The sequence below is a fragment of the Apostichopus japonicus genome, chromosome 21 (genome assembly GCF_037975245.1).
Source record: "Apostichopus japonicus isolate 1M-3 chromosome 21, ASM3797524v1, whole genome shotgun sequence".
Lineage (NCBI taxonomy): Eukaryota > Metazoa > Echinodermata > Holothuroidea > Aspidochirotida > Stichopodidae > Apostichopus > Apostichopus japonicus.
The window spans coordinates 12,244,075-12,308,707 of NC_092581.1; the positions used below are offsets into that span (position 1 = coordinate 12,244,075).

At 37.0% G+C, this 64,633-nt stretch overlaps 3 protein-coding genes across 4 annotated transcripts in view; 2 read left to right on the forward strand and 1 right to left on the reverse strand.

Annotated features, from left to right (window-relative positions):
- The first annotated feature begins 5,145 nt into the window (after positions 1–5,145).
- On the forward strand, positions 5,146–35,954 carry LOC139962977 (flavin reductase (NADPH)-like). Of its 2 annotated transcripts, none has more exons than XM_071963409.1 (5): positions 5,146–5,489; positions 31,581–31,730; positions 32,299–32,494; positions 33,763–33,933; positions 34,804–35,954. In XM_071963409.1, the coding sequence occupies exons 1-5, from the start codon at positions 5,244–5,246 to the stop codon at positions 34,947–34,949; spliced, it is 909 nt and encodes a 302-aa protein (XP_071819510.1). In that variant the 5' UTR covers positions 5,146–5,243; the 3' UTR covers positions 34,950–35,954. The 2 variants fall into 2 exon arrangements, with proteins under 2 accessions (XP_071819510.1, XP_071819511.1); XM_071963410.1 differs by lacking the exon at positions 5,146–5,489 and adding an exon at positions 30,365–30,510.
- Positions 35,955–43,142: 7,188 nt separating this feature from the next.
- On the forward strand, positions 43,143–57,344 carry LOC139962669 (ornithine transcarbamylase, mitochondrial-like). The gene is made up of 9 exons (XM_071962839.1): positions 43,143–43,371; positions 44,906–45,105; positions 46,208–46,295; positions 46,798–46,951; positions 48,105–48,227; positions 50,172–50,225; positions 51,733–51,882; positions 52,225–52,362; positions 53,781–57,344. The coding sequence occupies exons 1-9, from the start codon at positions 43,271–43,273 to the stop codon at positions 53,838–53,840; spliced, it is 1,068 nt and encodes a 355-aa protein (XP_071818940.1). The 5' UTR covers positions 43,143–43,270; the 3' UTR covers positions 53,841–57,344.
- The window catches only part of LOC139962671 (mitochondrial pyruvate carrier 2-like), a 9,232-nt gene continuing 1,269 nt past the window's right edge, over positions 56,671–64,633 (reverse strand). Inside the window, exons 2-6 of the mRNA XM_071962840.1 lie at positions 61,716–61,917; positions 61,304–61,344; positions 60,015–60,099; positions 59,146–59,257; positions 56,671–58,646 (exon numbers count right to left, since the gene is read on the reverse strand). Of these exons, the coding sequence (XP_071818941.1) occupies positions 58,433–58,646; positions 59,146–59,257; positions 60,015–60,099; positions 61,304–61,344; positions 61,716–61,881 (618 nt within the window). The 5' untranslated portion in view covers positions 61,882–61,917 and the 3' untranslated portion in view covers positions 56,671–58,432. The remainder of the gene's footprint in view (positions 58,647–59,145; positions 59,258–60,014; positions 60,100–61,303; positions 61,345–61,715; positions 61,918–64,633) is intronic.

The window sequence follows — 64,633 nt, forward strand, 5'->3', positions numbered from 1 at the left end:
CATGCCAACGTCCAACACACTGACCAACCAAAAGATGAAGCCATGGACCAGTTATCCCAAACAAAAGGCAGCGCCATTGAGACCAACGAGACTAAAAAGAAGCAAAACGAGAATATAAAGACAACTCAACGGGATGAACAAAGACCCACCAAACCAACTCAAGAGGATACTGAGAATACAAAAGCAACTAGAGGAAACAAAGCGACTGAAGCCACTAACTCCACCGGTAACAAAACAACGTCAGAGGAACCAACCATGGAATTACCTCAACATCTGAAACGACAAATGTCTTATGACGAAGGTGAATTTAGAACTGTTAGACTGAAAAAAAAGTCATTCATTCCAAATCTGCGAAAAGCCAGGAATTCGCAACCTCGCTAAATAATCAATATTAATTTAATGGATAATGTTTGCGAGGACTCAAATGATAGCAGTGTTCTTTGTGAGTATTTTGACGTAGATTCTTACAACAGGTTACCTCCAAATAATTGCCTATCTATGTTCCATTTAAACAGTCGAAGTCTGAACAAAAATTTCAACGAAATAAATACCTTTATTTCACTACTAAAGAATGAATTCTCTGTACTTGGCTTCACCGAAACGTGGCTAAGTGACCACCCATCACCTCTTATTCATATGAAAAATTACAAAATTATAGAAAAACATCGTGTTAATAGAAGGGGTGGCGGTGTCTGCTTATATGTGCACAATGGTTTAAACTTTAAACACCAACCAGATCTATCAACATTCAACGATATCATTGAATCCTTATTTATTGAGGCAAACTTGCCAAATTCTAAAGAGAAAATAATTATTGGTATTGTTTATAGACCTCCAAATGGTTCTTTAGAACAATTTTATTATAACATGCAAAATATTTGTACTACCATTAATCAGCTAAACTGTACTTCCTACATTATGGGGGATTTTAATATTGATTTGTTAGATAAAAACAAATCACCAGAGTTTCTAAATAACCTTTACTCAAATGGTTTCTATCCAACAATATCAAGACCAACCAGAGTGAACAGTACCTCTTCAACTTTGATTGACAATATTATAACCAATAGTAATTCTAAACTTTCATCAGGTATTTTTGTAACTGATATCACTGATCACTTTCCAGTGTTTGTCAATGCCCTCGAGACTAATCGCCGACAAAATAATCCCATCTATGCACGTAATTACAGTGATAATAATATAAAAAGTTTCACTTCTGAAATTGGGAAAACTACGTGGGACAATGTCCTAAACGAACCAGATGTTAATATTGCTTATAATACATTTTACTATTATTTCAATACTACGTATAATAATTGCTTTCCTACTCAAGTGTTCAATCCAAAAAAGAAACGTACTAAAAAACATCCCTGGATCACTAAGGGCATTTTAAAATCAATCAAAAGGAAGAACATATTATTTAGACGTTATTTGAAGAATCCTACTGAACATACTAAGTCTATTTACAAAATGTACCGTAATAAATTAAACCATGTTATACGATATTCCAAACGATTATACTTTTATGATAAATTCAAGCAGAGTAGAAACAACGTAAACAGTACTTGGAGTACAATTAATGAAATTCTCAATAAAAACGGTAAAGACTCATCATATCCAGCAACATTTAAAAATGATGATTGCGAAATTAGCAATGATAATGACATCGCTAGCAACTTTAACAAATACTTTGTAAATCTTGGTTATAACCTCGCTAGTAAGATTAATATTAAACTAAAAGCGGACCATTTTTTACATAATAATGACAAGGTATGCCATTCCATATTTACATATCCAGTAACAGTAGAAGAAGTTTTAAAAGTTGCTCACACAAATGTGAAACCAAACAAAGCAGCAGGCTATGATGACTTTAAGCCAGGTATTATCAAACAAGTTATCCCATACATTGTAAAGCCTTTAACTCATCTCTGCAATATTTCTTTTAACACCGGCATTTTTCCGGATAAGCTTAAAATAGCAAAGGTAAAACCAATCTTTAAAAAAGGAGACCCCAGTCATTTTGAGAATTACCGCCCTATATCTTTATTGTCAGTCTTTTCAAAAATCATTGAACGATTAATGTTTAATCGTATATACAGTTTTCTATGTAAATATAATGTTCTTAATAACGAGCAGTACGGATTTCGTCCTGACCATTCTACAGAATTAGCTTTAGCAGATGCAGTCAACAATATTTATAATAGTCTTGATAAGAATAATACCTGTGTAGGCGTATTTCTCGACCTATCCAAAGCTTTTGACACCATCGATCACAAAATATTACTAAGTAAATTATTTTTTTATGGTATCAGAGGAACAACCCTAAATTGGCTAGATAGTTATCTTTCAAATAGATACCAGTACACTTTATATAAAAATTCTAAATCTGAACTTGCTAAAATCGCTTGCGGAGTTCCTCAGGGTTCTATACTAGGTCCATTACTATTTATAATTTATGTCAATGATATCGTTAATGTCTCCGATATTGCTAAAACAATATTATTTGCCGACGACACAAATATTTTCTTCGATTCCCAAAATCTACTCTCATCACATAAAACTGTTTCTACTGAACTAACTAAATTTTCCAGCTGGTTTGCAGCAAACAAATTATCTCTTAATATAGAAAAAACTAATTATATGGTGTTTAATGCTAGTCACTCATTCAGATGGGATCACAATATTACCATGAATGATAAAATTATTAATCGGGTTAACACTACTAAGTTCTTGGGTGTACACATAGACAAACTTTCGTGGCGTGATCACATATCAGCAGTCTGTAACAGAGTGGCTAGAAACACTGGTATTATATGCAAATTAAAACATCATTTACCTCCAAATATACTCAGAACACTCTATATAACTCTGATTTTACCCCAATTAACTTATTGCACGACTATTTGGTCAGGAACCTATTCTACAAATCTTAATCACCTATGTGTCCTCCAGAAGAGAGCTATCCGCCATATATCACATGCTGCACCACGTGATCATACTACCCCATTATACAAAAGATTAAATTTATTAAAACTAAATGATATTATAAGAGTCCAGCTTGCAACATTTGCATATAAAGCATGGAATGGATTGCTACCCGAGGCTTTTAAAGATTTTATATATAGTAATAGACTAATCCACAACCATCAAACACGCCTTTGTAATAACGCCCATGTTTTATCCCAACGAAGTACTTTAAGTTCTTTTAACCCTCGTATTCGTGCTATAAAAACGTGGAATAATCTCCAGGATAATGTTAAGAATAAGCCTTCTTACTCTGTATTCAAAAGGAATCTCCAAACTGTAATTATTTCTCACTATTGATGGATTTATTCTTGTGTGTGTTTGCGATTAAGATCATTATAAAGATTGTTAGGATTGCTTATTAACATTATTAATTTCAAGTAAATTCAATTCGATTATTTCATCATTGTAGATGCTACTATTAACTTTTCTTTTTCTATTCTTAAGTTTTTCTTTCTTTTTCTTTTTGGGGAGTCTCCTACTTTGTTAAGCCTTACAGGCTTTATAGGAGACTTCCCGTCACACTGTAAATTGTGATGAAACAAATAAATATACAAATACAACTACACTAAACTCGTCACTTTCAAGACCTACCAAAGCAAAGATAGAAGTTTTCAACTGGTATATCCTTCCCACCACATGATAGCTGAGATCTTGGCCTATTATGGCACTTGCAAACATCCATACCATGACCGTTTAGATTTTGAGCTAGAAGAGGAGCAAATATAGCACACTGAACCCCCCACCCTTCCATCTGCTCGCTCGGATTAATATCAACATTTAACCAAAGATTTTCTAAAATGGTTTATATCACCTTCGATCCTCCCTGTTTTCACACCATATGTACTTTCAATTACGCTCTTTCATATAAAGGCAGGAATAATGATGGTAACTGATAATATGCTTAAACAAGCATTACATTAGGTACATTTACCTCTTTCCTCCGACAATGGTTAACCTTTCGAACGGATGTCCTCTACTCTAATTGTGGTGAGATACCTACTCAGTTGCTTTTGCCAGTTCGAGTGAAAAGGGGAGTATATGCCTAACTGGTGTTGAAGCGCTTGCAAGCGTACTGCGTCTTTAGTTTGTTGTGATGTTCGTTTCTTAAAGTCGGCCCCACTGCATGGATCAGGGGAACCGCGAGTAAGCAATTTTCCAACAACAATCACCCCATGTCCAAATGAGTGTTGACACTTATAAACGCTTCTGTGTTATACATTGCTTGTGATTCTAACAGTAATTGTTATACACTTACGGCAGCTCAATAGGGCCATGATGAAAAAAATGTACGTGTTTTCGACTTTTTTTTAAGTTTAAATTTCGTTTTTCTGACTTTGTTTCGTTTTTCTGACTTTTTTTACGTTTTCTGATTTTTTTTTCTCGTTTTACTGATTTTATTTATTTTTTCGTTTTTCTTACTTTTTTTCCCCGTGTTTCTGACTTAAGTTTTCGTTTTCTGACTTTTTTTCTCTCGTTTTTCTGCTTCCCCCCCCCCCCCGTTTTTCTGACTTTTTTCCTCGTTTTTCTGCTTTTTTTTCGTTTTTCGACTTTGCCTAGCCTATACTTGCAATGTGTTTACATTCGCGTTGTAACCAGCAACGCCAAACGCTTCGCCTGTCTATGATCATCGCACTGCTGCAATGGCTGCTAGCTTGTCTAGGGAGCAATTGCTTACATTGTATTTCAGGCTCAGGTATTCAAACATAGAAATAAGGACTGTGCTAGCAGTAAAGCATAACATCAATATAAGTGAGCGCCATACGAAAAAGCTCCTTAACAGCTTAGGTCTGTATCAACGTAAGTATTTATCGGACGACGTCGAAGAGTTCATTGAAAGGCATATTCGTACCTCAGGAAAATTGCATGGATACAAATGGATGCACTTAAAATGCAGACAGGCAGGGTTCATGGCAAACCGGGAAACGGTTCGACTGATTCTATCGACTTTGGATCCAGATGGGGTTAGACTCAGATCAACACAACAGATCATACGTCGTACTTACCATTCTCGTGGCCCTAACTTTGTGTGGCACGTGGATGGCTATGACACTTTAAAAAGGTATGGAATCGCGATAAGTGGTTGCATTGACGGCTTTTCGAGAAAGATTATATGGCTGGAGGCATCTTATACAAATAACAACCCCGCGGTAATTGCCGGTTATTGTGTGAATGCGTTACAGCACTGTGGCGGATGCCCATCGATAGTTCGGGCTGACATGGGAACGGAAAATGTGCTCATAGAACAAATGCAGACTATCTTTAGACGAAACCAAGCAAACAATCCATTTATATATGGCAAAAGCACCCGAAACCAACGAATTGAAGCATGGTGGGCTATGCTAAGAAAGCACTGCTCTCAGTGTTGGATGGAATTGTTTCAAGCCCTGTACGACGAGGGGCACTTTTGTGGAGACTCTTTGGACCAGGAACTTATCCGATTCTGTTTTTTAGAAATTATTCAGGTGAGTGAACCCATTATACATATCAGCGTGATACCGATAGTATCTATATAGCCTACCCGTAATCGAGTCCCAGTATCTCTACCCGTCACTATTTCTGAGATTACTCATTAGCTATGCAAAAGTAATGAGTGTTGCACAGTGTCAGTATTTCTTTTGGTAACCCTATATAATTTTCCCTTAACTAGTTGCTATCTACTTTATAGCTTGGGGTGTGATGTGAAATTTTTCCGAGTAGACAACAGCTACTTCCAAAGCCAATCCCACAGAGCATATCATCATAACAACTGTCCTCGGAATGAAGGTTAAACAAAGATGACATAGCCTAAGGAATATGTATATGAGTGCAACTTTGACGTCACAGATTTGCATATGTAGATCACGTGGATTCATGATGCTGGTGTGAAACTTTAATGTTATTGCATATGCATTAGATGCACGTGTGCAAACATTGCATTGCATTGATATAATCTGCCGGCACATGTGTGTTAATGAGCTGTACATTTGCATATTGTAGGCCTATATAAGTTAGAGCACGCCGTCTGCTCGTCCTGGTTCGCCCTGTCTCTCCAGCCGTCAACATGTAATCTTGGACATCTCGTCCTAGATCTGACTATGTTATTTTGTAAAATATACTAAGTTGTTAATACTCTACGTCGACTGTGTTCTACTCGATTGCTCGAAAGAACTAGTTATTCACATAAAGAAACATGAGAGAAACATGGAAAAATGGTCAACATTTGATGAGTATTGACGGGGAGTGTGTTAGAAATTGCCGCGAACCAGGAGCCACTTTCTCAAAAAGAGGCTCCTGGTTCGCGGCAATTTCAGTAGGACCAGGAGCTGTTTTCTCACTACCAGGAGCTAAAAAGGAGAAACAAAATTCAAGCACGGCATGTACGTATCAGTACAGGTGTTGTGCGATATATAAACCATGTGCACCAGTGCTATTGTGCATGCACTCGATCGATCAGTGATTTATCAAATCGCTAGCAGTTACTATATAGCACTAGCATGCAATGTAGTTTCAGGCTTCTGTGCAGCGCATGATAAGGCTGATATTTACAGGAGTATGCGGACGCTTATTTGCCGACAAAGTAGCGCCCGTGCGTATTGTATTTTCATGTCAAGGGGCGCTATTTTAGTGCTTGCGGGCGCGAATAGCGCCTGGGCGCCAGCTTATTTCAACCCTTGGAACCATCATTACACAAGGAAATCACGTGAACGAAGGGGCAATCCACATCATCAACGCCCAGCAATTATGTATGACGTAACCCGACCTACAAAAAAGTTGAAATTGCTTTCTTTTAAAACAGATTTTTCATATATACACTTTCATAAAAACTGTAATAACATTGTTTTTATTGTCTACAAGGGTATAGGCTGGGGCACTTTTACATTTATATTTTTATGATCAATTCAAGCAGAGTAGAAACAACGTAAACAGTACTTGGAGTACAATTAATGAAATTTTCAATAAAAACGGTAAAGACTCATCATATCCAGCAACATTTAAAAATGATGATTGCGAAATTAGCAATGATAATGATATCGCTAGCAACTTTAACAATTACTTCGTAAATCTTGGTTATAATCTCGCTAGTAAGATTAATATTAAACTAAAAGAGGAACATGATAATGATAATTTTACATGATAATGAAAAGGTATGCCATTCCATATTTACATATCCAGTAACAGTAGAAGAAGTTTTAAAAGTTGCTCACACAAATGTGAGACCAAACAAGGCAGCAGGCTATGATGACTTTGAGCCAGGTATTATCAAACAAGTAATCCCATACATTGTAAAGCCTTTAACTCATCTCTGCAATATTTCTTTTAACACCGGCATTTTTCCGGATAAGCTTAAAATAGCAATGGTAAACCAATCTTTCAAAAAGGAGACCCCAGTCATTTTGAGAATAACCGCCCTTTATCTTTATTGTCAGTCTTTTCCAAAATTATTGAACGATTAATGTTTAATCGTATACACAGTTTTTTTTATGTAAATATAATATTCTTAATAACGAGCAGTACGGATTTCGTCCTGACCATTCTACAGAATTAGCTTTAGCAGATGCAGTCAATAATATTTATAATAGTCTTGATAAGAATAATACATGTGTAGGCGTATTTCTCGACCTATCCAAAGCTTTTGACACCATCGATCACAAAATATTACTATAAGTAAATTATTTTTTATTGTATCAGAGGAACAACCCTAAATTGGCTAGATAGTTATCTTTCAAATAGATACCAGTACACTTTATATAAAAATTCTAAATCTGAACTTGCTAAAATCGCTTGCAGAGTTCCTCAGGGTTCTATACTAGGTCCATTACTATTCATAATTTATGTCAATGATATCGTCAATGTCTCCGATATTGCTAAAACAATATTATTTGCCGACGACACAATATTTTCTTGGATTCCCAAAATCTACTCTCATCACATAAAACTGTTTCTACTGAGCTAACTAAATTTTCCAGCTGGTTTGCAGCAAACAAATTATCTCTTAATATAGAAAAAACTAATTATATGGTGTTTAATGCTAGTCACTCATTCAGATGGGATCACAATATTACCATGAATGAGAAAATTATTAATCGGGTTAACACTACTAAGTTCTTGGGTGTACACATAGACAATAAACTTTCGTGGCGTGATCACATATCAGCAGTCTGTAACAGAGTGGCTAGAAATACTGGTATTATATGCAAATTAAAACATTATTTACCTCCAAATATTCTCAGAACACTGTATATAACTCTGATTATACCCCAATTAACTTATTGCACGACTATTTGGTCAGGAACCTATTCTACAAATCTTAATCACCTATGTGTCCTCCAGAAGAGAGCTATCCGCTATATTTCACATGCTGCACCACGTGATCATACTAGCCCACTATTCAAAAGATTAAATTTATTAAAAGTAAATGACATTATAAGAGTCCAGCTTGCAACATTTGCATATAAAGCATGGAATGGATTGCTACCCGAGGCTTTTAGTGATTTTATTTATAGTAATAGACTAATCCACATCCATCAAACATGCCATTGTAATAACGCACATGTTTTATCCCATCGAAGTACTATGGGTTCTTTAAGCCCTCGTATTCGTGCCATAAAAACGTGGAATAATCTCCAAGATAATGTTAAGAATAAGTCTTCTTACTCTGTATTCAAAAGGAATCTCCAAACTGAAATTATTTCTCACTATATTATTTTTTTTAATTATTTCTTTAATTTATAATTATTTCTTTTAATATTTCTTTAATATTTTTTAAATAATATTTCTTTAATATTTCTTTTAATTATAATTTTTTTTTTAAATTATTTCTCACTGTAAATACTGACTGTTAACACGGAAGCGAGACGTGTTATTTTCTAGCTCCGACTATTCTAAGTCTTTTCTATGTTCGTTTTGCTATTATTGCAGACTTTTCAAAAGTGAACTTGGAAACTCATCTCATGAACTTTCTGACCAGCATCGGTAACACTTTACTTCTATTTTGAAGATATTTTCATCAATTTGTTCCAGGCAACGACGCCTTCTGGCGTACGTTCGCTGAACCAAACCCTGAAATGGGTTCCACGAAACCAGAAACGAAATTTAATTTAAAGGAACGTAGTGTACGTATCCTCGATAACAACTTTGAATTGAAAGATGTCGTGAGTGCTATAACTGAAGATCTCGGAAAGGACAAGATCACTACTTGTTTCAAATCATCTGGGTATTGGAATATTACCCTTGATCACAGAAGCGATGCCGACCTTCTATTGGAAACGGGAGTGATTATTAATGACCTGACGTGCGACGTACTTGGCGTATCAAGAACTTTTTTAACGGTAAGCCTATTTGGGGTACCACAATACATTACTGATGATGAACTTTCTGAGAAACTATCCGAATTCGGCTGTACCCTTAAAAGTAACTGGCATCGAAATTCATACCCTGACTATCCGAAAATTGATATGGGATACGCTACATAAGATTGGAGCTGCCCGCTGACGTTAAGAGCCTACCCTACGCCGTTACTATAAACGGCGAACACATACGCCTGAAACATAACAGTCAATCGAAGGTATGTAATCAGTGTCTGGGAACGGATCACATCAAGAAAAACTGCCCAAAGTACGTATGCCGAATTTGTAATACCCAGGGTCATAGAGAAGCAAGTTGCCCTTCTGTGGTATGCTTTAACTGTCAGGGACTCGGGCATAAGCGTTTCAATTGTCCGGAAAGAACAGAAGTAGACGACGAATACAATAGCGATGAGACCGATGAACGAATTAATCCCAAGACAACCGCAGACAGATCTCAGCACACAATAGAGCATGACCAGGTCAATACAGATCTTAACAGAATGGACCCGCCCCAAAACATCCAACAAAAGACATCTTCAATGGAACACAGCCGAGCAAACACAGACAAGCAACGGGAACCAAAGACTGGTAAGAAAACTTCGCAAAAGGAACAAAAGGCAGCCACACCGACACAAAAAATATCAGGAAGCAGGCAAAATGCAGAGGTTTTAGTCACTAATCAAACCAACAAAACAACAGAAAATCCACAACCCCCCAAAAGGCAAATGTCATCATGTGATGCAGAGCAGTTCATGACGGTCAAATACAAGAAGAAAACGCTAATCCCAAACCTGAGTAGAGCGAGGAATTTCAGACCAGGTGAGACCAAGGTGACACCAAGGGCTAACCCAACTTGAACTTTGCAGAAATGAACCTCATAACAAATATATTCATTTTGATGGCGCTACCAGTTACTACTGCGAAAGCTGACCGGAGACAAAGTACCCCGAACGAACCGGAACATACTGACAAATTCAATGCTGCTATTTTAATTGAACACAATATCTCATGTATGCATTACGACATTACATCATTTAATAATCTCCCTAGACATGATGATTTATCTATTTTTCATCACAATAGTCGTAGCTTGAATCAAAATTTTAATGATATTACAACTTTTCTCTCTCTACTCAGAGATGATTTTTCAATTATCGGATTTTCTGAAACTTGGCTAAATGACAGTATCTCACCTCTGATAAGCATTAATAATTTCACGTTAATAGAACAACATCGCAGTGACCGAAGAGGAGGCGGGGTATGTTTATTTGTTCATAATACCCTGAGTTTCAAACATAGACCGGACCTATCTATATTCAATCCGACGATTGAATCTATATTTGTTGAGATAACAACACCTAGTAGTAAAGAGAAATGTATTATTGGCGTAATCTATAGACCACCAAATGGTTCGATAGATGATTTTAATGTTCATTTACAATGTATTCTTAACGCCATAACGCATACCAAATTTAAATCCTATATACTGGGAGACTATAATATCGATCTAACCAACAAACACAAATCCGCTAGTTTCTTAAACACTATTTACCCATATGGATTCACACCAACAATTAGCAAACCCACCCGTATTAGTAGTACTTCGGCCACCTTAATTGATAATATCATCACCAATGTTACCTCTACCATTACATCAGGAATTCTGATTACTGATCTTAGTGATCATTTACCCATTTTTATCAAAGTTCCCGCAAGAAAATATATACCAAAGAGCCCTACTCACGCTAGAAATTGTACTACCAATAATATAAGACGATTTGTATCAAGCATCAAAGAAAACAATTGGGACGATGTCCTCGATAAACATGACGTCAATGCTGCTTATGATATATTTTACAATATTGTAGATTCAACTTGTAATGATTGCTTTCCATACCGTAAAATAACTAAAAGAGGTAAAAAGAAACATCCTTGGATCACAAAGGGTATACTAACCTCTATTCAAAGGAAAAATAAATTGTTCAAACGTTACATTAAGAATTCGACAGAAAGTAATAAGACTTCTTATAATACCTATCATAATAAGCTTAATCATGTTATTAGATTCTCTAAGAGATTATATTTTAATAACAAGTTTTATGATGCTAGAAATAATTCGAAGAATACCTGGAATATCATTAATGAAATTCTTCATTATGACCGCAAAAAATCAACTTATCCTGCTTCTTTCAAAAATGGCGATCAAGAGATTACCAATGACATCGATATTGCAAACGACTTCGATAACTTCTTTATCAATCTTGGTCCTTCATTGGCAGACAAGATTACGCGCAAAGGGACGCATAATGAGTTTATGCATAAAACTAGTCACAACAATTCGATTTTTACATTTCCTGTATGTGAGGAGGAACTCCTTAACGTTGCGACTGCTTGTCTAAAACCTAATAAAGCAGCAGGATATGATGATTTTAAGCCAGGTATCATTAAACACATTATTCCTTTAATTACTAAGCCTTTGACTCATATTTGTAACTTATCTTTTAATACTGGAACATTTCCAGATTCGTTGAAAATTGCAAAGGTTATTCCGATTTTTAAAAAGGGCGACGCAGATTTATACGAAAACTATAGACCCATTTCATTGCTTTCATGTTTCTCGAAAATCATTGAAAGACTTATGTTTAATCGAATTTTTAATTTTCTTAACAAATATGACATTCTATGCAACCAACAATATGGCTTTCGACCACATCATTCTACTGAACTTGCACTGGCAGATGCCGTTGACAAATTGTACAGCAGTCTTGATAATAATAGATCTTGCTTGGGTGTGTTCCTAGATCTTTCCAAAGCGTTCGACACTATTGATCATACCATTCTACTTAGTAAATTACAACATTATGGCATCAGAGGAACGACGCTGAACTGGATCGATAGTTATATATCTAATCGGCATCAATATATCTCTTACAAAAACACTCATTCTCATCTTGCAGAAATTCAATGTGGTGTTCCACAAGGCTCAATTCTAGGCCCTTTACTGTTTATTATATATGTCAATGACATCTGCCACGTATCAGAAATCGCAAACATTACGTTATTTGCCGACGACACAAATATTTTTTTCTAATCAAATGAAAATGAAAATTTATTTCATATTAAAGTGTCTTCTGAATTAAATAAATTTAACGACTGGTTTGCCTCTAATAAGCTATCGCTTAACATTGGCAAAACGAATTATATTGTTTTTAATACATCCCGAAATTTCAGCTGGGATAAGGATATTTTTATGGGAGGTAAAATTCTCAAAGAAGTAATTTCTAATAAATTCTTAGGTGTACATATTGATCATAAACTTTCATGGGGTGATCATATTTCCATAGTGTGCATGAAAGTTGCAAAGAATATAGGAATATTATCGAAATTGAAACACTACCTGCCACAACACATATTAAAGACCCTTTATCAAACTTTAGTGGTCCCACATTTTTCTTATTGCTCCATAATTTGGTCTGGTACACGTGATACTAATCTTAAGCCACTTATTATATTACAAAAGAAAGCTGTCCGCCACATATCACATGCTGCACCACGTGATCACACCAACCTTCTATTCAAGGATCTGAATGTATTGAAAATTAATGACATAATACGTGTAAATCTTGCCACCTTCACTTATAAGGCTTGGAATGGACTCCTACCTAATGCATTTCATAATTATTTAATCAGTAATTCGGATATACATCACCACAACACGAGACACGCAAATCATGCGCATTATCACAACACGAATACCTCAACAGGAATGTTAAGCCTCAGAAATCGAGCAATAAAAACCTGGAATTCTATTACTGACATTATTAAAAATAAATTATCGTGTAGAACATTTCGAAAATGTTATATTAAAGAAATAATTGCATCATATTAATTAAAATATCATATCATTGATTTATTGTCGAAACGTTTAATTTGATCTTTAATTTTTTTTCTTCTTTTTTCTTTCTTCAGGGAGTCTTCTACATTGTTAAGCTATTGTATGCTTTATAGAAGACTTCCTTTCACCTTGTATATTTGCACGTGAAAAAACAAAATAAATCAAATCAAAATGATACAAGTATTTTCTTCGATTCAGATGTAAATGCAAATTCATTCCATATTCAAATTTCTAATGAACTAAGTAAATTTAATAACTGGTTTTCTGCCAATAAACTATCACTTAATATTGGCAAAACTAATTATATTGAGTTTAATACTTCCAGAAATTTTAGCTGGGATAAAGATATCACCATGGGGGGTATAATTCTAAAGCAAGTTTATACTACTAAGTTTTTAGGTGTATATATTGATAATAAGCTTTCGTGGCATGAGCACATTTCTACAGTATGCCAGGAAAGCAGCGAAAAGCGTTGGGATTTTATCAAAGTTGAAATTTCTCCTGCCAGAGCGCATATTAAAGACTCCACACATCTCATATTGTTCAGTTATCTGGTCTGGCACGCCAGAAACCAATCTTCATCCTCTTATTATTCTCCAAAAGAAAGCCATGCGCCACATTTCACGTGTTGCACCTCGTGAACACACAAATCAACTTTTCAAGAATCTCAATTTATTAAAAGTTACCGACATTTTTCGTGTAAATCTTGCCACGTTTGCATATAAGGCATGGAATGGTTTATTGCCTAACACATTTCATGATTTTTTAACTAGTAACAGTGTGATACATCACCACAACACACGGAATGCTGATAATGCACATTACTTTTCTTATAAAACATCAATTGGGGGGCTTCGTCTTAGAAATCGTGCAATAAAGACATGGAATTCCATAACAGAGAGTTTCAAAACCAAAGTATCCAGTAAAATATTCAAAAAGCATCTGACCAAAGACGTTATATCCAGTTATTAATAAGTCATCCATTCATTTGCACGATAACAAATTATTATCGTAAATATTAATGTATTCATTGATTGTCGAATTATTCTATTTTGTATTGTTATGTAAATACTTTTCTTCTTTCCTTTATACAGGGAGTCTTCTACTTTGTTAAGCTGTTGTACGCTTTTTGGAAGACTTCCTTCACACTGTAAATTTACACGTGAAACACAAATAAATAAATCAAATCAAATCAAAAGGAAGATGTTGAACTACTCCAAGAAACAGGTTTGAAAGTAGGAGATGACCTGGTTAATATTGTGGGAGTAACAAAGACCATTCTGACCGTCAGTGTATTCGGAGTACCACTATACGTTGGTGACAGTGAGATAACTGACAAATTGGAAGAATTTGGCTGCAAATTAAGGAGCAATTGGGTGCACAAATTTTATGACGACTTCCCCGAAATTGAGAACGGAATAAGATTTGTAAGACTGGAGATGCCAAACAACGCGAAATCTCTACCTTACGCTATTATTGTCTCTGGCATTCACTTGAGATTAGAACACAATGGCCAATTACGTGTGTGCAACCTTTGTCTATCTGAAGACCATATAATGCGTGACTTCACAATATTGTTGTCGCTCCTGTGGTCAACAAGGACATACCGCAAGCCGATGCCCAACAATAAGATGCTACAAGTGTAACAAAGATGGTCACAAAAGCTCTGCAGTCCCTGAAAACAGAAAGGAGGACAACGTTACCGTCGCTGGTATAAATCCGAACAAGGATGAACAAAACAAAGATGAAATGCAACAACAAGCCAGCCCTATTGTAACCGAAATGCCTGCGGAAACCAGTTCTGAACTGGATCAGGAAGCAAATGCAGCCAATGAGAATCATGCGACCAAAATAACAGAAGATAAAACCAAGCCAGAATCATCCAGTAGAACTGAACAAAAATCAGCATCTCAGCCATCAATTAGTACAGCAAGTAGAACTCCTGAACCGACCGGAATGAAGAGACCAATCTCAAGCGAAGACGACACTTTTGTAAATACCAATAAAAGAGGAGCAAATACCACCCCAAACCTTAGCGTGGCAAAACGTTTTATACAGAGGATAAACACAAATAAAACTTAACATTCCGTTTAGTAACATTAAATTGTAACGGTCTAAGAAGGAAGGACAAAAGGAACGAGGTGTTTGAAACTTTAATCAAAAGGAAATACGATATTATTTTTCTTCAAGAAACCTTTTGGGACGAGGACATTTTTCAAATCGCCACGAAAGAATGGGATGGTAAAAAAATTTCATCTATGTATTCTCTCCAGAATAGGAGAGGTGTTGCCACACTAATCAGAAAAGAGTCAGATATAGAAGTGAAAGTTATGAAACTGACCAAACAGGTCGAATTATCCAGACAGATCTAGTTATAGAAGAACAAACTTTTACTGTTATTAATATTTATGCTCCAAATAATACGGTTGAAAGGAAATCCTTCTTTTTAGATGTACACGAACGGCGTCATAAAAATAAAAGTAAATTAATTGTAACTGGGGATTTCAATAACATAATCAATACTTATTTAGATAGATATCCGGTTAAATACTCCTCTGATGTGTCTAGAAAGACCTTAAAGGACCTTATGCTCAATTTTGATTTAATCGATATATGGAGAGAGAGAAATCCAAAAGAAGCAGACTTTTCTTGTAACCGTAATTGTATGAACTATAACAGTTCCTCAAGAATAGACAGATTTTTAATTTCTAACGATTTAAAAGCTAATATAACATCCTCCCGACATTTACCGTACCCTTATTCAGATCATAATTTTGTAGAGTTAACAATGGATTTATCTCTCATCCCAAGAGGAAAGGGGTATTGGATATTTAATAACGCCTTACTGCGAGATTATTGTAATCAAATTAGGGAAATTATTAATTTTAGGAAAAGGCAAGACAGTTTTACTGAAAATATTTTCAAATGGTATGAATTACTTAAAAAAGATATAAAATCCACTGCAATCAATTTCAGTAAACAAAGACAAAAAAAACTATACAAACAGAAACTGAAACTTATCAAAGAAATCAAATTTGAAAAGAAAAAGGCCCCAAAATATGCCGACTATGTTATTAATAGACTTAAAAACCTGCAAGAAAAATTAGATGAAATAACCAAAAATGAGCTCAGAGGAGCTGCAATTAGAGCTAAGATACAATGGTATGATGAAGGTGAAAAATCTACAAAGTTTTTCCTTGGACTTGAAAGGAGCAGGCAAAAAAAGAAGGTAATAAGAAAATTAGCTAACGAACAGGGTAATATAATCCATAATCAAGATGAAATATTAAAACACCAATGTCAATTTTATGCTGACCTTTATACTGCGGAAGCAACATATTGCAATGCACAAGAACTTATTTTACCAAAGATCTCTAAAATGCTTTCCCCAACTGAAACAGAAATTTGCGAACAAGAATTAACAACAGTTGAATTAAAGACTGCCTTAGGCTCTATGCAAACAAATAAAAGTCCAGGACTAGATGGCCTGACGGCGAAGTTTTTCAAATATTTTTGGTGGGATTTTATTGATATTTTTCATAACCTTATCAAACAAATGTTCAATAGTATGGAATTGTGTGATTCCATGAAAGTAGGTGTTATTTCTTTAATCCCTAAGAAAGGAGACTTAACAAGACTCAATAATTGGAGACCAATAAGTCTTCTTAATAATGTAGCGCCCCCAACAGGGTTTTAGCTTGCCGAGCGGCCGTGGGTTCGATAGGGCCGCTGTCGGCCACCCTATGTCAGGATGAATGTGGGGCAACTACAAGTTGAGACAACCTGAACCAATAAAAACACCAACAAATAAATTGCTTTTTAAGCTTCTAATACATTTAATACAAAAACCTTTGCCTTCTCCACTTGGGCAGGTGTCTATAAAAACCAAATTAAATAATACATGAGGTCAACGCAGTGACCTCCAAAAATAAGGTATTAAGATGATAAATTAGGACCAATATTTAATTAATAATATAAATTCCAGCTTATAATTTACATAAATGATAACGATACGTACCTGCGAAGTCCGTGGCCAAACGTATAATTACGAGTCCTAAATCTACAATACGTAGGCGTTGCCTCGGGGAAAATTCAACTCGAATTAAAGTCAGCCCCGCGCCACAAATATAAGAATAACCCCGCAGGGTGCGGCGATAATATCGACCGTGTTCCCAACCTTTTAATAAATTTGGATGTGATAATTTAAAGGGATTCTGACAAACGGGGAAATACGCCCACAATATTATAAGAAATAGGACTCGGACTTGCCTAAACTATAAAAGAACATGTAACTTACTTAACGAACTGACCAACGGACCTCACTAGGCAGCAGCAAACACCAAAAATATAGAACACACTCTTGAAACCCAAAATGACAAGTGCCCTAACTTAACACAAAAACTGAATCGAAACATTGGAACTTCGCGTGGCTCGAACATTCCACATAGCTACGGAGGGACCAGACTATTGTCACGGGAGCTGGACAGCTGAAAGGGAGACGGAAACAAAAGGTATAAATTAGCATATGAAACTACAACAATTCACTTTACATATAAAAAGATATTAGATAAAACAGACCCCCAGAGAACAATAAAACAATACACACAAACAGGACAACTACTCCAGCAGTAATGCCACCTATATACGGAGGCGTTTACGTGACGCTCCCCTTGGCGTCACAATACAGACTATAAAATAATAAGTAAAGCCCTTGCAAACAGAATTAATAACGTAATAAGTAACTTAATATCTGATGATCAAACATATTGTAATCCAGGTAATGATATTAGTGAAAATGTTATTACAATGAACCTTATAATCGATTATGTCAAAGAAAATCATTTAAATGGATTCATCCTAAAAATTGACCAATACAAAGCTTTCGACCGTGTTAACCACGAATATTTATTTAATGTCCTTAACAAAATGGGTTTTGGACCAAGTTTTCAAAAATGGATTAAAATTCTGTATACTAATATTCAATCCTGTATTAAACATAATGGTTTTGTCTCTGACCTGTTCCCAATTAAGAGAGGAGTAAGGCAAGGATGCCCAATTTCAGCTATTTTATATGTTCTCAGCGCAGAACCCTTTCATCAAATAATTTGTAATAATCCTGAAATTTTAGGAAATAAGATATGCAACACCGAAGTTAAGATGTTTCAGCATGCTGATGATACAACTTTTTTCGTTTCAAATGTTACAAGTATATATGCAATTTTAGATACAATTAAGATTTATGAACAAGCATCAGGTTCAAAATGTAACTTGGAAAACACTGAGCTATTAATAATAGGCTATTACCAACTGCTCTGTACCTTGAGAGCGAGACGTATTTTGGATCCTGGGCTCGAGACCCGGCAAGCCAGCGCAGTTTGCTTTTGCCGCGATCTTATACGGTATCGGGAACTTTAAGTATTAGAAACGAACATACATTTATACCAACAGCTGCCGTGGCGCAGTTGGTTGTGCTCTGTAATGCTAGTCAGATGGGATCACAATATTACCATGAATGATAAAATTATTAATCGGGTTAACACTATTAAGTTCTTGGGTGTACACATAGACAGTAAACTTTCGTGGCGTGATCATATATCAGCAGTCTGTAACAGAGTGGCTAAAAATACTGGTATTATATGCAAATTAAAACATTATTTACCTCCAAATATTCTCAGAACACTGTATATAACTCTGATTTAACCCCAATTAACTTATTGCACGACTATTTGGTCAGGAACCTATTCTACAAATCTTAATCTCCTATGTGTCCTCCAGAAGAGAGCTATCCGCTATATTTCACATGCTGCACCACGTGATCATACTAGCACATTATTTGAAAGATTAAATTTATTAAAACTAAATGATATTATAAGAGTCCAGCTTGCAACATTTGCATATAAAGCATGGAATGGATTGCTACCCGAGGCTTTTCAAGATTTTATTTATAGTAATAGACTAATCCACAACCATCAAACACGCCATCGTAATAACGCACATGTTTTATCCCATCGAAGTACTATGGGTTCTTTAAGCCCTCGTATTCGTGCTGTCAAAACGTGGAATAATCTTCAGGATAATGTTAAGAATAAGCCTTCTTACTCTGTATTCAAAAGGAATCTCCAAACTGAAATTATAATTTCCCACTATTGATGGATTTATTCTTGTTTATGTTTGTAATTAAGATCATTATAAAGATTGTTAGGATTGATTATTAAGATTATTAATTTCAATTAGTGTTCATTCAATTATTTTATCATGGTAGATGCTACTATTAACTTTTCTTATTCTATTTTTAAGTTTTTCTCTCTTTTTTCTTTTTGGGGAGTGTCCTACTTTGTTAAGCCTTGCAGGCTTTATATAGGAGACTTCCCGTCACATTGTAAATTGTGAACAAATAAATATACAAATACAAATATACAAATAGCGGATGTGTTCCGTATAAAATTTAAGAATGTATAAGGTGGTGTTCATTAAGAAGTACACATGATGATCAGTTGAGGTAGAAATTAAACTTGCAAAGTTACACGGAGGTTGAAGAAAAGAAGAAAAAGTCAAACCCTCCTGATGTCGGTGGTAAGTCCCCGCAGAGGGGAACCGGGAGGAAGGAATAAAACGACACATCTATGGTGACGTAGAGGGATTGGTCGCGAGATTGCCTGACTGGGCTTACTGTATAGTGAAAATAAGAGTTTGGTGCCTGAGAGTAGATTAAATCCAAAGGAAGCATAAAAAGATAACCTGGCCAAAGACTGAAAGATGTCTCTAGTTTCCAAAAAAATATACGAACTTGAAGGGGCGGCCATCGTGCTGCCTCCAGCAACCCCCACGAAAATGCATTAATAATAATGATAATAATAATAATATTTTTTCTATCTCATTTATTCACAATTATTAAACATGTATATGGTACATCGATTATATTTAGAGTTCTGATAACAACATATGTATGTCATCTGAATGATACAAAGGAATTATTAACATAATGAAAAAAATTGATTCTGAATTGAGTATTTCTTCTCCTCTTATACCGAATATATGTATACATATCCAGAGAAACAAACCTTCAGTGAATACAAAACTTACGCTTATACACGCGCAAAAAAAAATTACATATACATACACATACAAATATCCACACACACACCTATATACACATACAAATACAGAGACGCACATGCATACAAACACGTACGTACGAACATAAACACCCACACACAAGTAAAAGAAAGCACAGTGAGGAATAAAACAGCGAAAAACACCAGAGATTGTCCACGCTACTACATAAATTTAACAGTAAGGTAGATGATAAGCAGAGGTTAAGTCAAGAGTCGCAAAGTTCATTGATTGAATGAAAAAAAACAAGTCCTTAATGCCATGTATTTTCTACGAGCAGAGCTATAGTAGAGTTTCGCTTCTAGGCAATGTGCTTCTCAACGTTAAGAATGAATTTCATTTTATAGAAGAAATTGTAGCAGTCAGGCTTAACATTGTTTTGTTAACAATTGAAGAATTAATACCGGCATTAAATAGACCAATCACATTAGCGAATTTTGAAGCTGTTATCATGCTTTGTGATAGTGTTAATCCGTCTTGCTGTACAGTGAAAGCAGCGCAGTTATTTCTGCTGTAGAAACAGGGGCTAGGAGGCCGGGGGGACTGGGGACACGTGCCCCCCCACAGTTTTTTTTCCAAAATAGCAAATGTGCCCTACTGGCAAGCATACTAACACATCATAAGTGATATGGCGGTCTGTATCGGTTTATAGCATAACGAGTGGTGGTTGTGGCAAGCATACTAACACATCATAAGTGATATGGCGGTGTGTATCGGTTCATAGCATAATGAGTGGTGATTGTGGAATGAGAAAGTGCCCCTCTGATGTTGTCCCCCCCCCCCCCACTTCTTACTTCCCCATGTGTAGAAAGCAAAGTACAACGCAATGGCACGCATGACAGACACAGTACAATATCTGCGTAATTTTCGTCAAGAAGCGAACGATACTTGTAGGTTATTGGCATATGTTGACTGCCAATCCCACAAAATCCGATGTTTTACCAGTTCGCAATACTTTAATCTTCGAAGAGCATTACGCAATACAAAGCTTGGAAGACTCCCGAATGAAGACGAGTACAATGTCGCATCGGTGTCTCTGGATGAACTAACGGGGGAAGTTTCACGCCTGGCACAATAGCTGGAAACTTGTTAATAACATTGTATATTACACTGTAGCGCAACTAAAGTTGCAGTGCCAACTAAACAAACATGGTTTATTTAATGCCGGTATTAAATTCTATTTAATGCCGGTATTAATTCTATTTAATGTCGGTATTAATGATATTTAATGCCGGTATTAGCTATATTTAATGCCGGTATTAATTATATTTAATTCCGGCATATGAAGTTGCATGGTGATTCGCTAAGAATTATTACATAAGAATTATTACCGGTATTAAATAGAATTAATACCTGTAATCATTTTAATTCGTATGGACATCAAATCAGCAATTATTTCCCTTATGGCCTACCATACACGTGAAGTCGATTTAAATCGGTGTATGTCGATTCCCCACAATTTGAGACTGATGGCCCGCCATACAGCGCAGGTGTTTGCACAACAAAAAACCCATCAATGTTTCAATAGGGAACAAATAGCCCTGCAGAACTAAGCAGAGGTATAAGATTGTCGAGACTACTGGAGCATAACTTTACACAATGAAACATCTACTACACTCCCGCCTATAATCTGGACAATGGGAAATATATGAATGATTGTCAAATAGGACTTCATTCTCTTCTTTTAGAAGCCAATAGTTGAAGAACTTTTTTCTAATAGCCGGTTTGCCTGAGAAGGTTGTACTAGCAAGTAGTGTGAATGAGTTTAAGAATGCTTTGGACAAAACACTTAAGGCATTGTAATTGGGTCTGATATTTTGTGTCTTCGGTTTTTTTGTCTCTTCGTATAGGGTCCTTGATGGCGACTTAATTGTCTCCCCTGATCCTTTTTCCTACTAAACTAAACGAAACTAGCCTCCCATAATCATGTATTATGCTAGGGCAGTGCATGTGAGGTATACTTCAATGGACATTCGAGTGCAGTAGTAACCTAAATATATGTATATATATATATATATATATATATATATATATATATATATATATATATATATATATATATATATATTAATATATATATATATATATATATATTAATATATATATATGTATATATATATATATATATATATGTATATGTTAATGCAATGGAGGTAAACGACAAAGGCAAATGATATATATATGTATATATATATATACTGTATATATATACATATATATTAATATATATATATATATATATACATATATATATATATATATATATATATATATATATATATATATATATATATATATATATATATATACATATAGGTTTCGGTTTAGTACTTCCGGATGCAGATCCCTAATTAGTGGATACTGTTTTTTAAAGACAAAAGAAAGTATTCTGAAGGGGCACGAAACATCAAACAGCGTGATGCACCCCAAATCCCTCGTCCCAAATGTTACAACAACTGTTCCGTGACTCGATTTCAAATGATTTTCTGGTGACTGAAGTTGATTGATTATCAATATTTACCGAAACCTTTTGTATATTCATGAAAATATGGATTTTTTTCAAAATATGTGATATTTAATACATGCATCATCTGGTTACAACAGAATGGATGATGTCATCAGGTCAATTCAGTTGAAAGTGTCTACCGAAACTTTTGTAGCCTATATACTCATGAAAATATGGATTTTTTTTTTCAAAATATGTGATATTTTATACATGTATCATCTGGTAACAACAGAATGGATGATGTCATCAGGACAATCCAATTGAAAATGTCATTGTTTTGTTGTTTCATCTGATTATCAATATTACCGAAACTTGTTTATACTCATGAAAATATGGATTTGTTCAAAATTTGTGATATTTTATAAATGCATTATCTGGTAACAACAGAATGGATGATGTCATCAAGGACAATCCAATTGAAAATGTCGTTGTTTTGTTGTTTAATCTGACAATCAGTTACCCACAGAGGGGGGGGGGGGAAATATTTCTACAAAAAAGAGAAACATTTTGATGAAATTGTCAAAAGTACAGAGAACTTTGACAGCAATAGGCCTATACAAGTATTCAAAATGTATCAGATTTCTCCCAGATGACATTTCACAGACACCCTATATATATACTGTAGTGTGATCCAAACTTCCAAAAGTAAGATGGCTGTTTGGAAAGTCAAGAGTAGACTATACATCAAGTTCCCCATATTTGATTTTGATTTGATTTATTTGTTTTATCACGTGAATATATTCATTGTGAAAGGAAGTCTTCTAAAAAACCTATATTGGCTTAACAAAGTAGAAGACTCCCTTCACACTGCAAAATGTGATAAAAGAAATAAATATACAAATACAAAAAGGAAAAGATGAAGAAAAGGAAATGAAAATATTACAGTTCACCAAAAAAAAAATCAATAGTAGTATGATATTTGAATTAATAAGATGCAATGATTTCTTTCATTAAATATTTTCTAAATGATCTTTGTGATAATTTATTTTTGTTCATTTCTGTTATAGAATTCCAAGTTCTTATAGCACGATTTCTTAAGCTTAACATTCCTATTGAAGTATTCGTTGTGTAATAATGCGCATTATCGGCGTATCTTGTATTGTGATAATGTTAATCCCTATTACTAATAAGGTAATTCTGAAAAGCATTAGGCAGTAGTCCATTCCACGCCTTATAGGTGAAGGTGGCAATATTTACACGAATTATGTCATTGACTTTCAATAAATTAAAATTCTTAAATACAGGGCTGGTGTGATCACGAGGTGCAGCACGTGATATTTGTCGGATTGCCTTCTTTTGTAGTATAATAAGTGAATTGAGATTAGTTTTATACGTGCCAGACCAAATAATAAAACAATAAGAAATATGTGGTACTACCAGGGTTTGATAAAGTGTCTTTAATATGTGTTGTGGCAAGAAGTGTTTTAATTTGGATAAAATATCTCGAGTTACACGTGCAAGATATTGAAATTGGGTGTTCAACTACAGCATAGGGGTATATTTCTCTCTTCAATCCATATTTCACATTGTTGAAAGAAAATATATATATATATATATATATATATATCGCATATATACATCTCTGATCACAACCGCAGTCTCTTACAATCTGACTTTCTTTATCGCGCACCCCCACACTGCCTGATCAAACTCAAACGTATACCATATTACCGCGGTATTTCTAATTATATAATACAACAAGAGCCCAAGGGCACTGTGGTTCCTTGCTTGGGGTATATGACAATACACATCATATTATCAAGCAAGATTGGGCTGAAATAGTCCAAGTAATTGTCCTACATGTTCCCATAAAGTAACCAACACTATAGCCAACACTTTTGTGATCACAAAATGTGATCGGATTTTTTATCAAAAGGCACTTTTGAGATCTAAATATGGCGTCGAAAATGTAAGAAATATAAGAGACCTACAAGCGTGTCAACAGATATGATAACAATGGTGACCTCAGATGACATGACCTTGAAGTTTCAAAATGTTCCACCACCCCATTCACAACTTGTCCCAAAATATCAACCATGTCACACCTTGGCATTGAGATTTAATTGCATTAAATGTCAAAAAATTAACTTTTGAACTTGTATGTAACTTCACACACTAAGGTCACCCGGAGGTCAACCAATTGACATTTCTGATCGGTGAGACCTAAATAGAGCATGACTGTAAAAATTCAAACATTTTTTCTTTGCCAATTTTCTCCCCCATAATACTACTTTTTTAACATTAGCTGACCTTTGGTGACCTTGGATCACATGACCGTTAAGTTTGAAAATATTCCCCTATACCCTTTGCAACTTGTCCAAAAAAATCAACCTTGTAACACCTTGGCACTGGGAGTTATTGCATTAAATGTGTGAAAATTAAATTTGACCTCAAATAACTTCGCACACGAAGGTCAAATGGGGGTCATCCCATTGACATTTATGATCAGAAGGTACCTTTAACATCTGAAAGTAGCATCGAAACTGTAAAAATCCACAAAACACGAAAAGGTCACCAGAGGTCAAATTGAGGTCAAGGGTCACCCAGATGCGGGTCAACAATTGGATTACATTGGAGCAACTCCCAACCCTAACTGACAATTTGTTCTTAAGTTGTCGCAAAAATACTAGTTTTTTATCATTAATTGACCTTTGGTGACCTTGTATCACATGACCATTAAGTTTGAAAATATTCCCCTATACCATTTGCAACTACTCCAAAAATATCAACCTTGTCACACCTTGGAACTGGGAGTTATTGCATTAAATGTGTGAAAATTAACTTTGACCTCATATAACTTCGCACACGAAGGTCACACAGGGGTCAACCTATTGACATTAATGATCAGAAGGTACCTTTGACATCTGAAAATAGCATCGAAACTGTAAAAAATCCACAAAACACGAAAAGGTCACCAGAGGTCAAATTGAGGTCAAGGGTCACCCAGATGCGGGTCGACAATTGGACTTCATTGAAGCAACTTCCAACTCTAACGGACAATTTGTTCTCAAGTTATCGCAAAAATACTAGTTTTTTATCATTAATTGACCTTTGGTGACCTTGTATCACATGACCGTTAAGTTTGAAAATATTCCCCTATACCATTTGCAACTACTCCAAGAATATCAACCTTGTCACACCTTGGAACTGGGAGTTATTGCATTAAATGTGTGAAAATTAACTTTGACCTCATATAACTTCGCACACGAAGGTCACACAGGGGTCAACCTATTGACATTAATGATCAGAAGGTACCTTTGACATCTGAAAATAGCATCGAAACTGTAAAAATCCACAAAACACGAAAAGGTCACCAGAGGTCAAATTGAGGTCAAGGGTCACCCAGATGCGGGTCGACAATTGGACTTCATTGAAGCAACTCCCAACTCTAACGGACAATTTGTTCTCAAGTTATCGCAAAAATACTAGTTTTTTATCATTAATTGACCTTTGGTGACCTTGTATCACATGACCGTTAAGTTTGAAAATATTCCCCTATACCATTTGCAACTACTCCAAAAATATCAACCTTGTCACACCTTGGAACTGGGAGTTATTGCATTAAATGTCTGAAAATTAACTTTGACCTCATATAACTTCGCACACGAAGGTCACACGGGGGTCAACCCATTGACATTTATGATCAGAAGTTACCTTTAACATCTGAAAATAGCATCGAAACTGTAAAAATCCACAAAACACTAAAAAGGTCACCAGAGGTCAAATTGAGGTCAAGGGTCACCCACATGCGTGTCGACAATTGGATTACATTGAAGCAACTCCCAACCCTAACGGACAATTTGTTCTCAAGTTATCGCAAAAATACTAGTTTTTTATCATTAATTGACCTTTGGTGACCTTGTATCACATGACCGTTAAGTTTGAAAATATTCCCCTATACCATTTGCAACTTGTCTCAAAATATCAACTGTGTAACACCTTGGCACTGGGAGTTATTACACTAAATGTCTGAAAATTAACTTTGACCTCATATAACTTCGCACACGAAGGTCACACGGGGGTCAACCTATTGACATTTATGATCAGAAGTTACCTTTAACATCTGAAAATAGCATCGAAACTGTAAAAATCCACAAAACACTAAAAAGGTCACCAGAGGTCAAATTGAGGTCAAGGGTCACCCAGATGCGGGTCGACAATTGGATTACATTGAAGCAACTCCCAACCCTAACGGACAATTTGTTCTCAAGTTATTGCAAAAATACTAGTTTTTTATCATTAATTGACCTTTAGTGACCTCGGATCACATGACCGTTAAGTTTGAAAATATTCCCCTATACCATTTGCAACTTGTCTCAAAATATCAACTGTGTAACACCTTGGCACTGGGAGTTATTACACTAAATGTCTGAAAATTAACTTTGACCTCATATAACTTAACATACAAAGGTCACCTTGGGTCAACTTATTGACATTTTTGATTGATGAGACCTAAATTAGAGCATCAAACTATAAAAATTCAAACATTTTTTTCTTTGCCCATTTTCTACCCCCAAAATACTAGTTTTTTGACATTAATTGACCTTTGGTGACCTCGGATCACATGACCGTTAAGTTTGAAAATATTCCCCTAGACCATTTGCAACTTGTCCAAAAATATCAACCATGTCACACCTTGGAACTGGGAGTTGTTGCATTAAATGTGTGAAAATTAACTTTGACCTCGTATAACTTCGCACACGAAGGTCACACGGTTGTCAACCAATTGACATTTTTGATCGGAAGGTACCTTTGATATCCAAATCTAGCATCAAAACCACACATTTTCTTTTTTGCTCGTTTACTCCCAAAATAAGCACATTTTTTCTAATGTGACCTTTGACCTTTTGACCTTGGTTTCAGATGTAGTTTAATCTCCTGATTCCAAAAAACAAAACCAAAAGTCTGTACAACCATCCTAACTCCGACCGAAAAACTTTGACCCCATATAACTTCGCACATAAAGGTCACACGGGGTCAACCTATTGACATTTATGATCAGAAGGTACCTTTGACATCTGAAAATAGCATCGAAACTGTAAAAATCCCAAAAACACGAAAAGGTCACCAGAGGTCAAATTGAGGTCAAGGGTCACCCAGATGCGGGTCGACAATTGGATTACATTGAGGCAACTCCCAACCCTAACAGACATTTCGTTCTCAAGTTATTGCAAAAATACTAGTTTTTTATCATTAATTGACCTTTGGTGACCTCGGATCACATGACCGTTAAGTTTGAAAATGCTCCCCTAACCAGTTCACAACTTACCTCAAAATATCAATCTTGTCGCACATTGGCACTGGGAGTTATTGCAGTTTTAATATTTTCGGTTTTTGGACCATAGCTGACCTTTGGTGACCTTTGTGGGCACCAAAAACAATAGGGCACACCTTCTCCATATGGCGGATCTATAGTCTAAGTTTGGCCTCAATCCAACATTCCCTTATTGAGATAGAGCGTACCCAAGCAAGTGTCACAGACACACACACACACACACATACATACATACACACATACACACACACACACGCCAACCTGACTGCATAGGTTCCTTTTGCTAAAGCAAGGAACCAAAAATCAATGTGGTATCGATCGGCAAGGGGACTAGGGTTGAGATCTGATCAATCGTTCGGCTGTTTGCCTTCTTGGTGACCAGGTTCTTTCCAAATGTGACATTTCTTAAAATAAGTATTACCAACAGGAAGCAGCAAACATATTTGTTCGGCAGGGGTTACGTAACACTACCTGACTAACGACACTACTTATAACACTTTTTGACATATTTCAAGTCAAACCGTCATGCATCAAAGAGCCCAATACTTCCAAACAATAATGGCGACCCTCAGGCAAGTGGGATTTGCATATAGGCCTACCGTCAATGAACATTCCAGATGTAGTGTGTGGCAGTATACAATACAAAGACCAGAGCGGGTGTACAAACATTATAAGGAAAACATATTACATGTGCGTAGTCTGTTATACAGTGGATCTCGTATGACAAGTTAATTAAAGCGAAAGTTACAGAAGGATGAAAGCCCGTTTACGTTAGCATTGCGGCATTCACTTATTACGTAATGCTTATTGACTGACGTTTTCAAATGTGTATGTTTTAACACTTGGAATTATCCATTGCTTGGCACAATCAATTTATCCAGCAGCCATCGTGTAACGCTTGTCGCATACGTTCAACAGTTTCGAGTGCAATTACATTATAACACAATTACGATTGCTTTATTATCACACTGCAGTTCGTGCGTATTACAAGGTACAGTATACAGTATCATTTTTTTTTTTTATTTTCAAAGTGTGCATTTTGTCATTTCTTACTGAAGAATTTGAAGATTTTTAGTTTTCAGAAGTAGAAATTTCACAGATTGCATAGAGAGCAGGGTTTTTTTTGTATTAACAAAAAGGGCATTTTACACGGGCAGATCAAGGGAGGGTTCTTCCCGTTTATTCTGACTTTTTTGGGGCACTAACTTGAAATTTTATAGAAGTAAAACAAACATTTTGTTGCAAAACCTACACAATTGATTGATTGATTGATTTGTTTTATCACGTGAATATATATAATGTGATAGGAAGTCCTCTAAAAAACCTTCAGATGGCTTAACAAAGTAGAGGACTCCCTGTAAAGAAAAGGAAAAAGTAAACTAAATATATAAGAAAATATGAACATGTTCAATTAATAAGATGCAATAATTTTTTGAATAAAGTTTCTTCTGAATGATTTTGCAGAAGGTTTATTTGTAATATCGTCTGATAGAGAATTCCATGTTTTGATTGTACGTGAAAATTCCGTAGCCTAATTTCGGTAGCCTAATTTCGGTATTACCGATTCTTTTCACCGGACAACCCCACCGGGGGGGGGGGGCATCCTCCTCCGAGAGGTCATGCTTTAGACTACTTTATTTTAGAAAAGAACTGAGTTAATATTTATATCACCATGCAGGCTCATATCGTGTTGTGCCAGTGTAATGGCAATTCTATCAGGGTTTTAGTATTCATATCAGTGCAGCGAAAGTGAGTGAATGGTGTGAGAACGTTTTGGTTAAGTGGTTAAAGGGAGTGAAGACTCGCGCACAAAGAAACGTCTGATGCAGGTAATCTGACCTAGTTTCGAATGAGGTGTAACAGAAGTGTTAGACACCACCATCGATCCCAGAAAATACACACACAGCTTGCTTACCGTCGGTAATTAGACACTAGTGTACAGTCAATACATGCAGCTACGGTCAATACCCACAACAAAGTGTACATAGCAGCGATGGACATCTCAACAGGGAGTTGTTATGGAACCTGATCTCAGGTCCAGATAAAAGATAACAAGGTATCACGTTTTATTACTGTCTGCATTTTGTAGCGACAAGAAGAAAACTTCACTTGCAAGCAACGGAAAGTTAACTTTTTTTCAGAGGGCGGCACGCGGTTTGGGCGAGTCTTCAATGCCTTTATGGCAGTGGACTTGTGATCTCAGACTCGCAGATTCGAGTCCTGTCCAGATCATAACGTTGTGTCCTTGGGCACGGCACTTTATCACCATTGCCTCTCCTCACTCAGGTGTATAAATGGTGACTTGTGAGATCAACTGCTGCCATGTGGAGGAATTGTCTCTATGTTTGACATGTTATCGTTGACCAGGGTAATATTGTGATGCGCCTTGAGCACCGTTATGTGTGTATAGGCCTATGTCTGCGCTTTATAAATCCTCAATATTATAAATTCTCAATATTATTATTATTATTATTATATCATCGTCATCGTTATTGTTATTGTTGTTATTATTATTATTATATATCATTGAGCATAACGGCGTGTCTTTTGAAGCATAGAACCAGGGAGCTGCTATTTACATAAAATATCAGCTCCCTGGTAGAACTAATATGTACCAGTCGTTTCACAAAACGTCGGTTATTTAAAGGTCATTAGTTTTGCTTCCATATTACGTTAGATAGTGTTCAATAATATTCCCCCATGCTCAAATTTCATCAAAGCATTTTACTGTCACTATAAGGAGTTATTCACAGTGAGATACTTAATTGTTCGATATTAACACTATTAACTGTCTGTGATTAATATGGATTATCAAACCCTACAGAATAATACTTTTGAAAAATTGATAAAATTTCGGGCAAATACTGCTGAAATATGAGACCCTTAATAGTTGAGAGGACAGCAGATTATGGCTACCTGAGTAATTCCGCCTAATTATGGAATTGCCAAAAATAAAATGTAGGTTCAGTCGACTGGAAAATCATAAAGACGTCGAATCTTGACGGAAAGCTTGAACCTGAACTGGCCAAGGGTGAGAAGCGAGGGGAGCGAGGAAGATGATGGGGTGGGTGGGAGGCACTGGAAACAACAAACCTTATAAAATGTACAGAGCCACCGGATTACTGAGAGATGGTTGTATATTCTGTCAAAGGAACTATTGAGTATGATTATCGCTTGGTCTATATTTAACTCTGCATCAATGTATACCTTGCTCTATCATTTACACAAGTAGCAAATTATTTGCATACATTTATCTGATTATTACGGGTTTAATATCCATGTTGGGATAAGCATAAAGGTTGCGAACATGTATGTCGAATAGTTTACGGAACTGTATAAATTTCATTAATGTATTGATGACGCTGTTTTATTAATAGCTATATGATGATTTGAAATTCATACTAATATTATGCATGTGGGTGTTCTTCTGTACTGCAGGAAAATTATACCAGTATGAAGTTGGTGATCGTTGGAGCCACTGGTGCTACGGGACTTTGCCTCGTACAACAGGCGGTGGACGCTGGACATGACGTCACAGCAGTTATGAGAAATACCGACAACTTTCCAATTCAACATGAAAACTTAAAGGTATACATTTAAGTTCAAATCGCAATACCTTTTGAATGTTGACTTAATGTTATTTTCGTTATTACGCTCTTAACGTTTTCAACTTTACAAAGAGTCGAATCGTGTGCTGAAACGAATGAAAGTCGTTTATTTGTCTCAATCTTTACGAAATAGTTTGGGGAGTTAAGCCTATCAGCACAATAATTTTGAGAACTTTAAACAATTCTTAGCATTCCAAAATGTTAGGCCAATACTGACGGTCTTTCAACAGCTCGTTGATATATATATATATATATATATATATATATATATATATATATATATATATATATATATAGCCTATATATTGAAATCGTTGTGAGTTAAAAAATATATCTGTTGTTGTACATATATTAATGCATTTCTGGTATATATAATTAATGTAGTTATACCTTGTTTTAGTACACTAATTGAATTGAACTTTATAACTTGATCGATGACGATTTGGAGAAATAGGCCTTATGTATACTATACCACGTGAAACGTTTTCAACATTAAGTCTCGCCTTGCGCAGGCCTCTATACTGTATTACATTTGCTTCCGTCCATAGGTCGTTAAGGGAAGTATATATTCTGTGGACTCCTTGTCAGAACATTTCCAGGGCTGTGATGCTGTTATGTCTTGTCTTGGCACTAAAACGCTCCGTAACGTGAAATTATACTCGGAGAGCGCCAAGTTTATCTTTGATGCAATGAGACAAGCCAACGTGTCAAGGTTCATCGTCATGACCTCTTGGTGTACATCAGGTACTTTGTATATTTTGTATATTTCTATATTTATTTGTTTCATCACAATTTACAGTGTGACGGGAAGTCTCCTAGAAAGCCCGCAAGGCTTAACAACAAAGTAGGAGACTCCCCAAAAAGAAAAAAGAGAGAAAAACTTAAGAACAGAAAATGAAAAGTTAATAGTAGCATCTACAATGATGAAATAATCGAATTGACGCTAATTGAAATTAATAATCTTAATAAACAATACTAACAATCGTTATAATGATCACAAACACACGAAAGAATAAATCCATCAATAGTGAGTAATAATTACAGTTTGGAGATTCCCTTTCAATACAGAGTAAGAAGGCTTATTCTTAACATTATCCTGGAGATTATTCCACGTTTTTATAGCACGAATACGAGGGCTTAAAGAACCCATAGTACTTCGATGGGATAAAACATGTGCGTTATTACAATGGCGTGTTTGATGGTTGTGGATTAGTCTATTACTATAAATAAAATCTTGAAAAGCCTCGGGTAGCAATCCATTCCATGCTTTATATGCAAATGTTGCAAGCTGGACTCTTATAATATCATTTAGTTTTAATAAATTTAATCTTTTAAATAATGGGCTAGTATGATCACGTGGTGCAGCATGTGAAATATGGCGGATAGCTCTCTTCTGGAGGACACAGAATTTGAACTTACTTAATTTGAACTTACTTAATTTGAACCCGGGCTTAACTAGCTTACTTTAAACAATTAAAAAGGGAAGATAATGATAATGCATATCCTATAGCATTACCTTCAGACAGAGTTTTAAATGTACAATTGGCATTCAGTTGGGACAATTTTAACAATGCTAATACCAGTCTATACTGTCCGCTCATATCATGCTTCAAAACACGCGTACTACCAGTATGAACAGTTCAAAATGTCCAATGGTCGTGCTGCTCGGTAAGGGTGCTTTGAAGCAGTGACATGGAAATACAGTGTATATATATATACAAAGTTGACCCAACTTTGTCGTTCGTGCATATTCATTACGTTTGGCGTCACAAATAGCCAGTTGAGGCAATTCGTGTTTTTTTTTCAGTGCTGGCCGCAATATATTGTCCACCCATATCACGCTTCAAAGCACTCGTACTGACAGTATTGGTACTCCCTGACCGATTATAAAGTGCTCATGTTTATCAGTACCAGCGCTTTTGAACTCACTAGCAACAATTTTTTGTCCCCAAAATTTCTGTCCAAATTTGCGTTGTTTTCCAGTCAAGTTTTGACTTTTTCTCACCCGCTAGTAAACCGACAAGATCGAGGTCCTTTTATGATGGAATGGATCTATAAAGGAACTTTTCTGAGGAGCCTTCTGAAGGACATGGCTCGCATGGAAAAGTATATAGAGGAATCCTGCTCAGATATTAACTACTCGGTGGTTCGACCTCCCCAACTAGGCGACGGGTCTGTAACAGGTAAGGAAAGGAACTAATCATTTAAATTCACAAGCCAAGTTTTGTCGTAGAATTTTGTTCATCTCATATCAGTGCAGCTGGAACCCACTGCACGCACTTCATCGAGCAGTCTGGCATGATTTACACAAACTGGCCGCCTTGTTGAAATATTTTATAGCCATAGCGTTTCTTAGGCCTTCATCTATATACTATACGGTATATGACTTTATAAGTTGCTACTATAGTACTATATTTGAATTGTGACTTGATTTGCATTCAAATGAAATGCCCGACTTGACTTGAGCAAACATTAACTTCTTGACGTGCAATAAAATAAAATGACTTGATTTAATCTGCGCCAAAACAATAAAGAAAATATTTGTGCATTGTTTTGACTTAGAGAAAAATTGACTTGTGATTACAGTTAACATGACGAAAGTTATTTTGTGGCAGCACTACAAATTAATTAACAGGAAATGTGCAAAGTGATCAGCCGTTTCGCGAACTTTGACTTTATTCTTAATGGAAGTGGAGGTGGGGGATGGGGGCGGGGCGGTTAGACTTTTAACTATCGTAGGTCCATAATTTGGTATAATTTTAACGTACGGTTGTGCAGCCAATAACTATTTATTATTATTATTATTTCTTTTTGTGAGGTTGAAAAAAGGGCCGAATGGGGTGGGGAGTGGGCATCGCCTCATGTCTTGATAATTCCCTGGCTATAATTAGTGTACCATCTCTAGAAACTGTTTGCCTGACTAAACAGCGTTATATCGATGAGAACCGCGTACTCTAGTACCTTATATCGTGACTTTACATCGACGAGTTCTACAATGTGTTTATATACAAGGACCTACTATAGTCTCAAACGTGTTGATATTCATTTTTCAGATAAAGAATTCCATACTGCGTTTGATAGATTTTATGTTCCGGGTGCTGGCTATCCCAAGATTTCCAGAGCCGACGTAGCAAGGTTTATGCTCCTGTGTCTGACAACTGACAAATATGACAAGAAGATGGTAGCAATAAGGGTCTGATTTATAGTTGAAGACGATTTTTAATCACCAACCCTAATAATTCTGTCCATCGACTAACCTATAACCATATCATATGAGGACAGGCGCATAGCCAAGGGGGGGGGGGGCGAAGGGGGCGACCCCCCCATTGAGCATATCTTTTGTATTTTTTAAGATATCCCTAGTAATTTCAAACTAGAAAATGCTTAGATGCAACCTGCAAGGCCTGGGAAGCCATTTCCAGCGATCTGGGAGGCATTTTCGGCAAAAAGTTTCTTGTATACGCTTCGTGCCAACTCATGTTGGCGCTACGCTTAAATAGTTTGCCTACAGGCTCCGCCCCTCCCTTGGCAAATTCCTCGCTACGCGCCTGTATGAGGATATGGCTTACAATTATCTTGTTTAGGATGTTTAGTTTACGTTAATTCTGTTCAATATAATTATTTACCTATTGTCTCGATACATAAACGCTTAATTGGCCTATTGTGCCAATTGTCAACACATAGTCCTAAATATTCAAGTTGATATGGATATTTTTTTTTAAGATTCAATGTTGCCGTTATACGTGGCACACGTTCATTTCTCAAGGCACAGTTCTCATTATATCATTATTGTAGACATGATGTCATAATCGACATGACGTCATCATGATGACGTCATCTGAGTAGATTCCCGTATGTGCTTTTGACTATAGAGATAACAATATGAGCATACCGCGATAAAATGACTATATAGATCATATCAATAGAAAAGGTGAAAATAAAATCTATTTTTAGTTTCGTAGTGGTTTGAGTGACCTTTCATACTTCATCATATTACGTTTTATTTCATTTTTTTTAGTCTCTTTGATATTTCACATATTACACTTGCATGTATACTCTGAATTTCAATTAATTAGTTACATTGTTTTACTTTTCTAAATATATAGCTTATATAACTTGTTATAATCAGTAGTTTCAGGGTCGGATCTGAATCTGTTTTATCTCATCAATTGATAATATATAAATATCAAATTAACAAATTAAAGTTGATTGTCTGTGATATATTTCTGTACTCTCTGGACTAATTTATCCAAGTCCGGTCTTAAACTGGGCTTGCTATTCATACATTCTCTCCCGAGTTGTGTCAAGGATCCATCAAATCGACAACCCATTCCTCTGAATATTAATCCCAGGGAGTAAACTTCCGAGCAAAGACCGTATGGCGTCTCTCCTTTCACAACCTCTGGAGCCATTTGTCCACAATGTTCTAGGATCTCTTGTTGTTCCAAACTCCAAAGTGCCTAAATTTTCAAACACCGGTGGCTGATTTAGACTGATCGCTCTTCCAAAGTCGATTAACGTTATTTTGGGGTCGTCATCTCTAACGAATCCAGGCATCAGCATAACATTGTCCACTTTGAGGTCACAGTGTAGCACCCGTCTATTATAGATCTCCTTAAAGGTATTAAATATAGGCCCCAAATTATACCTCGATATCATTGCTAGAAGTTTTCAAAAGTACTTTCCTAGAGATCTTTACCCTCCAAATTATTCCCAGACATTGTTAAGCAACACACAAGATGGCTGAATGTCCCAGTGAAGAAAGTTTCCTCGAAGGTTGTAATAAAAACAGTTTCATATTTTTGACCGAAGGTGACCATATTTGAATATCTAGCATATTTGGGGCCTATACAGCATACCTTTAACAGCTCGAATTATGCGTAAGGCAATACGCAGTGTTTTAGCTATATCCAACACCTTGGCACCGATGGCATTTTCTAATGTGGTACATCTGAGTTTTGATGGATCGCCAATAAATTCTTGGACGAGGAAGGGTACCCCTGCTTCGGTCTTGGATACTCCGTATAGCTGAGGGACGCAGTCAAGACCACGGAGGGCAGCTAAACTATTTATCTCAGATTGCAGCACCTGTGAAAGAAACAATAGCATAGCAGTCAAATTACAGATTTTGAATTACGTACATACAAAAGAGAAGGCACGAAAGATGGGAGTGAACCGAGTTTGATAGTCGAGTACTCGTTAGACTTGAAGTGTCCAAACCTAACATATCTTCAGGGTCACCTTCTATGACAAAGACTTTAACTTCAATTAAGCTAATAATCCATAGTACGTCCTTTTCAGGTTTATTTAATGATAGTTATAACATCATTGGCCTAATTTTGAAAGAAAAAATATCAGAAATATTTCATTCTTGAAAGTCCTAAAAAAAATTAATAAAAATAATAACAGTAGCTTTGCGACTGAGAGGGTCTGGGTTAGGGTGAAGGTGCTCCCTTTAAATGGCAGACTATTACGAAAGGTCGATTATTGCGAACGAAAATAAGTAAGGGTAACACAATGAATGGAAAAAAAAAACCGTTTTAATAATTCCCTTCAAATAACTATATCGCGAGCCAGCCCAAATGGTTCATTGAGTATACGTAAAAGTACCATTACATAATACACAGAGCAAGGTGGACCTATGAGACAATTATCGCCTGGGCCCATTTTGCACTTTTCATATCTCCCATATTTTCCCGGCCTCTCCATACTTTCTCGGCCAGTGGCGTAGGAAGTTACTTTTGAGTGGGGGGGGGGGCTGAAGACTGATGGCCGGCCTGGGGGAGGGGTCTAAGGGGAGGGGGTGTCCTCCTCCCCTTTTGAATTTTTTGCATTTCCAGGTGGCCTCAGATGCAATTTGGTGCAATATAGCACCATGGGCGGCGATCCGTACTTCTGAGTGGGGGGATATGACCTTGTTGACTATCTAAGCGTAGCGCCACCATGAGTTGGCGCGAAGCGTACAAGAAAATTTTGGGATTTACAAACCCTCTAGATGGCCGGAAACGGCACTTGACGAGGTTTCCAAGCGGCATATACCCAACTTTAAAATAGGGATATCATGTCCGAAATATCTCGTAATCAGGATCCAAAATACTTTTTTTTTAAATTTCGGGTGTTATTTTGGGAAAATTGCCCCTGTCAATCTTGTTTCAGGCGCTACGTTAGAATGTTCGAGAGCTCTTTATATTATTCGATGAAGAAAATGGCCTCATGCAGGCTATTACAGGCCTATACACATGCAATACACAATTACACATAGTTACATTCCTAGGTACCGATTGCTAGGGCATCCAGGTGAAACGTACGTGTATTAACATGGACGTCGGAAGCTATTTGGGATTGGTACGGAAGATCAGAGTGTAGCCATCTACCATCTTCCGTTTGGAAGGTCAAACTACGCTACGCGCCACCATTGGCTGGCGCGTAGCATTATGGAGAAAATTTTGAAAAAATGCCTCCCAGATTGCAGGAAATGGCACTTCCCGAGCTTTTCTTATGTGCATTCTCCCTTGTCTGTTTTTGTACCCGATTAATCTTCTGAAACACATTTTGAAGTATGTTTCATTTTGGTTCTTTATTTTTTGCCTTTTTTTTTCTTCTTAGTGCTACTTTTTTTCTCCTTTTTTTTGCGACGCCCCTAATTAAGCATTACCCTGGTAACATGAGATTCTCAGCTGTTCGAGGGAACATGTACGTGTGTAGGCCTACTATAGGGCCTATATGAATACTATGAGGGTGCATATGTACTATATCAATACCGTGGGCGCAATAATACATTTTGTTGTTATAGGGCCAATGAAGCCTACAGTAAACTATTCTTGCTTTATAAAGACGGTTTATTTGAAAAGATCGCACTGCGTTTATGGTATAGGCGAGAAATGAAGCTAAAAAAGAGCCGTACATTCACGATAATGCATAAATGAAGGCATGAAAATATTCTTATTCCTGGCATTTGGTGGGGGGGGGGGGATATGGTGTATTACATCCCCTCCACCCATTTTCATGGGGGGATATATCCCCCATCCCCCCAGGATCGCCGCCCATGTATAGCACACTTCAACACTCACTCCATTTTGTAAACTTAATTTGTATTTTCACCTGGCCTTAGATGCAATTTGGTGCTCCAAATGAGATTTTTTTTCTCATTTGGAAATGAAAAAGGGGTTTTCTGACTTGCGAAGCGGGGGCGGAATGATACTTTCGCCCTCCACAGTTTTCACTGGGGGGGGGGGGGCTGGCGCCCCCAGCCCCCCGGTTCCTACGCCCTTGTTCTCGGCCACCAAACGGACCCCAGTGTAGCAACCCCGACCGCCCCTCTCTTCTCAACAGCACCGTGCAGATACATGATTAAATATAAAAAAATTATATTAAAAATTTATATATAACAACCTTTTCTGTTTGTTTTTTTTTTCTTCAAAATTTAATTACAATTTACTACTTCTATACATAATGTGACGCATATCTGTATGAATACGTTACTATCACTAGGTTCAGTTGTAACATCGCATCCTCTTACATGTTAAGTTGCATAGAACCTCATCCCATCCAACGTCAAAGCGGGAAAGTACCTATTTGCTTCAAATTCACTTATAATATAGGACAAACCAAAAATTCCATTTATCAATATCTCGAGAACGCGATGTAGGTTCTGGATACTTTTCATCACGATGCTAAGATTATGTTCCTCTTCATATCATGTTGATATGTTCCATCATGTTCATATGTTCCATCTTACACCAAAGCAAAGTTGGAACAGAGAATAAGCATATTTTACACTAGCCTATCATATTGTGTGAACTCCATTGTGTAATTGCAGTCTCTGCTTCTTAATGTTTTGCATTGTAATATGTACAAACTACAAGTTTAAAATTAAAAACGCAGACGATCGTTTTCTTTAACACAACTCTGTTGAATTAAACTGATAAGGTTGCGAATTCAAATTGTTTCACATACTTGTGTAAATGCCTTTTCTTTTAAACACATTACAATTAATTTATTGGATTTAGAAGAGTAACCAATATTTCGGTGTAACCGAGTATAACCAGCTATATGTTCATTTTGACACAAATCTTTTTTTTCTGTTTTTGGCAATTTATAAATAAATTTGTCATAACGGCAGCTCCCATCCCAGAATCTGTCACCCATCCCTAAGTCATGGTATCCTCTCTGAAGTATAAAAATAATAATTTGTTTGTAATAAATGAAGTCTGCAGTTCTCTTAAATCCATTTGACGAAAACACGTGACAAATATTGTTGACAACTTGAAAGGTTTTTATTATGTTTTGTGAATATTTCTCTGTAATGCAGGTGGTACCGGAAAGTTTGTAAACTTTTAGCTTTGCTCTTTATAGTCATTCATGTTCTCAAAGTACTTACCCTCAGTAATATATATCTTTTTTCTAATTCGACACGTCTAAATATCTGGGAATAATTAGAAAGGTGTCTTAATCATGAACATCAAGAAAGGTACCGTATACTTTTGATTTAAAAAAAAAGGAAGAAGAAGAAGTTATTTCTACCAAGCTAAAATTGGAGACAATACTGATGACCATGACAACTATTGCCTTGTAATTGCGATGGAAGTATCTAAATTTTGTTTTGTTCGTATAGGTATAATAAATTACCTATACATCCATATATCTGTTGGTACCTTTTTGCATATTCCACATATATCAAGTGATATTACAAAAGTTTACATTTAGCTACTGCCAAAATCAACGTTCTTTTCTTGCCGGGAAAGAGAGAGAGAGAGCGGTGGGGGGGGGGAGGGGGTGGTAATAGAAGCAAAAAAAATAACACAATAGGTGATATCTTACAAACACATACATATGAAGGTGTAGGTTTGGATCCCACCTTGTACAGTGCGAAGGATTGGAGTCCCACCTACTGTGCGAAGGTTTGGATACCACCTTCTACTGTGCGAAGGAGCTATAAGGACTAGACGAATTAGACGGAGAACCGTTCTCCTCCACCATTTCGAAGACTTGCCAAAAGTCGATGTCTAAGTACATATATATATATATATATATATTATGGCTTTCACAAATGGTGAAGGGTCAATATAAAATGACACTAGTATACAGTAAATATTTATGCCAGTTATTTCTTATCTAAAGCATATATGGTATATAGTCAATACAGCATAGAAATCAATTGTCTTTTTTCCTGACTATTCATTGTGCGAGCTGATTATCATGTAATATACATTTGTAAAGGAAGAATTTCGCATCGTAAACCTAATCAAGAGAAGCCTTGGACTCAAATAAAGGGTATGCAGAGTGAAAACCTGGTGGTGTACGAGATTCTCATACGTCTAAGCAAACGTTACGGGTGGAATTAAACCAGGTGTGGTTTTGACTTGATTTGCATGTGGTATAGACGGGTGGTGGTTCTGATGCTGTTGGTGACACCCAGCGGCGTAACGCCTATGGGCTCGGACGGGGCAAACCCAGGGGCCCCCGACCAAAGGGGGCCCCCGCTGCACTAATGTACAGAACTTAGAAGAGGGGTACCCTTTTTTTTCTTTTCTTTTTTTGAAACGGCACGTTTTCGTTGGAAAAAAAACTATAAACTAGACAATGGACATATTTTTCTGTGCGTGAATACGTTCGTCATAAATCATATGCCCCTGCAACTGCAAATCTCGTATCCTTCTTTCCGCACGACTGACTCAAGAGCCTGAGGTACACACTGGAACTTGATAGGCTACGCTGGTACATATTATAGCGAAATATCGCCTCTAGTTTCAATGAATTCGCTCTCGGTCAGGGTTGCCACATGACATTGGCCGATAACTGGCCAAATGACACAAATTTGGCATATTTTGAACCCCTTTGGCTGATGCTTTCCTCAGCTATCGGCCAAATCGCCGATGCCTCAGTAAATTCAAGCTCTAGCCTTTCCAAGTTCTCGGGAACTTGGATACCATTTATCCACAGGAGTTACGCCACGGGTGGAAATATACATTTTTATGTTAATTGGACATTGGTCATTTGGTCTTATTGTCCTATCTCTTAATGTATTCTAGCTTTGCAACACATTTTTTTCATGTTCCCAGTATGACAGACAAGGTGGACCAAAAATGTGTCTATGAACGCAGATTTTCCCCAAAATCTCAGTCGATAAAATCACCACGAAATGTTCCATATACGGCTTAGATTACACCAGAGAGCTTGTAGAACCCCAGAGCTTCCAGGGCCCTAAGGCGGGCCCTGGACCCACGCCTTTGGGACTTCGCGCTCCGCGCTCGTGATGTGCGCTGCGCGCACATCGGTTGATTCTCCGCAGCAGGCAGGGGGGCCCTTCCTTCCCTGGACCCAGGGGCCCCAGACTCATCGTTACGCCGCTGGTGACACCCGTGCCGGTGATAGTTGAGAGTAGTCGTGGTATACCTCAGAGGGATGGGGAGGGTTGTAAGTGATGAAACGTTGGGACGGGGATGGATGGAGAGCTCTACCTGAAACTATTTAAATCACGAGATAAGAGCCGCAACTGCTTGACCTTCACTTCATCAACCCCGAAGAAAGCTTGTAAAAGTCTTCTCAAGTTGAACAATTTACACAGGATCAACACATATATCTGTTTCGGGCATAACAGAGATACAACTTTACCACAAGTTACTTCAGAAGTAGACTTTAGAAAAAAACAAATTCTGTACGTTTTTTTGCATTAATAGATTTTTTAAAGGCATTTTAAATTGTGGGGGGGGGGGGCAATGGTACCAATTGTACCAAAAGGGGAACATCTTTTTTATGGATTTTTTTATTAAAGGCTCAAAAATGTCTTTAAAAAATGTGGGGGAAGTGAGTGCCCTTATTTTTACCAGTGCCACTCAAACAGTCTTAACAAAACATTTTTTTTACAAATTAGATTTTCATATATGAATTGGCCTTCCTTTCTACTATATAGAGGCTGGGCGATTTGTCAACTTATTTGACAGAGCCCTATATGCCACTCTATGTTGGTTCATCAATGGATAGAGAATTTGGAAGCAATATCACAACTATAGGCCTATATGGGTTGGATAAAAATATGAAGTCCAGTTTTGCTAATAAATAACAAAGAAAAGCTTTCTTGTAAAAACATACATCTTCACTTTAATTCTAGGGGAGAGGAGAACTGCTCCAAGTACTGGTGGGGCCTCACGGTCGGTTTGGGGTTAGTTCATGACGGTGTGTTGGCGTACGAACGCCTCCGTGACCACCTTAAACGTTTTCTCAAACTTTGTCACTTTTACATGCATTATGTCAAACTGGTTCAGAAAACCTAACAATTATCGATATCGAGACAAAATTAATATATGGAATAGTACACTACAAGTCTACAACATTTGGTCAATATAGTTTACAACAAGGGCGGCATGTCAAACTCAAAGCTATGCCACTCAAACACCGTATATAGACAGTGCGGTAAGCCCCATTTTGTAGCCACGTTTCTTAGAGAGGCCAACAGAACTTTGTCAGACACAGCCCTTTTGCAAGACCTTGGAATAGGAAAACAGCAAAAAGATTTTCGAGATGCCTTTCTTTTCGAATATTCTTCGCGTTAACTCTCGGTTTCAAAGGGTGGTGGTCCAACAGGCTTATCAAAAGAGAGGGTTCTCTTCATCTGTACAGTGGTAAGGATTAAGTTTGCACTTTGATCTGTCGTATTTCATCATTCCATCGTGAAAATATGCATAATGGAACAAGTTGAATGGTAACTAGGCCTCATACTAACGTTAGGCCTATACAATTACTAATTCCCAGCAAGCTTCGAGTCTCACGTTAAGGAGAATATGAAAATTTCAGCGTAACCGGACCGTTTCTTCGGTCATTAATGAACCAGTGTAAGTTTCATACAGAAGAGGTGTTAATTGGACGTGCATATGGAGAAGCCAAAGAATCATCACCGTCCTGTAGTGGATTTGTCACTGTTTCGTGGAACTAGTACATTGTTACTTTTCAGCCTTGTTGATATGAGTACTGTACAAGAGCACCAAAGCACCAGCTTACAAATACTAGTATGAAGTTAAAATTCCATCATATGCGTTTAAGCGTGGGGTACAGTGGCGTCACCAAGGGGTAGACTGGGGGTGGGGGAGGGGCACTTGCCCTCCCAAAACAAAAATCCTGCCTTCCCAGATACCACTCTCCAGATGCCGCATTTGTAGTGTTAAAAAAGAATACTTAAACAAAACCTTTATCTGCCTCAATTAAAAACATAATTATTGGACAGACTAAGCCAGAGAATTCTTGAACATAAAGTTACTTCAAGATGCAAAATATAGCACCAAATTGCATCTAAGGACCCTTAATTAAGCAAAAATTTATCAAAGGGCAGGCTGACACACCTCCCCTTAGACCAGCTAGGCCTCCCCCAGGATAGCATTCACCAATAAACGTTCTGCCCCCCTAATTGTGGTGCCCCCAAGATTGAAATGTCTGGCGACGCCACTGGTGGGGAATTCTTTGGATCAATTCACATTTCTCCCCTGCGGGTTCTCAGGCTATCCATTTATTTCTTAGGTCTTTCACATACTTATCTAGTTAAAAGAAAATGGAAGAATCTGACCATTTTGTAGTTGAGTTAAAAGTTTCTTGTATCATACAGCCTTAAATGTAGAAGTTAAGTAGAAATGTAGTATTCTACATGTGATAAATAGCAAACTTCATGACTCTTTAAGATATTGTACAAATTCGGAAATTGGTATCACTTGAAAGATCTAGACCTGTGTGATCAAAAGCATGTAATGTACATACTTATTCACAAAAATATGATTCTATTTTCCTGGGGATGCACCATAGGGAAAAAAAAGTGGTGGCATAATTTGCTCATTGAATATGTAATAACCATAAATTGTCATGAAACCATCAAATTGGAAATCTCCCCATAATAAAGACTTATTATAACTCCCAAATTCAGTCCTGTAAATCCCTGTATCTGCAAGTGGCTTTAAACTAACACCTACAAAATTTTGACACAAAGGCTGTAGCTACCCCCTTACTCCATCCCTCCCTCCCTCTCATCAAGATGTGAAATAAAAACTTACTGTACAATATGCCCAATGCACTGTTAAGTCTTTATACAGTATATAATACTTGCCAAAAATATTGAACCTTGAAAAAAGATGAGGACATATGATTTTGTTCACAAATTTACCTTTTTCACAGCAAGGTTTCTTTTCAGCAGAGGCATTTTCTCACGCTTAAAGACTTTTCTTCAGAGGAAGTGAAGAGTTTACTTTGGGTCGCGGCTGATTTGAAGTACCGATTTAAGGACAGGAATGAGCGTTACACTCCTTTAGCTGGGAGATCAGCTGGATTAATATTCGAAAAAAGGAGCACCAGAACACGAGTGTCCACTGAAACTGGTAAATGTACACTTTATAAAGTCAATATTTTAAAATGTATAGAATTTATATTGAATGAAGGCAAAATTATAAATATCACTTGGTCAAAGAAACTGTGGAAAACGGTCTACTCTGTACATGAAATGACATAGCTCTTTTAGTCATATATTTCACAAATGCTCCAACTGTTACTTTTGGTTCTTTTGCATCCTTTTTGATACCTGTTTTGTGTAAAATGTACTTGTTATTATGTATTGTCATAATTTTTGCAAAGGAGCAAAAATATTGATGGACAGTAAGATCAACTGGTATAGTCTCCACTATACTTTTTCCTACAGGTTGCATGAAGTTGTGGTAATAGATTAACATCCATTTGTACTAAACTGATTTGATATAAATTATGAACCTCTTGCTGTGTCTGGCATAAAGAAACTTGCTTAAATTATTTCAATTAATTCAACGTTTAATTTTTTTAATTGACCAACGTTTCCATGTGAAAACAGCCGTAAGGTGGACAATTTCAAAAGTTTAAGAAATTGGTATTTAATTTCCATTGTTCAATGATTTTCATCACAAACAAATAATTAATTTCACAAAGAATTTTAAGGAAGTTGCACAGGACAAAACAAAAAAATATAACTCAATGGTGAGACATACTGTATTCACAGAAGTAATTCAAGTAATGGTTCTGGGAAGACCTACAGCCATCAGTGTTTTCTATGCTAGTTATAGTCATACAAAATCTTCTACCAGGATTGATCCCAACCTACTCTACCAGCCATCCCCTGAAATCAATGTTCAGAATGTATGAGAGCTAGCTTGGACCATGCACTTAATCTTTCTCCGTCTTCGAGCTCTGAAAACTACCGCCAATTTTGTCGACGTCTGGAAGAAACTTACAACACACCAAAGATTCTGTGCGAACCACTTTTGGGTCGGGCCACATCGACTGATAATGGTGGCACCAGATATTCAGCGTGTTCTGCATTCATTTTAAATGGAAGTGTTCTTCCTGATGTAACCCTCATAGCTGACAAGTATTATAAACTGATAAAATATGTAACATTTATCACAAAGCTGCATCTCCTGTGTTGAAATTAATTTATATTCTGTTCCATCACAGGTGTCGCTCTCCTTGGTGGTCATCCCTGCTTCCTCTCTCCAAGTGATATTCACCTCGGCGTCAATGAATCGAGTAAAGACACAGCTAAGTGAGTGCACATACAGTATGGTTAACCATCATGATTTGACTGTGGTATTTCAGTAACTACTATTTTGCAGGGCGATTTCAGGCTGGGACTGTGGTTGTCCTGCAAATCAACGGTTCACAGCATTTTTTTCAACCCTGATGTTTTAAAACATATTTGATGGAGAGAGAAATGTCATTGCAAATGTAACAAGCTACATTCATGAGTTCTTCAGTTGCTCTTCTGCAGCTGTACAGGAGAATGTTACAAGCTACAGTATTACTATTCTTTGTGTGTGTGTTTGTGTGTGCGTTTGTTTTTCTATCTGTATGGGGTATTGTTTAAGGTTAGGGTACGTGGATTTGAACAATGGAAAATACAATGGGGTCCTCGGTCTGAATGTAATACAAACATGTATGTATGCGTGTGTTTAAAGAGGTTACCAGTGCAAACATTTAAATGGTTTATATATTGATTTATTTAAGATTAACTTTAATTACACAATTCTCTATTTTGTTTGTTTCAGAGTTCTGTCAGGATTGGTAGATATTGTCTTGGCCAGGGTTTATCGTCACAATAACCTGGAAGTTCTAGCCAGTGAAGGTAGCATACCAGTCGTAAATGGTCTGTCAGAGTTGTATCACCCTTTGCAAGCACTTGCCGATTTCCTCACTTTACGGGTTGGTTCAAAATAAAATATAACGAAACACAAATTTTACTTTATGAAAACTTGTAGTGGATGACTACAAGGTAAATATTTTAAGAGATATTTGGTTTTAGGACTTTGAGAGTTGTTTTGTAATCTTTCAGGTATTCTTACTACTGCTTTATTCTTACTTCTGATACTCATTTACTTCTGTTCTATCCACGGGAGGGGGCTCCCTGGAATTGTTGTGGATGGGTGCCTGCAGACTTCAGTTCTCGAAGAGAGAAAACTAAATGTTATTGATGATGATGATGATGATGTTGACTGGATGTTATGCGTGTTATGATACTCTGGGAATTTAATGCATTTGTCTAGCGCACATATTGCAATATAATGTCCTTTGTTTTGGCAAGTTTATTAAAAAAAATTCTACATGGTGCATAGTTTATGAACAAAGCCTTTCACAGCTGACCATTTGTGGTTATAAATGAAAATCATATTTATCTATATATCAAACAATTCATGTTTTCTGCATTCTTCAACTATGATCAAACCAGCTATGAATTATGTATATTATCCCAGAGCAGGATTTCCACCTTTTGTCCTGAGACACTGTTACTTCAATGAAGTCAGAACTGAAGTCAAACAGATAGGAACAACAGTTTTGTTTAAACATGATATTAATACTATCCCCTACATACAATAACCAATTACATTGTCAGTGGTAATTTATCATGAATTGCAATTCTTGCCTCTCAGGATGGGTGGGCTTTTCTATCCAGCTTTGTAACTCAAAACGAGCAAAGGAATTTTTGACTACAGAATAGGATTCATACCAGTGACCTCTGGGTTAGACGGCCTAGTGCTCTACCAACTGACCTTTCCAATCATTACTTAATGGCAATCCCAATACAACCTTTTTCTGGACTCTGTCCAAGTTAATGAAAGGAATTTTCCCAGTTATCCATTATTCTTTGAAAAGATTCTTTACTAATTAGTTTGGAAACTTTTACATATCTTGAATTCTTTTTTTGCCATTTTCTTTCTTGACATGACTATTCTTCTCCATTTTTGCTTGTATTTCCAACACCCGTATGAAATCTGTAAATCCGTCAGATTGCCTCTTTTCGTCGATAGTCACATCAATAGTCTATATACGAGTTTTCCCTTTTGTGGTTCTTTAACAGGAACACTATAGGTCCTTAAAGGGGCTTACGTTAGCCTGGGTCGGAGATGGGAATAATATCATCCACTCCTTGATGATGACTGCGCCTAAACTAGGTGTAAACATCAGGTGTGCCACTCCAAAGGTAAGTAACTGTACTCTGTCCCTTTAATCATCACCCGTTTCTGTTCTTTTTCTTTTTGTGAGTTCAGAATGAAGGACTGTTTCTGTTCTGCCAGTAGCTCTGTTCTACTGTTTCCAGGGGTGTTTGGATGCTCTGCATTACCTCAGTGACTCACTTGCTGTGTTTGTGAGTTGATGGGGCTCTTCTGAAATCACAAATGGGGAAGGACATGAAATGTATAATGTATGTTTGTATGTATGTATTCAGATCCTCCTGCAAGCAGGAACTTGTGAAGAAGCCATCATTGGCTTATCAAAGCCACAGGCAGACCGAAGTCAATCTCTTAGATTCATATTTAACGTCCATGATTATGAACTGTCAATTGTCAACAACTCTGTAACTGGCAACATACATTAATCTTGGAGTGACTCAAACTCGGGACCTTATGATTGTGAGGCACCGGAGTTAACCATACTGAACTAACACTCCTTGACCTCAAGATACCAAAGTTTCCTGTACTTTATTTTCTTGACCCTAGCATTTCAGTCAAAATTGTTGCTACGTGCTAAAAACTACCAGTGCATATTGTAAAAACTGGCTGAACTCAAAATCCCCACTGACATAATTTTTTGAACTAACACAAAGGCCACATGTGTCTATACCAGCAGAAAACTGCCATTCCCCCCTCCCTCCCCCACACTTGCAAACGGAGAAATCCACTGGCATCTAGCCCATAACAAAGCCTGAACTTTGAGGCTTGGTTTAAAATTTTAATTGTCAATCTGTAGTAGCACATTTTGTTTAGTTATGTGAAATACAGTATTGAAAAAAAAAGTAAACTATACCTGCATATTACTGTGTGGAGTTGTGGTATCATTACACACTGTACAGTTCCATGGGGATTGTAATTGTTCAGGACTGTACGGAACAAACGTGACCACAACTGAAGGTAGTACCGTAGATGTGAAAATAGGATGTGGTTGGAATTTGGGTCCAGGAAATCCAGGGTCCAGATGAAAGGTGTTGGGATGGTCCAGAATTAACTGTCCTTTCTTCAGGCGACACCTATACATGAGCTCTGGTAACTGAGTGAATGACAGCAGAAATGTTTGATCTAGCGTCCACTTCAGGGCTTGAATCAGCCAATAACATCCATCGCAAATTGCTGACGGTGTCAAATATCGCTTGCCGTACTGCCCTTAAGAACCCATCGTTGCCAACGGCAACGACATTGGGGCACCCCTTTCATTCAGTTGCTGTAGATGCCATCATATATTAATCTCCATCATATTAACCTTTGGTGTGGAATTCTTGTTACCTCTCATTACGGGTAGGAGTGTATTTACTCACTTTGAAATATAATTATAAGGTGTCCTTTCAAGTTACGAAAACTGCCGTGGTGCTCTTTTGAAAGCTGAAAGCTTGCTTGGCTTGATATAAAGTCCCCTTGCCTTCCTCAGTTTGAGCCCTGGTCTCATTCTGTCAGTAGAGGTAGTTTTTAAGTACAATTGGTTTTTGATGTATATGCTTCTGTTTGGTTTCGATGATAATCATAACCTTTGCATTCATGATGGCAAATGTGTGTATGCGTGTGCGTGCACGTGTGTGTGTAAGTGCGTTTGTGACGCCCAGCTTGTAAACACGATATCTCAAGAATTTCATATTTAGTGTGTAGAAGTACCACATTAAGTACAAGAAACCTTTTGGTTTGTGTGGAGGTCAAAGGTCATTTGGAGTCTTGCGGTGGTGTCCTACCATTTTAATAGAAACCGGAGGCAATTTCTAATGTGGCTTGAAAAAGTCCCCTTGCCTTCCTGAGTTTGAGCCCTGGTCTCATTCTGTCAGAAAAGGTAGTTTTTAATTACAATTGTTTATTGATGTCTATGCTTTTTTTTTTTTAATGTTATGATCATTCCACGTCATAGATTAGGTTTTATTGATATTTGGATTGTCTGTTTTTTACAGGGCTATGAATGCGATCCAACTGTTTACAGTGATGCTGTAGACTTGGCAGAACAGGTAGGTCGTTAAAGAGAAACTTATCTTTTGGCATAATTTATACGAAGTGTGCCTTTAACAGACTAATATCCCTAAATTATGGGGTTTAATCAAATTCGGTGGGCTGCTATATGTGACTAACTCCCAAACCTGTTGTAGAGAAATGTAACAGTACTGAATTAATTTATCACCTGTTAGAGTATTTCTTGTACTATTAACATACAGTGCAATTGAGGGCTGATGGGTATAAATGTGCCGTACAAGTGTATATGTAGTCAACTCAATGCCTCATTTGGTTGTAGTTGAGGTCAGGGGTCATGAGGGAAGTCCAAGTTTTTGAAAAGATGAGTTTGAAGGGTACCTAGATTGATGACATATATTAAGGGGTGGACAAAATGTAACTGAACCAAATTACAATATGCTTGATAAGATTCAGAATGATCAGAAGACTTGATATTGGCCAAATATACCTTCCCCATGCTCAAATTGGAATTTAGCTAGAAGAGCAAAAATCAACATTTAGTTTAGTTTAGTAGAAAAAGAGGTTCAGGAAGGACACTCAAGCCCCCATTAAGGACCCTATAGGAGAGAAGCAAAAAAACTGAAGACACAAACACTCAGACCGGATTACAATGCTTAAAGTGCTTGTCCAAAACATTTGTGCAAAATGTTCCATTATATTAATTACAACTTTGTCTAACTAAAATGTCTAAAAGTCCAGTGAAGAGAGAAGACAGCGGATATGTCGGAGGAAATCAAGATGTATGATATCCGTACCTCTACCTGTGTCATACATTGGGGTTATACAATGGGGTTATACAATGGGGTTATACAATGGGGTTATACATTGGGGTTATACAATGGGGTTATACGATGGGGTTAAACATTGGGGTTATACGATGGGGTTATACAATGGGGTTATACATTGGGGTTATACAATGGGGTTATACGATGGGGTTATACATTGGGGTTATACATTGGGGTTATACGATGGGGTTATACGATGGGGTTAAACATTGGGGTTATACGATGGGGTTATACAATGGGGTTATACATTGGGGTTATACAATGGGGTTAAGCATTGGGGTTATACATTGGGGTTAGTCCAATAATGGCAGGGAGCATGATCTGTGCTACCGCACACTATTTCATACTTTACTTTACAGCTTACATGCAACAGCTTACATGTACAGCTTACATGCAGCTGACATGCAAAATGCTCACTCAAAGTTAACACTTTTATGTTAAGAAGACAAAAAATCAATTCATGAGAGAAATTCCCAGTAACTAATATCCCTGCCAAGTTTCCAGTACTCTGGTGTGTTTGCACTAGCCTCTAGGAATATGCATTTGAGTACTAAGAGGTATCTTCATGATTAATGTAAATGATTAGTTTTGTTGGTCCTGTTATCAAGATGGAGGGAGATTTATTGCTTCATTTTGTAATTTTTTCTATTGAAATTTGATTTTTTTTTTGGATGTTATGTCCTCATTTGTTTGGCTAAATTTGTTCCATCTGTATTTGTAGCATGGTACAACTATGTACTGTACAACAGATCCTATGGATGCTTGCAAGGATGCCGATGTTTTAGTGACGGATACCTGGATCAGTATGGGTCAGGAAGAGGAGAAAAATGAAAGGCTAAGAGCATTCCAGGGTTATCAAATTACCAAAAAGGTATATTCATTGTCTTTTATTAGGAGAAAAAATGACATATTTTTACAGCAAGTATTATGAGAGAATGAGTTGTCTCTCTTCTCCTTATTAAATGGGATGAAAAGAGGACAATATAGGATGCAATTTTAAAAACATCTTGAAGCCTTGTAAATCCTTAGCAATGTGTTTATATTACCACAGCCTGTCCTTTACCCACCCCCCTCTCCTCACCCCCTTTCCATCAATCACTTTATAGATACTCACCTTTCACTCATGACTGTTCATGTGTAGTGTGTAAGCCGCTTAATTAGTGAACTGAATTTGAAATTAGCAAAAAACTTAAATTTTGTTTTTATATTTTAGATGGCAGCAGTGGCCTCTCCCGATTGGTGCTTCCTCCACTGTCTTCCGAGGAAACCAGAAGAGGTAGACGACGAAGTGTTTTACAGCCGGCAATCTCTGGTCTGGCAGGAGGCTGAGAACAGGAAGTGGACGGTGATGGTGAGTTGAGATGAACATTTAAAACATCAGACGAAAGCGACACCCGTAATAACCAATCTGTCTGATAAACTGCCTGTAATATTTAATCAGCCTGGAAGACTGCCCTTGAGTAGTAGTCAGTTAGCCACTCCATAATATATCACCTATAATAGTAACTGTCAGTCTAGGTAACGTATCTGCAGTTGTTAGTCAACCTGTCAATGTGTGTGTGTATGTAGTAGTCTGTACGATACGATATGTAAATAGCTGTTTCCGCGGTAAGGCGCTTTGGCCAAAGCCCCTGGCCGGTAGAAATAAAACTCCCTGGTTTGAGAGAACTGAAAAAGTTGAGATTTTTGTGAATGTGAAGTTTGTGGGCGGGATCGGAGAGAAACGTGGCTGGAGGATGACAGGAAAGAAGATATGTTGTTTAGGGAAATGATGAGTGGTGGCAGGCTTCATAGGCTGGTCTGGTGCTGGATGATTGCAGGACTCAGAGGCTAGACGGACATCACTGACTACACTATTCAGTTAGTTTATTATGATGGGTTCAGCTGTCAGTCTGACCTCAAATTTAATCAGTCAGCCAATGTAATCTACTGTTAGTAGTCAACCTGTCACGGTGTATGTAGTAGTCAGTCAGTGGGATAAACTGACTACATTATTCAGTCAGCATATCATGATGTGTTCAAGCTGTCAGTCTGACCTCAAATATAATCAGTCAGGTCAGTAAAGCTAGCTGTTGAGAGTTGGTTCTGCAATTGAAAACAGCCTGCAGTGTTAAGTCAGCCAAGCAAACTGCCTGCAAATAGTTACAATACTCTACCCAAATAATATTACCACAAGTACTAGTCAGTCCTTTCAACATCTTGTCGAAGTCGGGCTGGCATTCCAACTGCCAAAGTTAGGCCGTTCGCTAACGATCTACAAAAAGTCAAACCGACAGAGGGCAGTAATAACTGAAAAAGTCTGCCCGTCAAACTCGATCAATTTGTCTGTCAGGTGATAACATTTTGTAGGTGAGGCTTTGGACCTTAGCAGTTAACTGTCAACTGATTTCTCTTTACTTTATTTATTATTTATGATATCATTTTATAATTTATTTATATAATTATTATAATATATAATTTTATATTAATATATTATTTACAGAGCTTTATTCTCATTCAAATCACAGGCATGAAACTTTCACAGCAGGCTACAGTATGTATAACGCACAGCGCTTAGACATCAGAGTATATATCAAAGAGTAACAACATAACTCAATTTCTGAAGGGTTCACATACTGTACTTAACAAAAATGACACTAAAGCATTATAAAACAAAGATACAGTATAAATACAGTCCGACAAAAGTGGACGACTTTAATATTTGAACACTTATCAGTGATTAATACTCTTGACCATAATTTGCTTCTTTCTTCTTCTTCCATTTAACAGGCTGTCATGCTGTGCTTGCTGAAAGATCACCAACCTATTTTGGATCGTCCATCTTTCTAGAGAATTGGCAGAAAGAGGATTAAAATTGACTGAAATATGAGGCTGGTTGGGTGTTATATTGTCATACAGGGTATTAAATTCATGATGGCACTGCAAAGGGTATTATTTAAATTTGTACTGCACAAGATAATGAATGGATAGTTGCGAAGTTAAGATTGACTGAGAGGCTGAACATAACTATTGAAAGAGCGTCAAATTATTGACTGAGGTGGGACTTGAAGTAAGTAACCCAAGCATCACAGGTCATATGCTCTAAAAACTGAGCTATCCAGTTTTATAAGTTGTTGTTTTTGCAAACCTTGTGAATCATATAATTTCGTTGTTGAGCATCCACCTAAAATTCTACAGTACTCATTAAGTCATGTATAGCTAAATAGATACTCAATTGATGGCCCCACAGATATCCGATTGATGCTAGGAAGTGACATGGTATGGATTCGAGAAAAAAATTAACGTCCTTATTATTTTAAACAGGTATTGAGAGGTTGAATCCTTCTTGATTCTGTAAGCTGATTCAAGACTTGCTCAGTGCAGGTTGGTGCAAAAGAGGTGTTGAACATTTCAAAGTGTAGAGTAAGATGATAAACAGTAATGTGGAATAGTGCTGAAAAGGTGTATTTCATATTTTGGCCTCCAGTCAGATGAACTACAAAAGGATTCTGTAATGGAGCAGGAAAGGTGTAGAACACTTAAATTTGTCAAGTAAGGTTAACTTGTGTGGCAATATTGCTTCATTTCCATTGTGTGCTAATCCATCTTGAAGAACATATATCGATTATTGAAATAAGGATATATATGGCCTATTGAAATAAGGAAATATATCGATTATTGAAATAAGGAGATATATTGAATATTGAAATAAAAAGAAACTTTATTGCAGCATTTTGGTTCCATCTCTCGAGGCTTTCCTTTTCCACATTATTTTTGTTTGTATAATAGCAATGCTGACCCTTCATCTGTTTTTGCCAGACTTGTGTCTATTTATACATTGCCTTCATTTTGAGATTCAGTTCATTAACAGGACAAATCAATAGCCTGAGTTTATGATGGACTACTTGATGGGGTGTTTATATGTCTGGCGGTCTGGTGTTCATATGTCCAGCACTCATTTCGGACAGTCTGGTGTTCATATGTCCGGCATTCATATGTCGGACTGTCTGGTGTTCATATGTCCGGCATTCATATGTCGGACGGTCTGGTGTTCATATGTCCGGTGTTCATATGCCAGGCGATCCGGTGTTCCTATGTAGGGCTGTCTGGTGTTCTTATGTCCGGCATTCATATGTCGGACAGTGTGGTGTTCATATGTCCGGAATTGATGTCCGGCGGTCCGGTGTTCATATGTCCGGCGGTGCGGTGTTCATATCCGGTGGTGGAGTGTTCATATGCATGGCTTACAGGATTTTCAAAAAATGTGTAGATTGGAATTTAGGCAGCTCTCACCAGGTTGTAACAGATGCAGTGGGAGAATTTTCTCGAAAGTAATTTGGTGATCTAGCTACTCCAATAATGAGCCCTCATTAACTTCAAATCTGGTACAATTTCTATGTACTGTAGGTACCCCTTGTATCGAAAATTGAGGGTGAATCTCACTACCCCTCCATTGGGCCATGATTGATGTAACATGGTAACCCTAGAAGTACCCCCTCCACACCCATCCCCCTGGAGACTAGAGGAGATATAAATCCACCAACCATTTCAAGAAAGAAAACAAAATTGTCGGGTGTGTGTAAAAGGTTTCAAGTTGAGCAAGATACGTAAGACTTCAAGAAGTCTATAAACCTATGCTCATTTTATTCTGAGCAGTTTATGTAAATTACAGATTGGTTAGTTGCCCTGGGATAACTTTAAACAGTGTTTGATTTGTGCCTGGCCTGAGGGATGTTTTGCTCTAACTGTAACATTAGTCACTTTTAATCTCAAGCCTGTTTCAGCAAACTGAGAGAATCAAATGAAGATGTGTTTGCATTCTTTTGTACCATATAATGCTAAATATCATGTTTTTTTTAAGCCTAATTTATAATTTCATTACGTTTGTGGTCATTTTTTTTGCAATTTTTTTTTTGTGTAAATTTGTTAATGTTATCAACTAATTTTTCAATCTTTTTATAAAAAAGAAATGCCAAGGTTGATTGTATTGTCTTAATGTCTCATGTGGACTATAAACTACATTTCTTTCATATATTCATAACGATTAAACAAAATAAAATAATTATAAGGCAGCCCAATAAACTCTAATTTTACAAAATGTATCTTCGGTCTTCCAGTGGAATCTTTCCAGAGGTCGACATTGTTGTTATTTCTGTTAAGGACGTCATTCATTGAGGAAGCACTTGGTGTGTGATTTGCACATCCCAGCAACATCAATAAGGTGCATTTTGTGTTCATTTATTATATATCATAAAAAAAATGACTTTCATTTTTGTCTCAAATTTCTTGTCTGAGGAAAATTACCCAATATTTGACTCCATTGATAGAACAGCATGAATTAGCAATTGTAGTAATTTAATATCTTCTGTGGAATCATTTCTTTTTCTCACATTTTGTTACTTGATTGTTGTGGTTGAATGATGTTCATCGATACAATAATGTGTTAGTCCCTTGGGTTTGAAACTAACCCTTAATGCTCCTTTAACTTTCCAGAAATATTATGCTTCTTAGGAATGGATTTGTCTCCTATTTGGCTCTGTTGTACTGAAAATAAAATATCTTGGAGGACAATAAAATTTTTGAAGGGAAAAAAAAAATGAGTTTCATGTATTAAATGGTACTTTAAACAAATACTTTTCAATTTACCAGTGACTAAAACAGGAAATATGAGAATGCTTACTTTCCAGTTTCAAAAATTTTATTTGAAGTTTCAAGTTGATAGAACACAGCCCGTCTTGTCACTTTCTATACAATTTTCTTGTAAAACCATTTTATTTTTCAAGAAAAACTCATAGTTAAACTTCTTCTTGCCCTCTCCTTTTAAGATCCACTTTGAACTCATGGTGACCTCTTCTCCTCAACCCCCTAAAATAAATTGTTGAACCACATTTGAAACACTGGATAAGGTCCACTTCAATTGAAATTTATGAATATGCAACAAGAGAAATATGGATGGTTCCATTTAGATGTGTCAGAAAAGTCAAGGTTTGTTTGTCTCAAATGCAAAATGTTCAGATATCAGTAGCTGATTAAAACATCCAAAATAACGAAAGACGTTAAAACAGCTTTAAAACAAGTGAAAAACATAATGAATACAGTTTAGTCCTTTTAAGAGAGAAGCAAGCACTACTGGAACAATGTTAACTACAAGAGAAACCCTGTGAAATAACTTTGCCGAACTGCAGAGAAACTCCTACCACGAGAGCAACCCTGTGAAATCAACTTTGCCAAACTGAAAAACAAATCTTTTGACATGATTTTACCAGATATGACCTTAGAAAAAGTTCCAGAAGAGCTGCTGCCATTTTGTCCAAATGATGGGAAAATAAAGAAATATCACATCATATGAAAACCGCACGTTAGAAAAGGGATTTGTCATCCTTTCCAGAACAAAAACAAAGAGAATACTATTTCATGATCACCAACCATCTCTTACACTCTTCACTTATTATTATTATTATTACTGCGAGGTATCTATGTTGGTTTTTGTTCATCTTAACGAGGGGTGTACTGAGGCAGACGGGGTGTACTGAGGCAGACGGGGCTAGAAGTTGCTACCTACTCGGTGATCAAACAGGTCATCCTTTTGCAATAAGCCTCCAATGCATTTCTAATGGAAATCATTGCAGGTTTCTTTTCACACCGGAAGAAAGGAAGGGTATTCAGAATTCAGATGAAAGATTATATAATTTAAGTTAAGACTTCTTATATCTGGTAGATCCTCCTACCATGAGAGAGAGTAGATTCTCCATGCTTGAAGCTAATCTCTAAAAGGACTATATAATTTTCACCCTGAGCCATTTCCCTTGATTTTAATAATTGTCGAAATTTTCCAGTAAAATTGGCACTCACATTGATGCATATGTATGTACACCACATACAGACCTATTGCATCCCATCTGGATTTTCTGGCTTTGCCTTTTCAATGGGATGCATAGTTACAGTAAAAATATAAAAGAAAAGAGGCTGAAATTATAGCTTCAAATCTTAACACGGTTGATTGCGAGTTAGTACTCTAATACACAGCATCTTGCATTGGCAAGCATCTTTAAAATTCTCCTCTTTGTGTGATACAGTGACAGTTAAATTTGGGACATATGTGAAATATGTGACATGTCCAATATGTGAAATATGTGACATGTGAATTATGTGACGTGTATGAATAGTGCAATATGTGATACGAGGTATGTGACATGTGTATTAAACGTGAAATATGTGACATGTCCAATATGTGACACGTCCAATATGTGACAAATATGTCACATATGGCAAATATGTCAAACACGCCAATCTCCTTAAAAAAATTGATCCCATAAGGAAAACCCACCATCGACACGAAACAGATGCATTTTTAGAAGCACTGATTATTTGCTTCAGATCTGTATAATAGAGATGTATAGAATTAATTAATTAGAATTATTATTATTTATAAAAGAACAACACTATGTTTTGACTTCTTCTGCAGCTGTGGCAGTAGCTTCAGAAGCGGTCACTACCGCTGATGTTTCTAATTCGACCTTTTCTCCAATTTTTCTCCTTCCTCCATGCCGCCTCTCAGCTGGACAGGGAGTCTCTCCGTCGGCTCTACGAGGACCGCGTCGACCGTACAATTGCTCATATTTCTCGGGGTCTTCTTTCTGCAGATTCTTCTGGTATCTAAAGGAGAAAGAAAAGTGAACACAAAACAACTTACTTTCACATTTTATTTGTCTAAATCATAGCATATATGTAGACTCCTCAGTTGTGGTCTACATATATATAAATACAGCCAGAAGAAAATTGTACGATCATTTCCAGTGTTAACTTCTAGCCTTGCTGATGTAAGAATAGCGCAATGACCATACCACTGCGACATGTTGCAAAGACCATATAATGTGACCTGTAAGCCATTGATACTGCTCACAGGAAGTCCATTCGAAATGCAGCAGAATGTACGCTGGTGTGCCTTGTTTCAGTTTGACGGCCGGTCCCTTGAGAGCACTAGTTCAGGTACCCCCTGGTATGACTCATAAATTCTTTATAACTATTATGTGCTCCCTGGTATTACTTGTGATGGATCGCTTGATCCCATTCTACCTTTCAATTATCATTCAAAGTGCCCTGGTATAGCTGGAAATAACATGCAAAGTAGAAAATATAGACTTAATAAACTTACAAGTATATCCTGAGAAGCTGAAATCCACCCGTGAGAGCCAGGAAGAAATTGACGCTAAAGAGATTCCAATTCTTTGGGACGATGACCAGCGAGTAGCGAGACCAGATAACGCCTGTCCCAGAAAGAGAAGAATCCCTTGCAATAACTAAGTACATTGCACAACATGTCCCAAATGTAATGACCCCTTGACCCCATAAGGCATGTGTTATAACACTTGACCCCATAAGCATGTGAAATTGTAACATTAGGTTAGGCAACTGAGATTGAGCGCTCTGCGGAGGGGCACAACTTAATGATCTGGCTGGGACTTGAACCAATTACTCATAGCCTTGACGGCTTGACCATAACGATCTCGAGTGACAATTAGCCTGATGTGTGCTTTTTGTGATGTGTTGGAAGAAATTTAACTATTAGTAAGTAACCTTTGAACTCTATCAGTAACAAGAACAGGACTCCATTGCTCAATATCGACCGGAGATTTACTCACAAGACTGAGGCAAACGTTTAACCAAGTCGTAGTTTCTGAGTTACCATATTTAGATGTACAATAGTGTCATATAGAACCACACACAAGAACAGTTCAGTTCAGTTAATATATTTCGCATATACATAGACATACAAAAGCAGTGCAGTAATGGTATATACAGGATACTAGAAAAACATAAAATGTTTATCAAAGCAAGAACAAATGCAAGCTGTATTGCAAAATATACCTTTAAGTCTTCAGAAAGGAGTCAAACTGTACAATTAATCATACAAAATATGGACAAATGGGGTAGTCTACTTTATTAATGAAGAAAAAAAGGGGGGTACTTGGTAATTACGAAGAGGGGCAACTTTTGAACAGGTTTGATATGTGTAGCAAATACCTGTAGTACAAAGGGCACCCGATTGCCTCCAACTCAGCTTCTCAGCAGGTCTGGTGTAGTCTGCAATACCAGCGATCACCAAACACTGCAAAGCAATGAATCACAACTTAGGAAGTTAAAAATTTAAAATTACTGACTCCTAGGATGGAGAGGGTCTCCATGACAGGGAGAGGAAGGAGCAGAATAGGAAAGGTTGAAGTCCAACAAGAGAAGAGGGGACACCAAATCTCACAGATAAATTAAATATCGAGGTAGGATATTTGCAAGTGATCATACATCATCATGTTTTCTCCCTTTACCCATCCCTCGCTTTCTAGATTAACATATTAAAATTGGAAACCAAACAACAATAAACACCTGCGATATTCAACACGCTTCTTGCAAGGCAAATAGTCAATATGACCAGGGGGGTAGGAGCTGGGGGGGCACGTGCCCCACCCCACTTTTTTTTCCAAAATAGCAAATGTGCCTGAATGGCAAATATAATGTGCCCCTTTGATGAAGAACTGTCTTTTGGATATCTTAAGCCTTTGTTAATTTTAATATGTATTTTAATAATTTATTTTTAGTCTGTACATACTACTTTTAAGATGCATCCCATATCTTTTTGTAGCAAAGTGAACAATAAACAATCTCAATAAATAGTATTGATAGCATACTAACACATCATATATATTTAAGTGATATGGCCGGTGTGTATCGGTTTATAGCATAACAAGTGGTTGTTGTGGAATGAGAAAGTGCCACTCTGATGTTGTGCCCCCTCCCCACCCCCCCCCCCCCCACAATTTTTTGGAAGCTACCTACACCCTGAATATGACACAGCAGTTACAGACTTTAGAAAGATCACAGTGTGGCAAAAGTAAACAAAGAAACTTAGAGAAACAAAATATGTACAATATAAATGTTAATTCACTTTAATTCAGTCAGGTTTGATGAAATTCTTTGCAAATTAAATAAAACCATGTTCTTTTTTCCCAATAAGGTTCAATTTCCGGCACCGATGCTATGATTTAATTCTTCTCCCCACCAAAAGAAAAACCAAACCAGTATGAAGAATTACCCTTAACAATTACTACTTCTACTGTACCCCTCCCTACGATTTTAAATTATGTACAATTGGATATCGCTTGTAGTAGGGTATGTGCAATTCTAGGAGTTTACAAGTTGTAAAGGCAACACTGCAAGTGTGGGTCTGCCTTTTCAAAAACTTTGAGACTTTAGAGGCATTCAAATAATAATACATTCAGTTTATAACTTTTTGCACAGCTCTGTGTACTAAAACTTACCCATTTGAAAGTTGGCGCCCAAAAGAAGATGGTTTTCATTCCTAAAGAGAGTTAAGAAAAATGGTTAGTTTTATAATAAAAAATATGCAATGACAGAAACATTTCAAGGTAAAATTCTTCATCTAATAATTCTAAATATAATAACTAAATCACTGTAATCTAATTATGTCATTTCAAGATTTAGCAGTTTGGTATAATAATGAGTTACACATAAACAGCATAATTTAAAAGCCAACCAGCCAGCCAGCCAGCCAGTTGAATTTCACATATTCAATGTTTTTCTCACCAGACTCTATCAACGGCTATTCTTGTAACAAGTCTGTCTCAAGATTTCAATGTGAAAGTGACTTACTGTACACAAAATCTGTCGACTTTTTTTTTTAAAGTTTCATTATTAAATAAAGGTACAAACCTGCAGGATGGTTCCACAGTGGGCGAAATTTCTCGGGTATCGCTTTCTCGACTGACGCATCAAGACGTGCCCAGAGGGTGGCGCCCTCTACCGGTTGTGTACTATAGCCTCTTTGTCCGTAGAGCACCCTGCGTAAAATCACTCCAAACCTTTGACTTCCAGCCATCTTGCAATGATTTTATTAACTTGGCAGATGAGAACCCTAGTGGAAGATAATGTACAAGATGATTGTCAGGAGTAGCAGTATATAAGTGAGTTTTTGCTTAATATATTAATTTATCATATTAATTAATATTAATTATTAATTAATAATATTAATTTGTATAATATTATTATAATTTCCTCACAGTTTTGAGGTACAGCTTGAACAATTTGAGGCCATTTGAGATTTAAACGATAGTCCAGATAAAAATTGTATGTTTACGATAGTGGAAGGACGAAAATGTTTTCTATAGTAAGCCTGCTGGTGAAATTTGTAATCAATTCAGGACTATGTATTGTGTCCATTTCGAGATAACAGCATCTGAAGTTGATACATTTTGTGCCAAAAGTGAAATGCGAAGCAAAAAGGTGTGATGTCATAGTCTATGTGTGCTGACAAACTTGTTTTATGTTTTTCTTAAAAATGTACATCCAATAACTTATTGAAAGTGGGATGCATTACATTGCATCACTTACAAGCACTACAATCATTGGACTGGGGGAGGGTGGGGGGGGGGGTATGGTGGTATGTTTAACTTCAGATGCCATGTAAAGGCACAGTTGGAACTCTAACCAATCCAAGATCAAAGTTCCAATGTGGACTTGGAACTGAGGTCCTAATCAAATGTTAACATCACACCACATGCGTTAGTTTGGGGGTTGTGTTTCCAGTGCAATTTGCTCATGCTGTAGATAGAAAAATGGGTTAAAAATGATTAGATCAAATCACACCGCTCTGGTGAAGGTCAATGGAATTGTTCCAAACCTGAGAGCTATTAATGGGGGGGGGGGGGGTGCAAAGTAAACCATGATACAGATAAAATAGGCCTTAATCTTTTTCAAAATGAAAATTATTTCATTTTACAGGCCTAGCTTACAAGTACCGTAACTAGTAAGTTTTAACCATCTGTATTTTTGATAACCTATTGTAGATCAATCAAAATTTCAAGAATTGTTATCAGCATCAAACTTTTGTTTCGGTGCTGAGATGATATGCAATCCCACTGAAGGCATTTTTTTTATGCTCTTATTTCCAGGGACGTAGCCAGTATGTAGCACTCTAGGCCCTGGCCTACAGGGCGTAGCCAGTTTGTAGCACTGTAGGCCCCGGCCTACAATTTTTTTGGCCAAGTTATCTTTTTTTTAAACACCCATAATTCAAAATCCATAAGCTTGCTGGACGAGTTTAAGAGTCTAGACAGGAAAAACTATTGAAATGAACGTAGCAAGAATATGGCTAAATTAGGTGACCTATTCTTCTGTCATCTAGGCTGTAATTTCTATCGCGTGCCGTTTCATTTAACACTCTTCCCGCCGAAAAAGACTAGGATCCGATCTTGTCAGGTTTTTAACATCTAATTAATACTAACCATGATTAACTATGCCAATAGCTTCGGCAAATGCTAAAAGGTCTTTCAGCGCAATGCGCAGAATAAAAAACTATGTGCGTTCTACAATGAATGAAGAGAAATTCAGCGGTTTTGCACTCATGCAAATCCACCAGTGGTGTAACCAAGGGGGGGGGGGGCGTGGGTGAGACAGCCCCCATGAAAGCTTGTCGCCCCCTAGTCGCCCTCCCACTGGGATTTGGGGTGTCGGAAAAAAAATTACATGTGCGCAAAATATATTACTGGTCTGAACAGTCTCGAATCTCCATGATGACCACTCATGAACGACCCTTCGACCGCAGTCGCACATGCAGTCGCGGCGGATAGCTTCCTTCGCCTATAGTATGTCCGGGGACATTTTGGGGTATCGTTCCTATAGGCCTATATCTAAGGCCCTGGGGTCATTCCTTGACTGACTTGTTGCAATATAATGTGCCCATTTCGAAGTAAACTTATTCACAGATTGTTAGTTGTCATGGGTTTGAACAAATGAGGGGTATTCTATCCAAACATAGGGCAAAATGGGGCTGGGGTTCCCAGTTCGCCCCATCATTTGTCAACTTGTACTGGGTTCTAATGTTGATGTCAATTGGAATCTCTAATAACTGAAATAATTCACCAAAAATTAAGGCTGCATGAACTTTATTGCAGATTTCCTGAGTGACGAATTTGTAATTTTCTCCCGAAATCACGCAACTAGATAGCTGCTATCCAGCCTGGCAAGTGCCATCTCCAGCGATCTGGCAGATATTGAAATCTGAAATTTTCTTGGTACGCTTCGCGCCGACCGATGGTGGCGCTCCGCTTAGATAGTTACAAGACGCCCACCCGGGAAATGGTCAACCCCCCAGTGCCCCCCCCCCACTGAAAAAAAATCCTGGCTACTCCACTGACATCCACAGAGACTTTGCAATTGACGTTGATGCTGTGCTGAAGATATTTGCATCAGATGGCAATCGTCGGATAGCTCTCGCCTTTCTTATTAGGCTAACTTAAAACATTTACTAGTTACAGTTGTAGCAAAGACAATTACTGGCTGTAGTTGTATCAAAGACAATTCTGGCTTTTCTTTGTATCTACAAGTATCACAATTTGAAAAGTAAGACTACTCCGTACATGTACCTTGCTAATTTTAAATACATTATGTAGTATACAAATAATGAATGGTTATGAGTGTAATGTTCCATTCAACTCGGCTGCGCCTCGTTGAATGGAACATTACATCTTCCAACTCATGAATATTTGCACTATTGCACGAATGGAAACCATTCAATATTTGTTTTATACAACATATTATATATATTAAGACCGGTAAAATGCACTCATGCA

Coding starts and splice junctions, on each gene's coding strand:
- LOC139962977 (XM_071963409.1), top strand. CDS start 5,244: ATGGGAACGGAAAATGTGCTCATAGAACAAATGCAGACTATCTTTAGA. Junction 5,490..31,580: donor GTTTTTTAGAAATTATTCAG/GTGAGTGAACCC, acceptor TCTGTACTGCAG/GAAAATTATACCAGTATGAA. Junction 31,731..32,298: donor TTCAACATGAAAACTTAAAG/GTATACATTTAA, acceptor TTCCGTCCATAG/GTCGTTAAGGGAAGTATATA.
- LOC139962669 (XM_071962839.1), top strand. CDS start 43,271: ATGCCTTTCTTTTCGAATATTCTTCGCGTTAACTCTCGGTTTCAAAGG. Junction 43,372..44,905: donor TTCTCTTCATCTGTACAGTG/GTAAGGATTAAG, acceptor CCTTTTTCACAG/CAAGGTTTCTTTTCAGCAGA. Junction 52,363..53,780: donor ACAGGAAGTGGACGGTGATG/GTGAGTTGAGAT, acceptor TCCATTTAACAG/GCTGTCATGCTGTGCTTGCT.